General features: G+C 49.2%; 2 protein-coding genes across 2 annotated transcripts; one reads left to right on the top strand and one right to left on the bottom strand.

The window, feature by feature from the left end:
* The first annotated feature begins 25,833 nt into the window (after window positions 1–25,833).
* LOC103638667 (acyl transferase 7) lies at window positions 25,834–27,684 on the top strand. Its single transcript, XM_008661511.4, has 2 exons — window positions 25,834–26,427; window positions 26,547–27,684. The coding sequence occupies exons 1-2, from the start codon at window positions 25,978–25,980 to the stop codon at window positions 27,372–27,374; spliced, it is 1,278 nt and encodes a 425-aa protein (XP_008659733.1). The 5' UTR covers window positions 25,834–25,977; the 3' UTR covers window positions 27,375–27,684.
* Window positions 27,685–30,930: 3,246 nt separating this feature from the next.
* Window positions 30,931–33,522, bottom strand: LOC103638666 (serine/threonine-protein phosphatase 7 long form homolog). Its single transcript, XM_035962607.1, has 6 exons — window positions 33,447–33,522; window positions 33,188–33,357; window positions 32,409–33,099; window positions 32,108–32,316; window positions 31,561–32,025; window positions 30,931–31,482 (listed from the first exon to the last, which is right to left on the bottom strand). Exons 2-6 carry the CDS (start codon window positions 33,307–33,309, stop codon window positions 31,428–31,430), a joined length of 1,542 nt encoding a protein of 513 aa, XP_035818500.1. The 5' UTR covers window positions 33,310–33,357; window positions 33,447–33,522; the 3' UTR covers window positions 30,931–31,427.
* Between the last annotated feature and the right edge of the window lie 38,020 nt (window positions 33,523–71,542).

Raw genomic sequence — 71,542 nt, 5'->3', positions numbered from 1 at the left:
CAAGTGCGGTCACTGCACGACGGCAGTCGGGGTTAGTGAGGCATTGTACACCAAGGCGGTGAGCCCCTTTCTGTTGCCAGGGAATCGATGGGGACGGTTGATGTGTGTGGGGACGGAGTGCCCCTACACGTCGTGTGTTTAGGTTTACCTTACAAGGTTTAAAAACTCGATTCGAATCGTCTGCTTCTCGCAGCTAATGAGACTGCTTGATCCATTGTACTGCATTGAGTAATAAGTGGAAATATGATAAGTTGATATAAGATGTTGATTGCTAATAATGCTTGCTACTATATATGAGTAGATAGTACACTTTTAGCCTTAAGAGAGTCACACTTAAATTGACAAAGTTAAAACTTGACTTAGAAACTCAGCTAGTGCTTTTGGCAACCAAACCCCACAGCCAAACAGCTGCATGTCTAGAGGTAGAGGAGTAGACTCCTCACACCGGGTAAGTCTAGCTGAGTATTAGTATACTCAGCCTTGCTTGTGGCATAATTTTACAGGTTCTCTAGAGGACATGGTTGCTGGAGTGACTTGGCCGTCCATCTTGCCACCGGGTTGGACTGTCGAGTGGGACCCTACCTCGGCTGAGGAGGAGCATGAGGAGTGATGGGACAGGCTTCCCCATCTCTCTGTTTATTTACAGTTAGTTTATTTCTGCTGCACTTTGAACAATGAGGACTACTTTTGCAAAACTTCGATGGTGATGTAATAATTTAATACTCTTACATGCATGGTTTTATGCTTTATTGTATTTGCTGTGACTCACCATCGAGTGAGATTGTGGTACTTGATCCTGTCAGTGGCCGTGTCGGACTAGATCCGAGGGATTGATGGGTTATTCCCATTTAAGTGTGGTCTAGCCTCTAAGGCAGGGCTTAGGCACTTAAGTTGGAATAATTCAGGCGGTTCCGCCACAGTTGGGTCGTCTGGGTTCGCACCGATCCGGCCTTGCGTTGATCCGCTTCACTGGTCGTTCCTCCCCAGGCCCACGAAGAGATGACCTTACGATTTATTGGGCCCTTGGGCCTTTCGTGAGGTCTTTTATCCTTCCAGTGGACCCGGGGGATATCTGTCCCCCACAAGCCCCCGATCTTTGGGTTGATTTTGAGATAATCGGCCCAAAGATCCTAGGTCCATCTTGCGGTCTTCGTTTATGACAAGAAATGCTTTCCGGGTAGTCCAGTAAAAACAATTTCTTACTGTCTCCTTCTGCTTTGATCACTCGAAAACTGGTGTTCTATCTCAAACTCGTGCTTTGGAGGTCAGCATTTCGTACTGTAGGACCCTGAACTTCATTGGGTGCACCGGAGGTGCACCCAATGGGTGTAGCCCCCGAGCTTCGAGCGGATTTTTGAAAATAATCCACTCGAAGGTCTTCATCAGAAATCATTTTTATTTTCCGCTTGCACTTTGTTGGAAGTCAGCCTTGCCTTTGATCTTGCCATATGCTTTAGAAGTTAGCATTATCTTGACTTGAAATGACGATTCATGGGGTGCACCGGAGGTGCACCCAATGGGTGTAGCCCCCGAGCTTCGAGTGGATTTTTGAAAATAATCCACTCGAAGGTCTTCATTTCGTGCCCTTTTGCTGAGAATCATCCTTTCTTTTTCCGAATGCCTTAGAGGTCAGCATTATGTCATTGATTCTATGCTTTAGAGGTCAGCATGTATTTTGTCTTTGAGGGCGAGTTCGTGATCTGACCATATCTTGCTAGGTGGTGCAATTTATTTGATCTGCGACTGCTTGGACGTTCGATGGACGTCCCCTGGCTAGTCTTCATGTCGCTTCTGTCGGTCAGACTTTGTACTTCACCGGCTATATTTGGCTTTCCTTTGATCCTTACTGATATCTCATTTTTGTCTTGAGGTATTCATTGCATGCCCTGCACGGATGTGACAGTTTTGAAAAATATACTGATAATTCCTGGGCGTCCCCTCCCTAATGGGTGTGGGCAAGGGACGGCTTGGTACGCTGAGTGTTTTAGCCGGCTGCTTCTGAGTAGTAATGTGATGTGACCGCGGGTGTAATCATATCGCTCGTGCAGTTGACTGGAGTCCCAATGGGTGTTGCGTTGCGTGAAACGGCGTCAGCCACTTGACGTATCTTCAGACGGTTTGAAGTGTAAATTGAATTTTTTGCGACTATTCAGTGACCGTGGTAGGAGGTGAGCGGTTGCCTTCTTCTTCTATAAATAGTGCCTTTGCCTCTCCGTTTTTTTCACATCTCTTGCTGCTCTCTGCTGCTTGCTTTCTTCTTCTCCCTTCATTTCCACCATGGGCAAGAGTAACAAATGCAAGCGCGAGCCGACTCCTCCATCGGAGGACTTCGGCGACTCGGAATACTCGGAGGAGGAGTTCTCCTCCGAGTCCAAGGGGTCTCCGGCTCCCGTCTCTCCCCCGGCGTCGTCTGATGATTCAGACGACTCCCAGGGGATTGCCGTGGAGGTCTGGACTTATATCCGGGCCGTCGAGCGCTCCGGGCTCGAGGGCTCGGATGAGTCGGAGTACTCCTCGGACGAGGAGGACTCTTCGGACTCGTCCGAGGAGGGCGGCGGCGGTGATGGCGGAGACGACTACGACGACGGAGGCGACGGTGATGACGGCGACGACAGCGGTGGTGGCGGTGACGGCGGCAACAAGGGCGGCAACGGCGGCAGCAGGGGCGGCAACGGCGGCAGCAGCAGGGGCAGCAACGGCGGCGGCAGCAGCAAGGGCAGCAACAAGGCCAGTGGCTAGATGCCACTGGTCTTTAGATGTTAGTATAGATTAGAAGTAGTATAATAAAATAATGTAGTAGTAGTTAGTAGTGTAGAGTAGTAGAGTGTAGTGTAGTAGTAGTAGTAGTAGTAGTAGGGAAGCATCAACTCATGACGAGTTGATTTGTAAGTTCTGTAACTTCCCTTAATGAAGAATGATTTCGTCTCCTCCTGTGTTGATTATTTTGCTTCATGGTCAGTTGATGATTGTCACGATATTTATTGTCCGTGATGTTCTCTGTCTGTTATGCTTGTGTCGTAACTTGGAGTTTTCAAGTCATTCCTCCATTTGCCTTATCTGTGAAGTCAATTCCTCTGGAGTAGTAGCTGAGTCATTCAGGCATCATATCGTCGCTTTTAGGGGTGATGGCCGAGTTATTATTGTCAACATTTACGCTTCTGAAATAGCGTCCAAATGATGACGAAGCCACATCAGCGTTTTAGAATTAATGTTGGAATGATTGATGACCACGTCGGCGCTTTTAGAGGTAACAGCCGAGTGACTTATTACGACGTTGGCGTTTTAGAGATAACTGTCGAGTGACTGAAGACGACGTCGGCGTTTTAGAGATAACCGCCGAGTGACTGAAGACGACGTCGGCGTTTTAGAGATAACTGCCGAGTGACTGATGGTAACATCGGCGTTTTAGAAATAACAGCCGAGTTAGAACGGGTTGCGTCGGCCACTTTGAAGATAATAACCGAGTGATGATGTGGCACACCGGCGTTTTAGAAATAACTATCAGGTGATGACATGGCACGTCGGTGTTTTAGAAGTAACCCCCGGGTGATGACATGGCACGCCAGCGTTTTAGAAATAACCGCCGGGTGATGACTGGGCGCTTTTTGGAAACGGTATCCGACCCGGGAAAACCCCATATGTACTGCGCCTTCGACCGCCTCTTCTTTCCGTGCCCTAGTTCTTGCTTTCCTGCCTCCAGACCTTCTCTGCCCTTTTGCAATTCGGCTTCCGCTCTGATCGCCGGTGGAGTTGAGATGGCGCCCAAGCGGAAGGCCTCGAGTTCGTCCACTGCTGTGATTCCCCTTATCGACCCCAACAGCCAGTTGCCTTTCGCAGGTAACCATATGCCTGTTGTTTCTGAGCCTGACCTTCTCCATCTCGTGTCCATTGGGGTACTTCCTCCGAAGGAGCTCTGTTCTTGGCGGATTTGCCACGGGGTCACTGTTCCAACAGAGGATACCCACGAATCCGTGATTTATGTTCCTTTTCTTCTCCGCGGTCTCGCTCTTCCTATTTCTCCCTTTTTCCGCGGTCTCCTTGATTTCTATCCCCTTAATTTGACCCATCTGAATCCCAATTCCATTCTGCAAATTTCCATTTACGTTCATTTATGCGAGGCTTTTCTTGGCGTCCTGCCACATTTTGGACTGTGGAAGTACTTGTATCACTGTCGCCCTGGGATGGCCGGGGGGCAACATCATCTGGTGGGGGGTGCGAGTTTGGAGATGCGTCGTGGGAGGAAGACCGACTACCTTGAAATCCCACTCAAGGATAGTATCAAAGGATGGCGCTTGGAGTGGTTTATTGTTGAGAACCACGGAAACTCTCTCCCCCCACGGTCAGGGAGACAGCCGGATGTTCGTACTCCGAGTTGGACCGAGTCCCCCAATGGGTGTGCTGTATGTGTTGCTGATGAAAACGAGGGGGAGGAAGAAGATGAGGTCCCTTTGACTCGGAAGAACAGTCGGCAATATGTAGCCAGTGGGGAAAGTAGTGGAGTTCCTTCTCCTGCTCTGTCTGCCCTCATTGGTCTACAAGAATTGTCTCTAGCGAACTTTGATCAGACTTTTGAAGATATGGTTCCAGAGGATCTGTTATCAGAGCCAGCGGATGGTGACGCGATGGATGTTTGTGCTGATGTGTTCGACGCCGGGTTGGGGTCATCCCGGGCAGCGTCCCGCACCTCATCGACCTTGGAGCGCGGTCTTGAGGGTCAGGAAACTGACTTGGATCGTCTTGCTCCCATGGAAGTAACTGAGGGACCTTCAGCCTTAGAGGCGGCTGCCGCAGAGAACTTGGCCCTCAAGGATGGTGTTGACACTTACCCAGCCCCCGAGGGTGTTGCCGGGGATGATTCGGCTCGGGTGGGAAGCGTAAGCCACGGCCCAGCCCCCGAGGGTATTGCCGGAGACGATCCGGCTCAAGTGGGTAGCGCAAACTATGACCCAGCCCCCGAGGGTGTCCGAGCGGGGTCTCCCTCTTGTACTTCCATGGATGTTCATGCAGGATCTCCTCCACACTCTGGTTGCATGGTGGTAGCCCAAGCTTTTGTCAGGGAGTCGCTTTAGAGGCTAGCGTTCCTGACGACCAAGTTTTGGGCTCTGCTGATGACACTGAATTGGTTCCTGCTGGTTCATTGCAAGTTGCTCCAGATGGTGACCCTACGCCAAGCCATCAATTGATTTCTCACGATTTGGGAGTCCCCTCATTCTTCTCCAACCTCCAGGTACTATGATCTATTCTAGTCTGACTTTTACATCGGACGAACTGCTGTCATTACACTCATCTACTCTCAATATCAGGCATTGGTGGACGGGATGGCTAGTCAGATGAAGTTGCAAGGTGCTTCTGTTCCAGAAATAGCTTCGTCTCTGGCACGTTGGAATCCGGTGCTGCTTCAACAGCGTGTCTCTGACTTAGAGGCGACGAATGCTGGTTAGTGCTTTTCTGCTTCCCTTCGTCTACCTTATTAAACTGCTTCTCAATTTGAACCTTTTGCTTGATTGTTTCTCGCTAGATATGGCTCGGCAGTTTTCTGTTCTTGAAGAGAAACATTCTCAAAGTCAGGCTGAACTGGTCCGGTGGTGCTCTGATTTTGAGGAAAAGTATTCCCAAAGCCAGACTGAGCTGGCCCAGGTCTCTGCTGCTCTGAATGACGCTAACATGCTGAACTCTACTCTTCGCGCTCAGCTTGATTCTGAAAAGGTGACTTATGAATATGTGCCTTGTGTTGCCGTGTTCTTATTGCTTGCTTGATGTTTGAAGAAGCTGATTCTTGTTTGCAGGAAGAAAAACGTGCCCTTGTTGCTTCTCGTGACAATCTTGACAGGCTATATCGCGACTCTAGCAACTCGTTGACCATCCTGGAGAGGAGTCATCGCTTCACCATGGAGGAGTTAGACAATCATCGTTGTAAGCTGCAGGAATCCACGGATGACGTGATCCGTCTCAGGCAGTTGATATCGGCTAAGGATGCTGCTATCAAGGAACTGCGTGCTTCCAAGAAGTCCATCGCCCAGGAGCTAGAGACCGCTCAGTTGGCTGTCAAAGTTGCTGAAGAAACTTTCGTTACTCTAAGGGCCCAGCGCGACAGAGCCATGGATAAAGTCATTCGCGCGGGGCGGATCTTGATGAGGAGACCCGGCGTGATTGTTCCCGACGATATAAGGGCTGATGTGAACACTGCTCCTGATTCCTCGAGTAGCCCTTCTTCGTCGGTTGCTCCTGAGAAGAATGTTGCAAAATAGAGAAACATTGCGTGCTTTGAGCGCGCGGTTATCATGCTCGGATATTTTGTTAGAGGACACCAGCTTGACATTTGAATGCTACTGTTACTCTCCTATCGTTTTAGAATTCAACAATATCTAAATTTGCAGGAGTAAAATGATGTATGATGATTTTGAAACTTCTTCACGGGACATAGAGGTCGCCCTTATATGAGTAATCGTAAGCATGTGGAATCGTCTTAAGTCGTTGCTGACTTAAACCGATTGCTTTTGTTAATAGGGCATAATAGTAATCCCGAGTTAAGTAAGCATGAGCATGTTGCACCGTCTTAAGTCATTGCCGACTTAAGCCGATTGCTCCGTTAGCAGGGCATAGTGGTCACCCCGAGTTAAGTAGGCGCGAGCATGTTGCACCGTCTTAAGTCGTTGCCAACTTAAGCTGATTGCTCCGTCAGCAGGGCATAGTGGTCACCCCAAGTTAAGTAAGCGCGAGCATGTTGCACCGTCTTAAGTCGTTGCCGACTTAAGCCGATTGCTCCGTTAGCAGGGCATAGTGGTCACCCCGAGTTAAGTAAGCGCGAGCATGTTGCACCGTCTTAAGTCGTTGCCGACTTAAGTCGATTGCTCCGTTAGCAGGGCATAGTGGTCACCCCGAGTTAAGTAAGCGCGAGTATGTTGCACCGTCTTAAGTCGTTGCCGACTTAAGCCGATTGCTCCGTTAGCAGGGCATAGTGGTCACCCCGAGTTAAGTAAGCGCGAGCATGTTGCACCGTCTTAAGTCGTTGCCGACTTAAGCCGATTGCTCCGTCATCAGGGCATAGTGGTCACCCCGAGTTAAGTAAGAATGTAGGTCGATCATGAACAAACTGAGTATTCTTGAAGCCTTTTTTATTGATGACATATTTCCCATTTTACAGAGTACATTGTCGTCCCGATAGCTTTTGAAATACAGCTAGGGATAAAACTTCCTGAGGTGTTCTATATTCCAGGAGTTCCCAATTTCCATGTCGTCCATCTGAGTGAGACGATATGATCCCGACCAAGTGACTTCTGCTACTATGAATGGTCCTTCCCATAGGGGTGACAACTTGTGTCGTCCCTCCCCCGTTAGAATTTGGCGGAGGACGAGATCTCCCGCTGCGAAGGATCGACGTCGCATGGCCTTATCGTGGTAGCGCCTCAGAGTTTGTTGGTACCGTGCTGATTGAATTACCGTGTTCAGTCGTTCTTCTTCGAGTACATCAACATCCTCTAGCCTAGTAGCCTCGGCTTCTGCTATGCTTTCAAAGATCAACCTTGGCGCTCCAAACTTGTGGTCAGCAGGTAGTACTGCCTCTGACCCATAGACCATGAAGAAAGGAATATTTCCGTGCAAAGCTCGACTAGGTTGAGTTCTTAGGCTCCAAACGACGTAGGGCAACTCCCTTATCCACTTTCCTGCAAACTTTTCGTTTTTATCGAAGACTTTCTTCCTGAGTGCCTCCAATATCATCCCGTTAGCTCGTTCAACCTGCCCGTTGGCTCTTGGGTGTGCCACCGAAGCATACTTGATCTGAATGCTCTTTTGCTCGCAGAAATCGAAGAACTCTGAACTTGTGAAGTTGGATCCTAGGTCAGTTATGATACTGTTCGGTATTCCGAATCTGAATATTATGTCTTGTATGAATTCCACGGCCTTAGCTGAGGTTAAAGAAGCAATGGGTTTGAACTCTATCCATTTAGTGAATTTGTCGATTGCTACCAGTACATGAGTGTATCCTCCTTGAGCTTTCTTGAAAGGTCCAATCATATCCAGTCCCCAACATGCGAACGGCCAAGTTACTGGTATGGTCTGCAGTTGCTGTGCTAGTAGATGTTGTTGCTTTGACAAGTACTGGCAAGCTTCGCACCTCTGAACTAACTCGGCTGCATCACTTTTCGCTGTTGGACAATAGAATTCCGACCTGAAGACTTTCCCGACTAGTGTCTTGGATGTTGCGTGTATTCCACATTGCCCAACATGGACCTCATCTAGAAGTTGCTTCCCGGTAGATGAGAGAATGCATTTCATGAGGACGCCCGATGCTCCCCTTCTGTATAGTGTCTCCCCAATGAGTGTGTAGTGAGCTAACTGTCTAGCGATGCACTCGGCTGCATTTTTGTCATCTGGTTCCTCTTCATTCTTTATATATCTGGTGATCGGCTTTCTCCAGTCATCAGAATCTGACTCTGGCTGGTTCACGATATTACATTCTTCTGCTTGATCCATTGAGATGCTTGGATGTGGTATTTCTTGTACGAAGACTCCAGGTGGGACCTGAGTCCGACTGGATCCTAACTTGGACAATACATCAGCTGCCGTGTTTCGATCTCTTTCTACATGATGAAATTCCAGACCTTCGAATTTATGTTCTAGTTTCTGGACGGCGGTGCAGTACTTTCCCATTGAATCGTTCGAACAGTCCCATTCTTTGTTTATCTGGCTTATGACTACCAAAGAATCTCCGTATACCATCAGTCTCTTGATGCCTAGTGATATAGCAATGTTCAGTCCATGAATCAGAGCTTCATATTCGGCTGCGTTGTTGGAGGTTGGAAATAACAACTGGAGGGCATATTTGAGGTGCTCGCCTCCAGGTGCGGTAAAGAGAATCCCCGCGCCTGCTCCCTGCAGTTTTAACGAGCCGTCAAAATACATTCGCCATACTTCTGTGGTTTCTGGGTTATCTGGTACTTGTTGTTCAGTCCATTCTGATACGAAGTCAACCAATGCTTGAGTTTTGATGGCAGTGCGAGGTCGAAATTCGATGTCATGAGATCCCAGTTTGCAGGCCCACTTGGCTATTCGGTCAATGGCTTCCTTGTTGTGAAGAATATCCCCTATCGGAAAACCAGTGACTACTATGACTTTGTGGTCGTCAAAGTAGTGACGCAGCTTGCGGGCAGTTAGAAGTACTGCATATAATAGCTTCTGAACTTGAGGATACTTTTTCTTCGAGGGACCCAGAACTTCACTGATGAAATAAATAGGATGTTGCACTGGGTTGGCATGTCCTTCTTCTGCTCGCTCGACTACCAACACGGTGCTTACCACGTCAGTCGTGCAAGAGATATACAGCAGCAAATCTTCAGCTGGTTGAGTTGACGTGGCTCGCTGTGGTGGCTTCAGCACTGGTGGTGTCGTCAAGAATTTTTTCAGTGCATCCAGGGCTTCCTGTGCTTCTGAAGTCCACTGAAACTTATCCACCTTCTTGAGTAGCTTATAAAATGGTAAGCCTTTTTCTCCTAGCCTAGATATGAATCTGCTCAGGGCTGCCATACATCCGGTAAGTCTCTAAACTTTCTTTTGTGATCGTGGTGCCTCCATTTTCATGATAGCTTCAATCTTATCCGGATTAGCTTCAATTCCCCGGTGGCTGACAATAAATCCGAGTAGCTTTCCTGCTGGTACCCCAAAGACACATTTTTCGGGATTAAGCTTCCATCGATATCGTCGTAGACTGTTGAAAACCAGCTGTAAGTCTTCGATGAAATTTTCCAAGTTCTCCGTTTTGATTACCACATCATCTACATATGCTTCCACACGCTTGCCCCAGTGATCGGCTAAGCATGTTTGAATGGCTCTCTGATAAGTCGCTCCAGCGTTTTTGAGGCCGAATGGCATGGAGGTATAGCAGAAAACACCGAATGGAGTGATGAACGCTGTTTTTTCCTCGCCTTCTTTTGCCAAGCTAATCTAATGATATCCGGAGTAGCAATCCAGGAAAGACAGCACAAAACATCCAGCGGTGGAATCTACCACCTGATCTATCCTAGGAAGCCCGAAGGGATCCTTTGGACAGTGTTTGTTGAGATCCATATAGTCGACGCACATGCGCCAATCCACTTTATTCTTTTTGAGTACAAGAACAGGGTTGGCTAACCACTCAGATGTAACACCTCTCTAATAAACCCAGCCGCGACCAAGCGGGCCAGCTCAGCGCGAATGGCCTCTCTCTTGTCGGGCCTGAAGCGACGTAGTTTTTGCCGAATCGGCCTCGCCTGGGGATAGACCTTCAGTTTGTGCTCGACCAGTTCTCTCGGGACTCCTGGCATATCCGCAGGTTGCCATGCGAATACGTCTCGGTTATCTTTGTTGGAACCGGACCGCCGACACATGGCGTGTCCGTCGGGGCCACCCGCACACACGGTGCGCCCACCCAGGCTGTCGGGCCGCGACACACGCGCCCGCACGTATAGCAGCGGGCTTTAGGTCTCTTGGGCCAACACTCCCCTAAAAAGCTAGCCTGATAGAGGGTTGCACCCTCAACCATATAAACCATGCTTTTCCACTCTCACCAGACAATGTGGGACTATTCCCAACAATCTCCCCCTCACACATTGTGAGCCGAGATTTGTCTTGAGAATGCACTGGGCCAACCTGGCTCCGATACCAATTGTTGGAACCGGACCGCCGACACATGGCGTGTCCGTCGGGGCCGCCCGCACACACGGTGCGCCCACCCAGGCTGTCGGGCCGCGACACACGCGCCCGCACGTATAGCAGCGGGCTTTAGGTCTCTTGGGCCAACACTCCCCTAAAAAGCTAGCCTGATAGAGGGTTGCACCCTCAACCATATAAACCATGCTTTTCCACTCTCACCAGACAATGTGGGACTGTTCCCAACAATCTTGCAGAAACTGGACGAGCGCGCCTTCCTATTTATCATCCAGGCTAGAGCTGATGATGACAGTCTTGCGTTCATCAGCGAACCCAAGGTTGATCCTTTTGGTTTCTTCAGTCGGCCGCATAGAGGTCGCGGCTTGAGCTTCATTTGCAGGTGCTGAAAGGTCTTCCTCAGGCTTAGAGTTTGCCTGCGTTGAAGGAGTCGCCGATGGTTTGGTGGTGAGGGCCGCCTGGATGGCCACTCGGAAACATTCTGCGGCGCCTTGGAAGTCAGCGCGCACAGTTATGATTCCTTGCGGCCCTGGCATCTTCAATATCATGTATGTGTAATGCGGAATGGCCATGAATTTTGCTAATCCCGGCCTCCCGATGATGGCGTTGTACCCGCAGTTGAAGTTTGCCACTTCGAACCTCAGGAACTCGGTTCTGTAGTTCTTCGGAGTTCCGAAGGTGACGGGCATGTAGATGTGGCCCAGCGGGTATTCTCCTTCAGTCGGCACGATGCCGAAGAAAGGAGTGTCTGACTCGTGGAGCTCTTTGAGGTGAACTCCCAAGCCTTGGAGTGTCTGAGGGAAGGTGACGTTGATGCTGCTCCCCCCGTCCACTAATACCTTCTTCACCCTGCTCTCTCGGATCATCGGATCGATGAGGAGCGGGTATTTGCCTGGGTGGTCGAAGTTGAGCCATTGATCTGCCCGAGTGAAGGTGATCGTGTGCTCCGACCATCGGTATGGAGCAGGAGGACCGGTGGTCGCCACCAATATCTGGCGATCGTTGAGCTTTTGTTGTCTTCTGTTCTCCTGCGATCCGTGTCCGCCGAAGATGACGTTGACCTCTCTGTCAACGCGCGGGAAGGCTCCACCTCCTCCCTCCTCCTGCTGCTAGGGTTGTCGCGGTTCTCCTGGTCCTCCCTACGGCGGAGGAGGAGGTAGAGGTTGGAAGGGTCGGCCGTGTCCGACGGAGTGCTTGAAGTCTCTGCAGTTCCGAAGGGTGTGGCGCATGTCCTTGTGGTACGGGCACTGGGCGTCGAGGATGTCGTCCAGTGTGCGTTCGCCTCCGTGAGGTCCTCCTCTGGCGCGAGAGGCAGGTGGTCCGGCGGCATGCACTTCTTCGCGAGGCCTCTTCTCCCAGCGTTTGTCGGGTTGCTGGTTTGTGTCGCGTCGTGGTGCTGCCGGTGCGAGCTTCGCTCCCCCGATGAGGTCCTGAGCTCGCTCGTCGACGGTGATGTAGAGGTCGGCTTCTCGGAACAGTTGCTCGGAGGTAGTCGGCGCCTTCTGCAATATGGCTCGGACGAAGGCCGAGTCGTTGGATCCTCTGTAGAAGTCCTCGATCACGGCCGCCTCCGTGACCTCGGGGATACGATTTCTCATGGTCTGGAACCTTTTGAGGTACGACCGGAGAGTTTCGTCCCCCCGGCGCTTGATGAATTTGAGGTCCCATGGTTGCGTTGGTTTGTCGGAGAGGGACTGAAAGTTGGCGGTGAAGCGTCGACTGAAGTCGCTCCAGTCGTCGATGCAGTGTCGGGGTAGATGTCGCAGCCATTATAGCTGAGAGCACCTAGAGGGGGGGTGAATAGGTGATCCTGTAAAGTTCAACTTATAGCCACAAAAACTTGTTAAGAGTTAGCACAGTTAATGTCAAGTGGCTAGAGCGAAGATCTTGCACAATATGATAATCACAAGAAGCTCAACACAGAGAAGACACAGTGATTTATCCCGTGGTTCGGCCAAGTACAAAACTTGCCTACTCCACGTTGTGGCGTCCCAACGGACGAGAGTTGCACTCAACTCCTCTCAAGTGATCCAATGATCAACTTGAATACCACAATGTTGCTTTGTTTTTCTTAATCCCGTTTGCGAGGAATTTCCAGAACTTGGAGCCTCTCGCCCTTACAAAAGATGTTCACAGAGAATCACGGAGCAAGGGAGGGATTAGCAACTCACACACGACACAAAGATCACAGCGAATACGCACACACAAGACCCAGACTTGAGCTCAAGGGACTAGCACACTAGAACGGAGCTCAAATCACTAGAATGTCGAACAAGTGTGCAAGATTGATGTGTGAGTGATCAAGAGTGCTCAAGGAATGCTTGGGTTTTCTCCTCCATGCGCCTAGGAGACCCTTTTATAGCCCCAAGGCAGCTAGGAGCCGTTGAGAGCAAATCTGGAAGGCCCTTCTTGCCTTCTGTCGTCGGGTGCACCGGACAGTCCGGTGCACACCGGACACTGTCCGGTGCCCGATTTCCTTCCTTAAATAGCGAAGCCGACCGTTGGCAGACTTGGAGCCGTTGGCGCACCGGACATGTCCGGTGCACACCGGACAGTCCGGTGCCCCCTTCTAGCCGTTGGCTCGACCACGTGTCCCGCGCAGATCGCGCGGCCGACCGTTGGCTCACCGGACAGTCCGGTGCACACCGGACAGTCCGGTGAATTTTAGCCGTACGCCGTCGGCGAATTCCCGAGAGCGGCCACTTCGCTTGAGGCAGCCTGGCGCACCGGACACTGTCCGGTGCACCACCGGACAGTCCGGTGCCCCAGACCGAAACCGTCTCTTGGCTGTACACAGCCAACTCTTCTCTTTTCTTCTTCTTTCTGTTTCTGATACTTAGACAAGTATATTAGTACACAAAACCAATGTACTAAGACTTAGAAACATACCTTTGCTCTTGATTCGCACTTTGTTCATCCATGGGCATAGATTCACATTTAAGCACTTGTGTTGACACTTAATCACCAAAATACTTTAGAAATGACCCAAGGGCACATTTCCCTTTCAATCTCCCCCTTTTTGGTGATTTATGCCAACACAACATAAAGCAACTAGAACAAGTGCAATATCACTTCAAATAAAAACTCAAATTTATTTTGATTCAATTTGGCATATATGGATCATCCTTTGCCACCACTTGGTTTGTTTTTGTAAATCAAACTCAAATCTCTATCTCTAAGTCAAACACACATGTTGAAGCATAAAGAGAGTCATTCCAAAAGAGATTGATCAAAGATTTCAAAAACTCCCCCTATTTCCCATAATCAACACTTCTCCCCACAAGAAGCCAACTTTTGACAAAAGAGACAATGCAAGAGTTTTGCCAAACCAAAAGCTCTATTCTACTATTTTCAAAATTTCTCAAGGGTAGCTGATCCATCTATTGCTTTGGCCTTTATTTTCTCCCCCTTTGGCATCAAGCACCAAAACGGGATCAATCTTGGCCCTTTAACCCCATTGCCTCACCATATTCTTCAATTAAGAGCAAAAAGGCAATAAGAGTTTAAAGATGAACTTGGAATAGTTACTCTTTTCATCGGAGTGCAGTGGAAGTCTTGTATGGTCCAAGTCCACCTTTTCCTTTCAATCCTCCTTTGAGGCTAAAACAACCAAACTCAAGCATATGGTTAGTCTCAAAGGGTCAAGTTGTAGCAGAACTCCCCCTAAATATGTGCATCACTTACACAAGGACTTGTGAGGTCCGGGGAATGTTTGTACAACTTGAGCACCACAATAATCAACAAAATGCAGAAAGAACATGATCAAAGGCATAAACACATGTATGCTATAATTCAATCCAAGTTCCGCGAATCTAAGACATTTAGCTCACAACGCAACCTGCAAAAGGTCTTCTCATCTAGAGGCTTGGTAAAGATATCGGCTAGCTGGTTCTCGGTGCTAACATGAAACACTTCGATATCTCCCTTTTGCTGGTGGTCTCTCAGAAAGTGATGCCGGATGTCAATGTGCTTTGTGCGGCTGTGTTCAACAGGATTTTCCGCCATGCGGATAGCACTCTCATTATCACATAGGAGTGGGACTTTGCTCAGATTGTAGCCAAAGTCCCTGAGGGTTTGCCTCATCCATAGTAGTTGTGCGCAACACTGACCTGCGGCAACGTACTCGGCCTCAGCGGTGGATAGGGCAACGGAGGTTTGTTTCTTAGATTTCCACGACACCAGGGACCTTCCTAAGAATTGGCACGTCCCTGATGTACTCTTTCTATCGACCTTACATCCAGCATAATCGGAGTCTGAGTATCCAATCAAGTCAAAAGTAGACCCCTTTGGATACCAGAGCCCGAAGCAAGGCGTAGCAACTAAATATCTAAGGATTCGCTTCACTGCCACTAAGTGACACTCCTTAGGATCGGATTGAAATCTAGCACACATGCATACGCTAAGCATAATATCCGGTCTACTAGCACATAAATAAAGTAAAGACCCTATCATTGACCGGTATGCTTTTTGATCAACGGACGTACCTCCTTTGTTGAGGTCGGTGTGTCCGTCGGTTCCCATCGGAGTCTTTGCGGGCTTGGCGTCCTTCATCCCAAACCGCTTCAACAGATCTTGCGTGTACTTCGTTTGAGAGATGAAGGTGCCGTCCTTGAGTTGCTTCACTTGGAACCCAAGGAAGTAGTTCAACTCGCCCATCATCGACATCTCGAATTTCTGCGTCATCACCCTGCTAAACTCTTCACAAGACTTTTTATTAGTTGAACCAAATATTATGTCATCGACATAAATTTGGCACACAAATAAATCACCATCACATGTCTTAGTGAAAAGAGTTGGATCGGCTTTCCCAACCTTAAAAGCATTTGCAATTAAGAAATCTCTAAGGCATTCATACCATGCTCTTGGGGCTTGCTTAAGTCCATAGAGCGCCTTAGAGAGCTTACACACGTGGTCAGGGTACCGTTCATCCTCGAAGCCAGGGGGTTGTTCCACGTACACCTCCTCCTTTATTGGCCCGTTGAGGAAAGCGCTCTTCACATCCATTTGGTACAACCTGAAAGAATGGTGAGCGGCATATGCTAGCAAGATACGAATTGATTCTAGCCTAGCCACAGGAGCAAAAGTCTCCTCGAAATCCAAACCTGCGACTTGGGCATAACCTTTTGCCACAAGTCGAGCCTTGTTTCTCGTCACCACCCCGTGCTCGTCCTGTTTGTTGCGGAACACCCACTTGGTTCCCACAACATTTTGCTTCGGACGAGGCACCAGTGTCCAAACTTCATTCCTCTTGAAGTTGTTTAGCTCCTCCTGCATGGCCAACACCCAGCCCGGATCTAGCAAGGCCTCCTCTACCCTGAAAGGCTCAATAGAAGAGACAAAGGAGTAATGCTCACAAAAATTAACTAATCGAGACCGAGTAGTTACTCCCTTGCTAATGTCACCCAGAATTTGGTCGATGGGATGATCCCTTTGAATCATCGCTCGAACTTGAGTTGGAGGTGCCGGTTCCGCTTCTTCCTCCATCACATGATCATCTTGTGCTCCCCCTTGATCACACGCCTCCTGTTGATGAACCTGTTCATCGTCTTGAGTTGGGGGATGCACCATTGTTGAGGAAGAAGGTTGATCTCGTTCATCTTGTTCCTGTGGCCGAACTTCTCCAATCACCATGGTTCGAATAGCGGCCGTCGGAACATCTTCTTCATCTACATCATCAAGATCAACAACTTGCTCTCTTGGAGAGCCATTAGTCTCATCAAATACAACGTCGCTAGAGACTTCAACCAAACCCGATGATTTGTTGAAGACTCTATACGCCTTTGTATTTGAGTCATAACCTAACAAAAACCCTTCTACAGCTTTGGGAGCAAACTTAGAATTTCTACCCTTCTTCACTAGAATGTAGCACTTGCTCCCAAATACACGAAAGTAAGATACATTGGGTTTGTTACCGGTTAGTAGCTCATACGAAGTCTTCTTGAGGAGGCGATGAAGGTAGACCCTGTTGATGGCGTGGCAAGCCGTGTTCACGGCTTCCGACCAAAAACGCTCGGGGGTCTTGAATTCTCCAAGCATCGTCCTCGCCATATCGATGAGCGTCCTGTTCTTCCTTTCTACCACACCGTTTTGCTGTGGTGTGTAGGGAGCGGAGAACTCGTGCTTGATCCCTTCCTCTTCAAGGAACTCCTCCACTTGAAGGTTCTTGAACTCAGACCCGTTGTCGCTCCTTATCTTTTTTACTTTGAGCTCAAACTCATTTTGAGCTCTCCTGAGGAAGCGCTTGAGGGTCCCTTGTGTTTCAGACTTATCCTGCAAAAAGAACACCCAAGTGAAGCGGGAAAAGTCATCAACAATAACTAGACCATACTTACTTCCTCCTATGCTCAGATAGGCGACGGGTCCGAAGAGGTCCATATGCAGCAGCTCCAGTGGTCTTGAGGTGGTCATCACATTCTTGCTGTGATGTGTTCCTCCCACTTGTTTACCTGCTTGACAAGCTGCACAAGGTCTATCTTTTTCGAATTGAACGTTAGTCAAACCTATTACGTGTTCTCCCTTTAGAAGCTTGTGAAGGTTCTTCATCCCCACATGTGCTAAGCGGCGATGCCACAGCCAGCCCATGCTAGTCTTAGCTATTAAGCATGCATCTAGACCGGCCTCTTCTTTTGCAAAATCAACTAAATAAAGTTTGTCGTCTAATACACCCTTAAAAGCTAGTGAACCATCACTTCTTCTAAAGACAGACACATCTACATTTGTAAATAGACAGTTATATCCCATATTGCATAATTGACTAACCGATAGCAAATTATATCCTAGAGACTCTACTAAAAACACATTAGAGATAGAGTGCTCATTAGAAATTGCAATTTTACCTAACCCTTTTACCTTGCCTTGATTCCCATCACCGAATATGATTGAATCTTGGGAATCCTTATTCTTGACGTAGGAGGTGAACATCTTCTTCTCCCCCGTCATATGGTTTGTGCATCCGCTGTCAATAATCCAGCTTGAACCCCCGGATGCATAAACCTGCAAGGCAAATTTAGGCTTGGGTTTTAGGTACCCAACTCATGTTGGGTCCTACAAGGTTAGCACAAATATTCTTAGGGACCCAAATGCAAGTTTTGTCTCCCTTGCATCTTGTCCCTAACTTCCTAGCAATTACCTTTCTATTCTTTCTGCAAATTGAAAAGGAAGCATTCAAAGCATGATATATTGTAGAAGGCTCATTAACTTTCCTAGGAATATTAACAACATTTCTCCTAGGCATATTATGAACAACATCCCTTCTACCAACATTTCTATCATGCACATATGAAGAACTGGAAGCAAACATAGCATGGGAAAAATCATCGTACGCATTATAACTCCTATAAGCATTTCTAGTTTGTCTCCTATCATGATACAAAAAGGCATGGTTTTTTTAGCATTAGTAGCCATAGGAGCCTTCCCTTTCTCCTTAGCGGGAATGGGAGCCTTATGGCTTGTTAAGTTCTTGGCTTCCCTCTTGAAGCCAAGTCCATCCTTAATTGAGGGGTGTCTACCGATCGTGTAGGCATCCCTTGCAAATTTCAGTTTATCAAATTCATTCTTGCTAGTCTTAAGTTGGGCATTAAGACTAGTCAATTCCTCAGTTAATTTGGAAATTGAAACTAAATGATCACTACAAGCATCAATATCGAAATCTTTACACCTAGTGCAAATTTCAACATGTTCTACACAAGAATTAGATTTACTAGCTACTTCAAGTTTAGCATTTAAGTCATCATTAACACCCTTTAAAGTAGCAATGGTTTCATGACAAGAAGATAGTTCACTAGAAAGCACCTCATTTCTTTTAACTTCTAAAGCATAAGATTTTTGTGCCTCTACAAATTTGTCATGCTCTTCATACAAAATGTCCTCTTGTTTTTCTAAGATTCTATCTTTTTCATTCAAGGCATCAATCAATTCATTAATTTTATCTACTTTAGTTCTATCCAATCCCTTGAACAAACTAGAGTAATCTATTTCATCATCACTAGACTCATTATCACTGGAAGAATCATAAGTGACATTGTTTTGATTACATACCTTCTTTTCCCTTGCCATAAGGCATGTGTGACACTCGTTGGGGAAGAGGGATGACTTGTTGAAGGCAGTGGCGGCGAGTCCTTCATTGTCGGAGTCGGAGGAGGAGCAATCCGAATCCCACTCCTTTCCGATATGTGCCTCGCCCTTGGCCTTCTTGTAATACTTCTTCTTTTCCCTCTTGCTCCCGTGCTCCTGGTCACTATCATTGTCGGGACAGTTAGCAATAAAATGACCAAGCTTACCGCATTTGAAGCATGATCGCTTTCCCTTGGTCTTAGTCTTGCTTGGCTGTCCCTTGCGACCCTTCAGTGCCGTCTTGAATCTTTTGATGATGAGGGCCATCTCTTCATCATTAAGACCGGCCGCCTCAATTTGCGCCACCTTGCTGGGTAGCGCCTCCTTGCTCCTTGTTGCCTTGAGAGCAATGGGTTGAGGCTCATGGATTGGGCCATTCAACGCGTCGTCCACGTACCTCGCCTCCTTGATCATCATTCGCCCGCTTACAAATTTTCCAAGAATTTCTTCGGGCGACATCTTGATGTACCTAGGATTTTCACAAATATTGTTCACCAAGTGAGGATCAAGAACGGTAAATGACCTTAGCATTAGGCGGACGACGTCGTGATCCGTCCATCGCGTGCTTCCGTAGCTCCTTATTTTGTTGATAAGGATCTTGAGCCGGTTGTATGTTTGTGTCGGCTCCTCGCCCCTTATCATAGCGAATCGTCCGAGCTCGCCCTCCACCAACTCCATCTTGGTGAGTAAGGTGACATCATTCCCCTCATGAGAGATCTTGAGGGTGTCCCAAATCTGCTTGGCATTGTCCAAGCCGCTCACCTTGTGATACTCGTCCCTGCACAAGGAGGCTAGCAACACAGTAGTAGCTTGTGCATTTTTATGGATCTGTTCATTAATAAACGAAGGGCTATCCGAGCTATCAAATTTCATTCCACTTTCCACAATCTCCCAAATGCTTGGATGGAGAGAAAATAGGTGAGTACGCATTTTGTGACTCCAAAATCCGTAGTCCTCTCCATCAAAGTGGGGAGGCTTGCCAAGTGGAATGGGAAGCAAATGAGCATTTGAGCTATGCGGAATGCGCAAATAATCAAAAGAAAAGTTTGAGTTAACCGTCTTTTGTTTGTCATAGTCGTTGTCGTCGTTGTCCTTTTGGGAAGAGGAAGATTCGTCGCTGTCGTCGTAGTAGACGATCTCCTTGATACGTCTTGTCTTCTTCTTCTTCCCTTCCTTCCGTCTATGGCCCGAGCCGGAGTCGGTAGGCTTGTCATCTTTGGCCTCGTTGACGAAGGACTCCTTCTCCTTATCGTTGATCACGATTCCCTTCCCCTTAGGATCCATCTCTTCGGGCGGTTAGTCCCTTTCTTGAAGAGAACGGCTCCGATACCAATTGAGAGCACCTAGAGGGGGGGGTGAATAGGTGATCCTGTAAAGTTCAACTTATAGCCACAAAAACTTGTTAAGAGTTAGCACAGTTAATGTCAAGTGGCTAGAGCGAAGATCTTGCACAATATGATAATCACAAGAAGCTCAACACAGAGAAGACACAGTGATTTATCCCGTGGTTCGGCCAAGTACAAAACTTGCCTACTCCACGTTGTGGCGTCCCAACGGACGAGAGTTGCACTCAACTCCTCTCAAGTGATCCAATGATCAACTTGAATACCACAGTGTTGCTTTGCTTTTCTTAATCCCGTTTGCGAGGAATTTCCACAACTTGGAGCCTCTTGCCCTTACAAAAGATGTTCACAGAGAATCACGGAGCAAGGGAGGGATTAGCAACTCACACACGACACAAAGATCACAGCGAATACGCACACACAAGACCCAGACTTGAGCTCAAGGGACTAGCACACTAGAACGGAGCTCAAATCACTAGAATGTCGAACAAGTGTGCAAGATTGATGTGTGAGTGATCAAGAGTGCTCAAGGAATGCTTGGGTTTTCTCCTCCATGCGCCTAGGAGACCCTTTTATAGCCCCAAGGCAGCTAGGAGCCATTGAGAGCAAATCTGGAAGGCCCTTCTTGCCTTCTGTCGTCGGGTGCATCGGACAGTCCGGTGCACACCGGACACTGTCCGGTGCCCGATTTCCTTCCTTAAATAGCGAAGCCGACCGTTGGCAGACTTGGAGCCGTTGGCGCACTGGACATGTCCGGTGCACACCGGACAGTCCGGTGCCCCCTTCTAGCCGTTGGCTCGGCCACGTGTCCCGCGCAGATCGCGCGGCCGACCGTTGGCCCGGCCGACCGTTGGCTCACCGGACAGTCCGGTGCACACCGGACAGTCCGGTGAATTTTAGCCGTACGCCGTCGGCGAATTCCCGAGAGCGGCCACTTCGCTTGAGGCAGCCTGGCGCACCGGACACTGTCCGGTGCACCACCGGACAGTCCGGTGCCCCAGACCGAAACCGTCTCTTGGCTGTACACAGCCAACTCTTCTCTTTTCTTCTTCTTTCTGTTTCTGATACTTAGACAAGTATATTAGTACACAAAACCAATGTACTAAGACTTAGAAACATACCTTTGCTCTTGATTCGCACTTTGTTCATCCATGGGCATAGATTCACATTTAAGCACTTGTGTTGACACTTAATCACCAAAATACTTTAGAAATGACCCAAGGGCACATTTCCCTTTCAATAGCGCGTCTTGCCCGAGGACAATGGGTAAGTATGCGGTCATTACGTCCTCGGACGCCCCGGCAGCTCGAGCAGTGGTGGTGTAGACGGCCAGCCAGCCTCCTGGATCCTGCTTAGGTTCATATTTATCGACATTGGATACCTTGAAGTTAGGGGCCATTGAATGGCCCTAAGGCGTGGAGTAAGGGCAGACACTCCACACGTGTCTTCTTATCGTCGGGGATGATGTCTGTCCCGGGGAGGGGAGTGGTTGTTGTGGTTCCTCAACCGTCCCCGGGTAGTACCGCCAGTCGAGGTCGTTGCCGACTCAGTTCTGGTGGCCTGACTCCGAGCTGGGATGCCATAATCCCTGTCGTACTCCTCCCGGCGGCGGATCTCGTTCTCATGTCGTCATTCACGCGAAGCATTGATGGAGCTTCGCGCGTCCCGGCGGCTGTTGATGGCGTGTCGTAGGTCGTTCGGCGGGTGAGCGAGAGGTAGAAGATGGTTGGCTGCTTGGGTGAACAGTCGTCGATAGCCCTCGGCGTCAGGAGTACGAGGGAGTCCATCAGCTATCCGAGCTAGTACCCCTCCGACTTCACTCGACGTGTTCATGGCTCGGGCGAAGTCGGGGTTCAGGTTGCGCCCGAAGAGTGGATTTTCCCGACGTTGCCTTGCCTCCTGCTCGGCTTGTTCTTGAGCTCGTCGGCGATCACGCCGTCGGGAGTTCCTTCGTTCTCTGAAGACGTGTTCCTCCGGAGTTTCTCCTATCTCTGAGACCTCGTCTCGCGAGACAGGCTGTTCTGGGTCCCGCTCTCCGGCCTCGTGATGTCGCCGGATATTTCGGCGCCGGTTCCTCCGTCGGCGGGATTCCCGCTGAGGTGGTTCTTCTCCGGGCGCGGTCGGCTCGTCGTCGGAGACGGGGGCGACTCCACTCTCCCGATGAAGAGGACGTCGGGGTAGAATGGTGCGGCTGTCGTGGCGATCTTCTTTCTGTTCTCCTTTGAGGGCGGAGGCACGGAAAGAACAACTTGCTTCCTCCCGGTTTTATTTGTTTCTTTCTTCCTTGCGATTTGTGTCCATTCTTTCGTCGGGGAAGTAGACAGTGGAGTTCTCCGGGTCAGCGGGCCCTCGGCCCCTGGCTTGCTGAAGGCGATCTTTTTTCGGAGCACTAGAGGTTGCGCTTTTTCCTTCCTTACTCTGATATTCTCGGAGTTTGTTGGAGGAGACTTCTTCCTTGGCGGATCTGCGATGCGATGTAGAGTTCCTTCTTCATATGCTATGGATGAGATAGTTCCAAAGCATAACACAGATCCAGGGCGGAGGGTGATCTTGCGGTGGAAGGTGACGACCATTGAGCTAGCTTAGATCGGCGACACACCCACTACCTGGCGCGCCAGCTGTCGGTGTTTTGGGTCCGACCGCACACCCGGGGTTGCCCCTCAAGGTGTTTTTAGGAGTAGGACGGTGTTACCGACTGTAGCTCAATGGTTCGTGCAAGGTGCACGAGAAACAGTAGACAATGGTGTACAGGTTCGGGCCGCTTTGAGATGCGTAACACCCTACGTCCTGGCGAGAATGCTTTATATGGTGGATTACAAGGGAGCTCTCTAACGCTAGAACGTAGAGAGCTGGGGTGGATGGCTGAGTAGTGAGATCGATCTGAAGGGGTGCCCCCTAGGCCTTATATATTCGACCGTGAGGCAATACATGCGGGTATGATAACAATGCGCACCTAAGAGATAGTGAACTGATTGAGTCTATCTTCCTATAGTTTTGCCGACTCATCCTCGCTTGGTTCCACTGTACGGGGTTCCAGCGTGGGAAAGTCGGGTCTCTGTGGCGGTTACTCGCTCGACGTTGTTGGGCCGTCTGGGTTCGCACCGATCTGGCCTTGCGTTGATCCGCTTCACTGGTCGTTCCTCCCTAGGCCCACGAAGAGATGACCTTACGATTTATTGGGCCCTTGGGCCTTTCGTGAGGTCTTTTATCCTTCCAGTGGACCCGGAGGATATCTGTCCCCCACAGTACATGACACAAATACTATGATATTACTTTACACAGTAAAACCACAGTATTGCTCAAAACCGAGATTTGTTTGGTTCCATTGGAAAAAACAAAGTATATGTAGAGAGAAGAGAAGAAAACTGAGGTCCTAAGTGGAGTTTCGAAAACTCCAAAAATACCATGATTTTAGGTAAACCATGGTATTTAAAACTGTGTTTTGCCTGTACAAACCAAACACCTTTTGTGTTCCAATACTATAGTATCATCAAATACCATAGTATTGTTTCAAAACTACAAAAATACTACACTTCCAAACAGGGCCGGAGGCTTTTGTGCGAGAACGACGGCTACGAGTTTGGAGGTAGGTTAACTAAGTCCACCTTATATATAAGTGAGTTATACAGATAGATTTGGGCTTCCAAACTAGGCTAGTATTTTACGAGGTAGGCTTTACCATATGTCTGCCTCTAAAAATGGATTTACGGAGGTGGATTCCTTCTGATGACCACATCCAAAAATATCCTATTTTCGGAGGCGATCGTCTTAAGATGCTAGCCTCCATAAATCAGTTTACGGAGGCGGGCAAAAGTGTCTACCTCTGTTAATCGATTTACAGAGGCAAGCTTCTTAAAATGATCGCCTCCAGAAATAGGCTACAAAAGTGACTGCCTGAGTTAATAAAAAGACCACCTCTGTTAATCGCATGCATTAACTGAGGCGGTTGATTTTTGTGACCGCCTCCTAAAATGTTTTGGCATGGTCTCATATAATCAATTATGTAGTAGTGTGTGAGCCTTCACATCATGTCACCTCTTAATATAACTGCATAGGAACTCATCATCCTTCTAAAGAACTTGATCAAGGTCACAATGGGTCTTTCCCAGATCACAAGTCATATTGAAGTTATTGAAAAATTGAAGCTTCAAATACCCCTTTGAGTTGATAGAATTTGTACAAAGACTAAATATCCACTTCCTCATAGTAGTGCCATAGCAGACGCGGTGGACTCAACGTCCAAAGTGAGCGCCTTGAGAAGTAGTTTGTTGTGAACGTTGTGGTAAGATGGGAAGGGCATGAATCGCTCGATGAAGGCCTTTGGGTGGTCGTAACGTTGACTAAGATCACGTAAAAAGGTTGATGACAAGCGTGCGGTCGGAGACGGGCTCAACAAGGTCCTGGAGAGACTCGGCCATGCCTTCAACTTGTGATAGTACTTAGTGACAGAGAGCCCCTCTTTGAAGGAGGCATCGAGGTGGAGGGCGCGGGCCTCCCGGTTGCAAAGGAACTACGCCTCGATGGCAACCCAGGCCTAGCGAGCGGCGCCCCCGCTCGCGAATGATGTCTTAGAGCTTGATAGTGAGGGTGCTGAGGATACACGAGAGCATCACACTGTCCATATGGTGCCATGATGGGAGCAGGAGGGTAGCAACATAAGTAAGAACATGGTCGTCGAGGGTGTCGCGTTGCAGGTTGAGGAGCACATGTTTGCGCTAGTGGGCGTAGTGGGGGACGCGGCGTCGAGAATGATAGAAACAAGCGATCGAATGTTCTGGACATCGACTGGTGTGGAGGTTGGCGATGACGATGACCTCGGAGGGAGGGGGCAAAGGAGGCGATGGATGTGCCCTGGGGTTGGTGTCGCTGAGCATGTGATGCTTCACCTCGACGAGCTATCGGGCGAGAGCATCGGTAGTAGGGCGTTGTGCTATCATGTTAGAGCATTAAGCGCTCGAGCTACTGCGCCACAACCATGAAGACTTTGGTCGTCTGAACAACCATGACAAGGGTGGACTAAGTGCAACAACCGATAGACGACGTAGATGTGAAGTGGGTGCCTAGGGCAATGAAGGGGTACTAGGGGAGATTGTGCAATCCACAGACTGGGACCCAATAGAAGTTGGGGCAGACGGGGTGGGCGGGATCACGAAAGCGTAATGAAATTAAGTTGTTTTGGTACACATTTAAGTTAATAATTTAAATTAGTTAAGGTTGGATAATAACTGGTACGAATTTGGCTAAAAATTATTCTACTTATTAGTCCTTGTGTTTAGATATATAAGAATTGATTTTATTTTTTTAGCTAGCTACTCTATCTTATCAAAATAAAATTTATTTTATGGATTTATTGGATTCACATAATACTTGATGCATGTGTTTGATATATATGTCTAGGTTCATCTTTATTCATTTAAATATATACATACAAATCAGGAGCTAAAACGACTACTCCCTCCTTTCTTTTTTATTTGTCGCGGTTTAGTTAAAAAGAACTAGCAGACGACAAATATTCGAGAACGGATGTAGTACAATTTTGAAACGTAGTAAGTACTAATTAATTCTTTCTATCAAATATCAAAGAGACAGTAAGTACGAGTTTAACTACTGTTGCAAAGGCATTTGCAAGCATGTTCTACAGTTTCAAGGCAATGGCTGCATCTAGTTGCTTCACCTTTGCATCGTGCGGTGGGCAATCCTTTTCAAACCCACTCATGGCCGATGCACACAACTAACTATTCGTATGCGGCAACACCACGATTTTACCAAAAACCTTATAAAAACCGGTACCCGTCTTCCCAGTCCCAGGTGAGGCAGCCAGTGCGCGCACCCACCGCCGCCGCGGTCCAGATCTCCCACCCAAAGTGCTGCCAGCAGCATGAGGAGCGCGGGTGCGGCGGCGACCGTGACGCGTCTGGCGCAGCGGGTGGTGGCCCCGGCGGCGCCCACGCCCCGAGGACAGCTCCCGCTCTCCTGGCTGGACCGCTACCCGACCCAGCGCGCGCTCATCGAGTCCCTCCACGTCTTCAAGGGCCGAGCTGACGCGGGAGCGGAGGCGCCCGCCAGGGCCATTGAGCGCGCGCTGGCTGCCGCGCTGGTGAGCTACTACCCCATCGCCGGGAGACTGGCGGTCTCGGACGAGGGGGAGCTGGTGGTGGACTGTACCGGCGAGGGCGTGTGGTTCGTCGAGGCCGGGGCCAGCTGCGCCCTCGCGGACGTGGACTACCTCGAGTACCCGCTCATGGTGCCCAAGGACGAGCTTCTCCCGCACCCCACCTATCCCGAATCTGACCTCCTCCCCGAGGACTCGCTCATCCTCCTTGTCCAGGTACTGAATCCCCTAGTGACCCGTTTGCGTTCTGGGAGCGCGATTGGTTGTGGAGACAAGTCAACGGCTCGGCGGCCATGGCTTCCTTTTTAATCCGTCCACTGCGCCCCCCAATGCAGGTGACGCAGTTCGCGTGCGGCGGGTTCGTGGTCGGGTTCCGGTTCAGCCACGCGGTCGCGGACGGCCCCGGCGCGGCCCAGTTCATGGCCGCCGTCGGCGACATGGCGCGTGGGCACGCGGCGCCCCTGGTGGCCCCGGCTTGGGGCCGCGAGGCGATCCCGAACCCTCCCGGCGCGGCGGTGGGCGCGCTGCCGGTCCCGACGGAGCTCCGGCTGCAGTACCTCGCCATGGACATCTCGACGGAATACATCGAGCACCTGAAGGCGCGGTTCCTGGAGCAGGCGGGGCAGCGGTGCAGCGCGTTCGAGGTGCTGATCGCCAAGGCGTGGCAGTCGCGCACCCGCGCGGCGGGGTTCGCGCGGGGCTCCCCCGTGCACGTGTGCTTCGCCATGAACGCGCGGCCGGCGCTGGGCGTCCCGCGCGGGTTCTACGGCAACTGCTACTACATCATGCGCGTGTCGGCGGCCGCCGAGGCCGTGTCGGACGCGTCCGTGTGCGACGTGGTGCGCCTCGTCCGCGAGGGCAAGAAGCGGCTGCCCGGCGAGTTCGCGCGGTGGAGCGCGGGCGGCGGGGTGGACGACCCGTACCGCATCACGTCGGACTACCGGACGCTGCTGGTGTCTGACTGGTCGCGGCTCGGGTTCGCGGAGGTGGACTACGGGTGGGGCTGCCCCGTGCACGTCGTCCCGCTCACCAACCTGGACTACATCGCGACGTGCATCCTGGTCCGGCCCTCCGCGCACAAGCCCGGCGCGCGACTCATCACGCAGTGCGTGGACGCCGGCGCCGTCGACGCGTTCCACAAGGACATGATGCGGCTCGACTGATTATTCTGCTGTTTGTTAATCCAGTTGCATAATTTAATTCGTTCGTTCGTTCGTTGCTGTATCGCATGAGTGCATGACTGGGTTGTTGAGCACATGAGTGGAATAGTTATAAAAAGAAGAAGATACTATTACGGTCTAAGTGCATCACCAATGAATACTACGTGCGTGCCTGCAACGGGAAGCATTGTTTATTCTTCCCTTGTACATGTTGCGTGTGTTTAGGGAGCACATCAAATTAGTAAGTAGGTGGTGGGGAGCCATTTTCTGCTGTTCCCTCTTGCTTAAGCAACTGGAAATGGTGCCAGAAAGAGTCCAAGTGATGCATCTGTTTTCAGCATGAGAGGTTGATGTAACGGACCTGTCCAGGCGTCCCAATCTTGGGTTTGTTCAACTCCGGCAGTGCGTGTCGTTGCTCGAGAACGGACCAGAAAAAGGTCGAGGGCCCGGAGCGTTCCTTGCTTCACTTGGCATTTTCGGATCGGTTACTCGCCAGTGGGTGTGTTTGCTGTCAAGCTGCTGGTGATGCATTCCAGTAGAGAAGCTACCTGTGTCTCCGTGTCTCTCAGCTCAGCAATAGCAGGATCGGGATCGAAGCCACGCGGAATTTCAGCCCCTAGCGCCGTTGGGGCCTATTTTCGATTTCTATTTTTCTAAAAAAATTAGTTCTTTTTTTAAAAAAATTAAAAAACTATTGAGAAAATGGAGTTAACCTTTAGAGGTAGATTGAGGGGTGGAGTGAATTAAATTCCCTCCTATTCAATTTTAAATAGAAGGATCTAATTCTCATAAATTTGTATTTAAGACTGTCTTCATTAGAGTATAGAAAATAGTGAATGCTTTAACACTGTATATATACAGAAGTTTGAAATAGGGGGGAAATTTGGGATGTGATAAAGAATAGATAGCTTAATCGAACAAAAAATATGGGATGAGATAGATAATAGATATCTTAGCCGAACAAAAAATATAGAATGAGATAGAGAATAGATATCTTAGCCGGACACCGTACAAAAAATCTTGTGACCGGGAGACGGCGGCCGAATTTTTTGTATTTTAGCCCTTAAACAGAAGTAAATTCACGTTTAGACCTAAAAAAATTTTAAATGCAGTTTTGGACCCTTAGCTCGGCGCCATAGGCTGTGGCGCCGAGCTAACACAGCTCGGCGCCACAGCCTATGGCGCCGAGCTGTGACGTGGCCGCAACGGCTAGCTGCGTCCAGGGCTGACCTGGCGCTGACGTGGCGGCGGCGCGGCCTCGTAGCTCGGCGCCACTGATCTTGGCGCCGAGCTACAAATTCCTATAAAAACGCCCGCGCGGCTGGCCGAGAGCAGCTCATTTCATCCCATTTCCAAACTTCGTAAAAATTTCCTGGATTCAAAGATTTGAGTTGGTTCACTTCGTAGACCAAGGTATGATTTCCAACTGATTCCTTTTGTATATTAGGTTGTTAGTTTAATAATTTGTATACACCTATTATATTATCATTTCGATTATTAGTTTGTGTAAACTTATTATAAAGCATAATAGGTACAAGTGATAATTATAATCGTTTATTAGATGAAAGACATGTACCGAGAGGCGTTGTGGCAGAAGAGAGGTCGTCCTCGGGAGTTATATCCGGACGTATCTAGTAAGGATGCTCCTGTTCCTCCTGAACTCCCCGTGCCTAACTGTGACTGTGGCAGACTGGCTTGGGTACATCAATCACAACATCCAGACACGGCTGCTCGCTGCTACTACCTTTGTGGCACTTTGGACGTACGTAGCTTATGACTTGTCACTTAATTTTGTTCGCGTTCATTATTTTGTAGATATGTAATAGTGCATCTTTCCATTATTTTAGGGACATCAGAGGTGTTTCTTTTTCCAGTGGATCGATGGTCCTGATAAATTTGACCCTCGATATCTTCTTTTCGTTAATTGGTTGAGTGGAAGGACCAGTCATGAGCGTTTTAAGCGTTGGGTACCTCCTCCCCCGAATCCTCCACCAATGACGGATGCGGAGAAGGAGGTAGCAACAGAAAGACGGATGGACTCACCGCCTCGATGCGATTGTGGAGACCGTGTTGTCATCGACGAAGACTATGACAAGCAGTTCTGTTGTCCGAACATTGATTATGTGAGCCCATTGATATGCTAAATGTATGAACTAGTTTTTATTTACAATAAATTACTAATTTTTTCTCTTGCAGCCATACGGGTGGCGTAAGTGTCGTTTCAGAGAGTGGTTGTATGGTCCTTTGTCCCATTGGCCAGAGCCAGAGGTAAAGGAAAAGAGATACATGGGGTGGGCGGCAGAAGAGGTCAAATTTGATCCAGTACTCTGCAAATGTGGTATTGAAGCTAAGTATGGATTAGTTCCTTCGGAGCTTGGTGTTGGATATTTTTGTGGACATATGGTCGATTACGATGAGGTTGGTATTTTTTTTGCACCAGATGTAATGTTATAGCGGTACTTACTATATTTTTTGTAGGAGACGAGGAAATGCAGTTGGGAGAGTTACGACGACAAAGGAGAGGTGATGCGCACAATAGAGTCGAAGAGAATAATGGGACAGAAGATGCGTTGTGGATCTCGGCTCGTTGATTCGTACATTAACGATCGCATACGCGACATGCGTAGGGAAGCAAAATCTGCCTTTTATGATAGCCCGAAGCGTGCAGAGTATAGGAGGTTGAAGGCGGCAGATGAGAAGAGAGCACAGGATGCAAGGGAATGGGAAGCGGCTCAAGCCGAGAAACAGATGTTGGATAATCTTGCTGATCGCCTCAAGGGAAGTAAGTGAGATAAATGATATTATAATTATGTTAGTACAATTTATTTATCCTGACTTTGCTAACTTAATTTTCTCATTATATTTGCAGAGATTGGAAGCGGCGTAAACTATTTGGCCGATGAGGCGCATGCGAGATATGTTCAGGATAAAATGGCAACGGTTGAGCTGATGGAGGAGGAGGACGACGACACATCTAGATTGAGTGAGCTTATCGCCCTCGCAGAGGCAGGATTACATGAAGAAGAGGAGGACGACATGTCAAGGTTGAGTGAGCTCATAGCACTAGCTGAGGCTGGATTACGTGCTCAAGAGGAAGAGGATGAGTTTATGTCACAGGCCGCCGCAGAGGTAGAGGCAGCTTATTACAAGAAGAAGTCTGATGAGGCTGAGGCTGAGGATGAGCTATTCTCCCAAGCTGCAGATGAAGCAGAAGCCAATTATTACAAAAGAACTGGTGACAAGTGTGATGCAGGACAATGCAGCAAGTGGAATGAGGTTGTTGTTGAGGATTGCGCGACGGATGACTCCGAAGATGAGTTACTCATAGATTGTGATTCAGACTGAAGAATTGTAGCCTATTATGTAGTATTTACGTATCAAAAATAATTTAGAACTCTAAAGATGCGTTACTTATTGCTTATTATGTTTTTTACAGTTCACAAAAAAAATTTGCAAGAGTTCCCCTTGTTTTATTAACAACCACAGTTCAAATAATCACATATTATAAGACATATAAGCATTTCAACATATAATACATCACAACATAACATCGAATATAAAAACATCCACAGAACATAGTTCTTCATATAATGTCCATAAACAAAGTCCAAAATACAAGTTCCCCAACACATTGTCCAAAACACATAACATAGTTCATATTACAACGTCTCCAGCATAAGTCCAAATCACACAGTCCATATCACAAAAGTATTCATTTCCTCCTAGTCTTACCCTTGCCCTTGGCCCCAAGAGCGTCGGTGCCTGGAGTGTAAGGGTCTCGTGGACGCCTTCTACGTGGTGTCAGCTGTGATGGCTGAGTTGTAGGAGCATCCTGCAACTGAGACGGTCCAATCTCCACCTGACTTGCGGCGCCAGCGCCAGCGCCAGCGTCGTCGTCGTCGTCGTCGTCGTCGTCGTCGTCCTGGGCCACGTTCTCAAACGTGTCCCGCGTCGATCGCGACGAGCTGAGTCCTGCTGTAGATGGTCCAACTGCACACATGGGAGGCAGAACGTCCTGCTGCATACGAGGCACAGGCAGCTGCACGTCAACGCCCGCTAGAGACCGGCATCCACACCGAGCCGCTGCTCGACGAAGACGACGTGATACCCTCTGTAATCGAAATGTTAGTTAAAGACATATGTTACACCATACAAATAAACAAGTTTTCTGTTAGACATTGATACTCACTGATAGTAACGATAGCGTAGTAGTATCTGAAGTTCTCTGTGAGATACGCTCGAGTTCAACAACAGATACGAGCATAGAGTTTCCCTATCACAAGTTAAGACATTAGGATGCTCAAAACTAGACATAAAACATTGAATTGAAATCTCTAATTTTAGTAAAGAAATAGTTACCACTCTATCAAGGATTGGAGCAGCCTCAATTTGGGACCCGTGCCGAGCAGCTATGTCGAAAGCTGTGTCTTCGTCGTCTGACGATTCTTGCTCGGCGTAGTCTGCTGCTGTCCACTGTCCCTTCAGCTTGCACCTAGTCACACCCGAATACCAAATCAAATACCTCCGGAAGTTGTAGTTTGTGTGCGCCTGGTCATTCTCATAGTTCAGATCCCCCTGCTGGTCCCATTCATCAATGTAATCACGATGGTGCGTCTCGAAGTCCGTGACCTTCTTCTGTCTCTGTCTGTCGAACCTGCAAAAGTTAGAACCATATATTAGCGACTAACTGATATTTCAATTATTAGTTAGAATAACAAGTGCATGTAGTAACTCACTTATGAAGTTGTATTGAAGTCGAGAATGGCTCCACCGGAAACTCCTGGCGCAATCCGAACTGTCGAGCAACTCTGTGGGGCAAGTGGTACTCAACAGCATAAAAACAGATGAGGGGACACCTCATGAGGTAGAGGTTCTCGTCTATTGAGCACATGCTGCTCAACTGTATGCTGGCGAAATATGGATCAAGATACGGTTGCCAAGTCACCTGCAAAAGTTTTAGAAAGCCCATGTAAGCACGCTGGTGTCGTGTGATAAAAGTAGAAAGGACATGTAAAAAGAAAAAAGGAGACAACTGACCATCGAAGGAGTAAGTGCGTCGAGCTCGTTTGAGTACTCCACGTAAGCACGCTGGTGTCGTGCGAATGGCTCCTCGACCTGGTCCCAGCGGTAAGCAGCCGTGGGCTTAAGCCGATGTCCGGCTACCACGAACCACTCACGAGGAGGAAACTCTCTGGGTCGCCCGACTGGTATGTGTGCCCACATCCACAGCTGTAGTAGGTAGACACATCCACCTAAGCTGGCCGTCCTCGACGAACGACGACAAGCCTCGCAAAGTTGCCTGTACAGGAAGGCCAACACTGCTGAAGCCCAGCTGTAACCTCCGGTCGTATCCCAGTCAGTCAGGCAGGGCAGAAACATCCATGACGCGCTGTCGCCTGTTGCGTCTGGAAAAAGAACTGAACCAAAGAGATGGAGAATCCAAGCTCGACAATGGTATCCAACCGTCTGCTCATCTGCACCAGGTGGACACTGCCCAAAGCTCTGCCTAAGCCAGGTCAGTGGGACTCCGGTGTTGTGGCTACCTCGTAGCTCATCCGGAAGCAGTCTCCCAAGAAAGGCCTCCACCCTCTGCCTCCAACCGCCTGGTGATGCCTGACCGGTCACTGGACGACCCATAATGCTGAGACCAAGAATCTTCTGGCAATCTTCAAGCGTCACAGTCATCTCACCGCAGGGAAGGTGGAAAGTGTGAGTCTCTGGCCGCCACCTATTGGAAGACAAAAGAATACAAAAATCATTAGTATGCAAAGTAGATTTGATAATTGTAAATATTAAACAACTAGAGAAGTCTATACCTGTCGACCAGAGCCGTCAACGCCGCTGGGTTGAAAGTGGGCAGCCCACGGCGGACCTGGTACGATAAGACGTCCAAGCCAGCCCTCCGTAGGAGAGGAGTGTACCTCTCATCGTACCTCATCTCCTCCAGAAACCGGTCGTGGGTCCGGACCCGCAGAACGGGCAACACCTAGCAATCAAAAGATTTTTCATTAGTCAAATATAGGTCGCATATATTAATTCAAATATAGGTCGCAAATATAGCAAACAAAATATTACCTCTCCCTCTGCGGTGAGACGGCCCCTGTGGTGCTCGTCGTAGTGAGGGTCCAGCAAGTGGAACTACGCCATCCTGCAAATTAAGATATCAACATATTAGAATATAAGTTGTGTACAAAGTGTAACAAAAACATCGACATATTAGAATAAAATTTGTGTATAAAAAAATATATCACACCTGACTAAGTGTCCAAATGCATGTACGTGAGTTGTGGCCAAGTCTACCGCATTTTCCGCATTCATTCTGCTCTGGGTCCACGAGAAAGGGGGACGCTCGTCCTCTCCTACTGCGACCGGAAACCTGATCCATAACCATGTTGCACCGGCTCCTTTTCCTACTACCACGTTTGTCCCATCGATGCGCTGGATCAGCAACGTATACCGGACCGGTGTACGTTGGCCATTGTGACTCATCAAGAAATGGCTCAAAACGAGGGCTCCAGGTACGTACTAAGCTCTCTACACTGAACTCAGAAGGTATTCTGCTCTCAAATGCAAAGTTACGATGACGTGCGGCCGCAACATAATGAGAACATGGAAAATGGTATTGTCTAGGTTTACCACATCCGCACCAGAATGCATCAAGTAACACGACATGTGTCCTCGAAGGTCGCACCTCACCGTCCGAAGTTATGCCGCCTAGTGTTGTTACCTCGTATTTACCCAGCTCCTCATCAAAGCATTGTACCTCATGTCTATGGGCACGTTCCTTTGCATTATTAAGGTGTGATGTTGGTTTAGGTGCCCATCTCTGCCCTCGGGTCTGCATTGCCTTGGCCTGCGCGTGTCTATCATTAAACCAAGCCACAAGCCTATAAAAAGTGAATGTTACTATAGCATTGACTGGCATGCCCCGTATACCCTTGAGCACACTGTTAAATGACTCGGCCATGTTGCTAGTCTGAAACTCGAACCGCCAGCCACCTTCGTCGTAGGCCCTTGTCCATTTGTGCGGTTCCCTCAGCAATCCAGCAATCCAGTTCTTACCTTCAGCATTTGTTGCATCTTGTAGTTCCTTCAACTTATCCTCGAAAAACGAAACCTCCAACTGACGACATACCTCCTCAAAAAGGGGGAAGTTAGCCTTGCTATGATCCTTTCGAAGAAGATTTTCTGCTAGATGTCGAGTGCACCATCTGTGGTGCATGGGTGCGTAGCCAGTAATCTGCTCTTGCACTGCATTAAGAATACCTTGGTGTTTGTCAGATATGACACCAACCTCGCGTCCAGGGCCTACGACATGGATGCGTACAAGCCGCAAGAACCAAGACCAACTATCTCTGTTCTCCCTCTCCACCAAAGCAAATGCCAAAGGAACCAGTGAGTTGTCTGCGTCGCATGATATGGCAACCAACAATGTGCCCTTATACTTCCCAAGAAGAAAAGTACCATCAATAGAGAGCACGGGACGACAATGCCTGAAGGCCTCTACGCACTGCGAGAAACACCAGAAAGCACGATAAAATATCTCTTTGCCGTTCCTCCATTCATTAGGTTTGGGGATGTACTCGTAATGCATGCCTGGGTTTTTTGCTTTCATTGCATTGAACAATGCTGGTAACTTCTCGTAACCCTCCTCCCAATCCCCGTATATCATCTTCCATGCTCGCTGCTTTGCCCTCCATGCTTTCCCATATTTGATCCTGTAACCAAACAGCTCCGAAGTCATGGTCATAATTGACTTCACCTTCAAGTTTGGCTGACCCTTCAATATCCCCAATATCCTTTTCGCAATCAGGGTAGATGTCAACTGACGATGCTTAGAGCTCAGCTCTGTCTGGGCACAAGTGTGTGGACCTAAAATTTTGGTGATCTTAAACTTTCCGGTGTCCTTCTGCCTTCGGGCACATACCCTCCAATTACATTCTGGCACCTCGCACACAACAGTGTAACGACGCTGTGCATACGAATGTCTCACCTTGAACGGCCTCTTCCGGTTCACAGAATATTCCTGTAGCCATCGTCTCAGTGTAGGCAGATCCTTGAAAAGTAAGCCAACCTTAATCTCAATGCTGTCGGCGTTATCCGGAGCCTCTAGCAGTTCATCGTCACGTCCTTCAGCATACGCACGGGTGGAATGACTTAAACTGCTAAATTCATGTACTGCAGGGTCTTGCTCCGGACACAAACGTCTTATGAGTTCAATTTCTTGCTCGGTCATTTCTTGAACCGGACGGTCATCATCAGAATCTACGGCCCGTGCAGCCTCATATGGCTCCTCCTCATCCTCAATCTGAACATCAACACTATTGGATGCCCTGCATATGTTGTCCATATTATATGACACAGGCACATCAATCTGAACATCAGCATTATTGATATGTGGAGATCCTGCATCGGGTCGGAGCAAGAAAAACCACATTAAAAAGTCTAATCAAACGAAATAATGATGGATACGAACAATGTGTCGAAGACACTTACTAGGATGATCGTCAACTGGATCCTGGGTCAATGGGATCTCTTGGGGGGGTACCACCGCATTAGAAGCCCCACAAACGCCGGGAATAGGACGAGAAATCCCATACTCGTGCGGACCCGATTGAGCATCGGGCACAACAACGACTTCTTCATGAAGCTCTACCAAAGGAGCTTCAATACGAGATGCATTTGGCATTTGTGGAGACAACCCGACTGGACCTCCGCAATGACTAACAGGTAACTTTTGAACAACCACATCCAAACATGGTGGAACCATCGTCTTCACAATTCTTAAATATATCACCCAATCATCTTCTGAGGTAATGGAGATCAACCGTCGGACAACTGTTCCATATGTAATATGGGACAACAAACCCTGAATTGATATTCTAGGGTCGTTTATGTCGCAACTAATCTCCTCACAAGCTCGAGCCAAAAGCTGGTCAAAAGTTGGTCTTTCAACGAACAACATGGTCACGATCTTCATACCATCAAAAGTAACACTCCCATAAGCATCTATCTCCACCCTTCCTCCATGGTATAGTGTTACTAGGCTGTCCATCTATTTCAAAAATGGATTACTAACTCAATAATGGCTACATACTTAAGCCTACTAACTTACTAAGTAATAAATATATATTAACTAATAACTATACAATAAATATTAAATAAACACATCAAACGAAATTACATAATCTATAAATAATGTACGAAAACTATGTATACCTGAGAACGCGTACGACTCCAGCTAACGGTGGAGAAGGTCAAGTCGGACGAACACCTACGTACAAAAAAACTTATTGTCAGTAAAAAATTTGGCAGCACCTCCCCTGTAAAGTGATGTTTATAGAACCTGCGAATAAACGACAACACGATGGTTGCCAACACAGAAAACATGTAATACCAATGCGCTAAACAAAATGGTAACTATATAATCACTAAGAATTTACTAAACACTAACAATATGCTAACAATTTACTAAACACGAACAAGAGCTAACAATTTACTAAACAATTTACAAGTAAATGGCTAGCTAGTATACTAAATACTAAACTAAATAAATACTAACTAAATGCTAAACACTAATGTAACCACTAACCCTAAACACTAAACCCTAAAATGCTAAAAGCTAAATAATAACTAACCACTAACGAACAACTAAACACTAAATAACTAGGTAATACCAACTAAATACAAAAATATTAAGTAATAATTATAAAAAATTATTACCTTGTGAGCTGGAAGGCCGGAGGGAGAGCGGCAGGCGGAGGAGAGCAGGCGGCGGCCGGAGTCGAGCGAGCTCGGCGGCGAGCTCGGCGGGAGAGGCGGGCGCCGGGCGAGCGGCGAGCTCGGCGGCGAGCTCGGCGGGCTGCGGGCGGGCGGCGCGCTCGCCGGGCGCGCTCGGCGGGCTGCGGGCGGGCGGCGAGCTCGGCGGCGGCGGGCTGGCGGCGAGCTCGGCGGCGGCGGCGGTATGAGCGACGGCGGGCGTAGGAAAATGAAGACGCGAGCGAAACAGAGAAGAAACGAAGAGGAAAGGCGTTTCGGTTAAGTTTCCTAGCTCGGCGCCAAGATCTGTGGCGCCGAGCTAGGTGTGCCACGCGGGCTGCCACGTCACGAAGCTCAGCGCCATAGGCTGTGGCGTCGAGCTGTGTTAGCTCGGCGCCACGGCCTATGGCGCCGAGCAAAGGGTCCAAAACTGCATTTAAAATTTTTTTAGGTCTAAACGTAAATTTACTTCGGTTTAGGGGCTAAAATACAAAAAATTCGGAGACGGCGGAAGGAAGTGTACAAAAAATCTGTCGGTGGAGCGCCGCGTCAAAGCGAGGCAGTGGCCAGTGGGGCCGTAGGGACGCGTGCGGGATGGCCGTTTGCGGTTTGCCTTTCCTCTGCGGTGCGACGGCGCCGGACCGGCGCCTGCGTCATCAGTACAGATGGCAACGAGGACCAATTCCTCGCGGTGATATAAAAGAAAAAAATTTATCCTCCGAGATAAACAGTGATGAGGACGGGAAACATTCTCTATCCTCGTTCTCTATGGGGACCTGTTAAATTTATAAGGCCCTGTTTGGAAGTGTAGTATTTTTGTAGTTTTGAAACAATACTATGGTATTTGATGATACTATAGTATTGGAACACAAAAGGTGTTTGGTTTGTACAGTCAAAACACAGTTTTAAATACCATGGTTTACCTAAAACCGTGGTATTTTTGGAGTTTTCGAAACTCCACTCAGGACCTCAGTTTTCTTCTCTTCTCTCTACATATACCTTGTTTTTCCAATAGAACCAAACAAATCTCGGTTTTGAGCAATACTGTGGTTTTACTGTGGTAAAGTAATACCGTAGTATTTGTGTCATGTACAATTGTAAACTATAGTATCTCAAAACTACATCATTTCAAAACTGCATTTCCAAACAGGTCCTAAGTGATGATGTCTTTATGTAGTAGTTAAAGATAAAATAAATAATTACCTTGTTAAAAGACTGCTAATTATACAAATGTGTTCATTTTTATGTATGCATAATAGTTTCTTACATCTTACAATATTTTATATTAATAATAAAAAATATATGTCCTAATTATAATTTAAACGGGGATAGGAATCCCTGTTGGAGATTTATCTCCATAGAGAACAAGAATGAGAAAAAAAAAGTTTCCCGCAAGCATTTGTGAGGATCTCACGAGGAAAAAATTCGTCGTCGTGACGATGGAGATGAGGAGCTATTTTTGGACGGAGAATTCCGGTTAGCTTCCTAGTTGCCATCCCTAGTCGTCAGGTCGGGACGACTTGACGTCGGCAGGGACACGCAGGGAGCTCGGAGCTTGACGCGTTCCTGGGGGCGGGGCCACAGATGCTTTTCGCCTCCTGGACAAGGATAGTTGTCCTCTGAAGAACGGCAGCCTGGACTACAGTTATGCTGTCGCTTACATCCGCCTTCAGATAACCGGCATCGATGCGAAAAAAAGGAAATGGAGGGTAAGTGTACATGGGCGTTTCGTTTTTATGGGCTAATTTTTAGCCCATTCACTTTATTTCCTAAATTGTCAAACACACCAAATAAAAGAAGATTATCTCTATTTTAGTCCTTGTATTTAATAATTTAGAAACTAAAATAAAACAACTAAAAATTAGTCTCGGCAAACCAAACACCTCCTAAAACAACGAGAGCTACTTTAAAGAGTTCCTAAAACACTTTCAATTCAAGCAAAATTAAAAAAAAACATATTTTCAACAACTAAATTTAAATCTAATCCTTTGGTACTTAGAGGGTGTTTAGTTTCTAGGAACTAATTTTTAGTCCGTCTATTTTATTCCATTTTATCCTATAAATTGCTAAATACAGAAACTATTTAATAGTTTCTGTATTTAGCAATTTATGGGCTAAAATGGAATAAAATGAACGGACTAAAAATTAGTGTCTAGAAACCAAACACCCTTAGAGAAACAGAGACATCACACGAGAAAATATGCACATTCGTAATCTCGCGGTGACCATGTATTTAGTTGCCGTAGAAGGTAAACCAGACCCGCATTAGCCTAGTAAGTATTGGTAGAACTAAAGTAAAATTATGAAGGCGTTTTTGTTCGGTTACTTGTACAAATTCATGCAGACATAATATAGACTTTGTTTGGTTGTTCGCACTGAGACATACCGTAAAGAACGGTGAATAAATAAATCTTCAAATATTATATAGCATGAATGGTCTAGTTAGTTTTGTTCACAAGAAAAAACAGGAACACAAGTATAAAATCGGTTCGGTGATTAAATTGTTGTTTTAGCCAACATGAATATTAATGTGTAACACCCCAATGTTCAATCTTGTGAAAATAAGGAAAATCATCCAAGGACTTTGAATTAAAATATCTTCCCATAAGAAATTTTCTTACCTTCGAAAATCACTACTCCAAAAATAAACATATTTACTAAATTAAATGAATTCTGAAAATAATTTCGCTCCTTTATAAAGTATAACTATATAAGTTAAATAAATAATAATAAATAAGAATTTGGCTATTCCTTTTACAACCCATATATTTCTAAAATATTCTCCTAAGGATTTTATAAACTAGAAATTATCTTTCCTAGAATACATATTTTTGTGTACATTTAAAAGCATCTTCTTGGATGAACGAAACAATGAATAAATAAATTAAAGTGACTTTGCATCCTCATGCCGGATATTTTGGAGTGTTGCATATTGGGTGCAAGTTTGAAATCAGTTTTTTGAAATTGAAACTTGAAAATAAAATGAAATAAAGAAAATAAAATGGAAAACAGAAAAGAAAAGAAAAGAAAAGAAAAGGGTAAAAGAAAATCCGGCTGGGCCAATTTCTCCACGCCAGTCCAACTCCTCTCGCACTCGTCGACCCACTTATTTTCACCGTGTCGGCCCATTCCCCACGCGACCATAACCACCATGTCACTGACATGAGGGCCCGGTTGGCCAGTGACCTCACAGGTGCAGGGTGCTGCGCCTCAGCCTCTGTCTCTCCCACGCACATGCTTCGCTTACTAGTAGTGGGCCAACGCCGTCAGATACGCCTTCTACACCGCGTCGAAATCGAGCAAACGCCAACGGAATTCTACCGTGATCCATCCACCGCCTTATCCGGACTCAGCGTGGATATAAACCTGATTCCTCGTTACCATAAAACATCGCCGTTACCACCCCATCCCTCCTCAATTTGCCTAATACCTTGAAGCCGCAGAGGGCCTCTTCGCCGAGATGAGCCTGCGCCGTGGAGAGAGATAGAGAGAGAGAGAGAGAGATGAGCCACCGCCGTCAATCTACCCCAAGGACGATTCTCTGGCCCCGGTTTGTGGTCTACATGCATCGTAGGGTCAACGGGATTGCGTACCTGTACATATACAGGCTCGAGACCTTTTGGCGCACGAGGGCGTCGTGCGCTAGAGCCAGGCTTCATGACGGAGCCGCCGTTCGCCGTGACCAGCACCTTCTGTTGCCCCAACCCCTAGTATGTTCCCTACGTGTGTTCGCTAGGTCTTCCGTGTGGTGTAGCTAAAAGGAAAATGTGCCATTGGGAAATTTCTATAAGAATTTTGGTGATTAGATGCCCAACACATTATTTGATTACTAATGTGCTAAATGTGTGAAAGGTGCAAATCAAAGAAAAATGTATGTTTCTAGACTTAGTACATTGTTTTTGTGAACTAACATTGTGTGTCTAAGTGCTAGAAACAGTGCCGAAAAGAGAGGAATCAAATTGCAAAAGACTTGGCTGTGTGGAGAGCCAAATTCCAGTTCGGCCTGGCACACCGGACTGTCCGGTGGTGCACAGGACAGTGTCCGGTGCGCCAGGCTGGTCCGCGTGAACTCGCCGCTCTCGGGATTCGACGGTGGCGTACAGCTAAAAATCACCGGACCGTCCGGTGGTGCACCGGACTGTCGGGTGAGTCATCCGCGGCGAACTCATCGCTCTCGGGAAAAGCATCAGTGCGACGTGGCTATAATTCACCAGACTGTCCGGTGAGCCAACGGTCGCCAGCGCCAACGGTCGGCCGCAAAATCTGCGAGCGACGCGTGGCAGCTCCAACAGTCGGCAGGGGGCACCGGATTGTCCGGTGCGCCAACGGGCTCGGAGCTATAACGGTCGACTGTGCTCGATTTGGAAGGCAATCGCGCACCAGACAGGCTACAGTAGCTGTCCGGTGGCGCACGGGACTGTCCAGTGCACCGCTCGACAGAAGGCAATGATGGCCTTCCAAGTTTGCCTCCGACGGCTCCTAGCTGCCTTGGGGCTATAAAAGGGACCCCTAGGCGCATGGAGGAGAAATCTAAGCATTCTATGACTCCCACACTCCGCCACCACGCATTTGATCGATTGTGTTAGTGATTTGAGCTCCGTTCGAGTTGTGAACTCTCTATGCTACGTTTCGAGCTCAAGTCTTGGCTTGCGTGCATGTGTGTGCTGTGGATTTGTGTCTTGTGTGTGTTGCTCTTCCCAACCTTACTCTACACTTTCTTTGTGATCTCTATTGTAAGGGCGAGAGACTCCAAATTGTGGAGATTCCTCGCAAACGGGAAAATACACTAAAGGAAAAGAATGTGGTATTCAAGTTGATCATCAGATCACTTGAAAGGGGTTGAGTGCAACCCTCGTCCATTGGGACGCCACAACGTGGAAGTAGGCAAGTGTTACTTGGCCGAACCACGGGATAAAATCGCGTGTCTCTTGTGATTGCTTTCTCTATGATTGTTTTGTCCACAAGAACTCGCCTCAAAACTACTTAGTCGCACTAACACTTCTATAACTAAGTTTTGTGGCTATTTAGTGTTTGATTTTACAGGATAACCTATTCACCCCCCTCTAGGTGCTCTCAATTGGTATCGGAGCCGTACTCTTCACGTACGGGACTAATCGCCCGAAGAGATGGATCCTAAGGGAAAGAGGATGGTGATCAACGACAAGGAGAAGGAGTCCATCTTCAACGAGCCAAGAGATGACAAGCCCACTGACTCAGGCTCGAGTCACAAGAAGAAGAACGGGAAGAAGAAGAGGTGCATCAAGAAGATCATCTACTACGACAGCAATGCATCTTCTTCTTCACCAAGAGACGATGACGATTCTTCGTCAAAGAAAAAGACGGTTAATCAAAACTATTCTTTTGATTATTCCTGCATGTCGTACAATTCAAATGTGCATCTACTTTCAATTCCCCTTGGAAAACCTCCACACTTTGATGGAGAGGACTATTCGTTTTGGAGTCATAAAATGCGTAGTCATCTATTCTCTCTCCATCCTAGCATATGAGAAATTGTAGAAAATGAGATGCACTTTGACATCACTGATAATCCTGTGATTATTAATGAGCAAATCCATAAAAATGCCCAAGCTACTACTGTGTTGTTAGCATCTCTTTGCAGGGACGAGTATAACAAAGTGAGTGGCTTGGACAATGCCAAACAAATCTAGGATACCGTCAAGATATCACATGAGGGAAATGATGCCACTATGATCACAAAGATGGAACTAGTGGAAGGCGAACTAGGGAGGTTCGCGATGATCAGGGGAGAGGAGCCAACTCAGACCTACAATAGGCTCAAGACCCTGGTCAACAAGATCCAAAGCTACGGAAGCATAAGATGGACGGATCATGATGTCATCCGACTCATGCTAAGGTCATTTACTGTAATTGACCCCCATCTTGTAAATCTTATTCGTGAAAAATCCCAGGTACACCAAGATGACGCCCGAGGAGATCCTTGGAAAATTTGTGAGCGGGCGCATGATGGTGAAGGAGGCATGATACGTGGATGACGCTTTGAACGGTCCACTACCCATCTACGAGCCGCAGCCCGTTGCTCTCAAAGCAACAAGCAGCAAGGAGGTGCTACCAAGCAAGGTAGCTCAAGTGGAGGCTGTCGGACTCAATGAAGATGAGATGGCGCTTATCATCAAGCGTTTTAAGACCACACTCAAAGGACGCAAGGAGTACCCCAACAGAAATAAAACAAAGGGAAAACGCTCCTGCTTCAAATGTGGTAAGACTGGTCACTTTATTGCAAACTGTCCTGATAATGATAGTGACCAGGGACAAGAAAAGAGCGGGAAGGAGAAAAAGAAGAACTACAAGAAGGCAAAGGGCGAGGCGCACCTTGGAAAGGAATGGGACTCGGACAGCTCCTCTTCCGACTCTGACGACGAAGGACTTGCTGCCTTGGCTTTCAACAAATCCTCACTCTTCCCCAACAAACGCCATACATGTCTTATGGCCAAGGAGAAAAAGGTATGTGTTCGGGACACACCCAAGTACACTTCATCTAGTGATGAAGAATCCTCCGATGATGAAGTAGATTACACTAGTTTATTTAAAGGTTTAGATAGAGCCAAAGTAGAGAAAATTAATGAATTAATTGATGCTCTAAATGAAAAAAGATAGATTGCTAGAGAAGCAAGAAGATATTTTGTATGAAGAGCATGACAAATTTATTATTGTTCAAAAATTTCTTGCTCTAGAAATTAAAAGAAATGAAATGCTATCCTCTGAGTTGTCTGCTTGCCATGAATCTGTTTCTAGTTTAAGGAGTTTAAATGATGAATTAAATGCTAAGCTAGAGGTGAAAGGGAAATGTGCCCTTGGGCCATTTCTAAATATTTTGGTGATTGAGTGCCAACACAAGTGGAATTATGTTAATCTATGCAAAGTGATGGACAAAGTGCAAATCAAGTAAAAAGGTATGTTTCTAAGACTTAGTAAATTGTTTTGGAGACTAATGTATTGTGTCCAAGTGCTGGAAACAGGAGAAATCAAGTTGGAAAAGAAGATGGTTTTGTTCAGCCAAAGACTGCTCGGTCTGGGTGCACCGGACTGTCCGGTGCGCCAGGCTGGCGTCTGTCAACTGGCTGCTCTCGGGAAGCAATTAACGGCGTACGGCTATAAATCACCGGACTGTCCGGTGAGCCAACAGTCGGCCCGGCCAACGGTCGGCCGCGTAATCCGCGTGCGACGCGTGGCAGAGCCAACGGTCATAAGGGGGCACCGGACTGTCCGGTGTGCACCATACAGTGTCCGGTGCGCCAACGGCTAGGAATCTGCAACGGTCGGCTTCGCCAAAGAAGGAAAGAAATCCGCACCGGACAGTGTCCGGTGGTGCACCGGACTGTCCGGTGCGCCAGGCGACAGAAGGCAAGAATTGCCTTCTTGAAATGCTCTCAACGGCTCCTAGCTGCCTTGGGGCTATAAAAGGGACCCCTAGGCGCATGGAGGAGTACACCAAGCATTCCTTGAGCATTGTTGATCACTCACACTTCATTCTTGCGCACTTGTTTGACATTCTTAGTGATTTGAGCTCTGTTCTAGTGAGAACCTCAAGATATTGTCTTGAGCTCAAGTCTTGATCTTGTGTGTGCGTATTTGCTGTGGATTTGAGTGTGTTGCTTCCCTACCTTACTTTTGTGCTTCATTGAGATTCTTATTGTAAGGGCGAGAGACTCCAAGTTGTGGAGATTCCTCGCAAACGAGAAAAGAGTAAAGTAAAGAAGAACACCGTGGTATTCAAGTTGATCATCGGATCACTTGAGAGGAGTTGAGTGCAACTCTCGTCCGTTGGGACGCCACAACGTGGAGTAGGCAAGTTTTGTGCTTGGCCGAACCACGGGATAAATCCACGTGTCCCTTGTGCTTGTCTTTATTGTGTCTATTGTGCTTCACAAGAGATTTCCTCTCTACTCACTTGATTTCATTATTCTAACTCTCAATCAAGTTTGTGGTGTTAAGTTTTAAGTTTTATAGGATCATATATTCACCCCCCTCTAGGTGCTCTCAATTAGTATTAGAGCCGTTCTCTTCAAGAAAGGGACTAATCGCCCGAAGAGATGGATCCTAAGGGCAAGGGGATGGTGGTCAACGATAAGGAGAAGGAGTCTTTCGTCAATGATCCAAAAGATGACAAGCCTACCGACTCGGGCTCAAGCCACAAAAGAAAAGACGGGAGGAAGAAGAAAACAAGGCGCATCAAGGAGATCGTCTACTACGATGACAGTGACAAGTTCTCTTCTTCCCAAAAGGACGACGACAACTATGAGAAAAAGAAAACGGTCAATTCAAACTTTTCTTTTGATTATTCTCGTATTCCGCAAAATACAAATGCTCATTTACTCTCCATTCCACTTGGTAAACCTCCTCACTTTGATGGAGAGGACTACGGATTTTGGAGTCACAAAATGCGTAGTCACTTGTTCTCTCTCCATCCAAGCATATGGGAAATAGTAGAGAGTGGAATGCAATTTGATAGCAGTAATAGTCCCATGTTTATCAATGAGAAAATTCACAAAAATGCACAAGCTACTACTGTTCTTCTAGCATCATTGTGCAGGGATGAATACCATAAGGTGAGCGGCTTGGATAACGCCAAGCAGATTTGGGACACCCTCAAGATCTCACATGAGGGGAACGACGTTACCATGCTCACCAAGATGGAGTTGGTGGAGGACGAACTTGGGAGATTCGCAATGATCAGGGGCGAGGAGCCAACCCAAACGTACAACCGGCTCAAGACCCTCGTCAACAAAATAAGGATCTATGGAAGCACGCGATGGACGGACCACGACGTCGTCCGCCTAATGCTAAGGTCGTTTACTGTCCTTGATCCACATCTTGTGAACAATATTCGTGAGAATCCTAGGTACACCAAGATGACGCCCGAGGAGATCCTTGGAAAATTCGTAAGCGGGTGGATGATGATCAAGGAGGCAAGATACGTTGAAGATGCGTTGAATGGCCCAATCCAAGATCCTCAAACCATTGCTCTCAAGGCAACGAGAAGCAAGGAGGCGCTACCTAGCAAGGTGGCACAAATTGAGGCGGCCGGGCTCAATGATGAAGAAATGGCCCTCATCATCAAGCGTTTCAAGACGGCGCTAAAGGGTCGCAAGGGGCATCCCAACAAGAGCAAGACAAAGGGGAAGCACTCATGCTTCAAATGTGGTAAGATTGGTCATTTTATCGCTAATTGTCCCGATAATGATAGTGACCAGGAACAAGGGAACAAGAGGGAAAAGAAAAAGGTGTACAAAAAGGCTAAGGGCGAGGCACACCTTGGCAAGGAGTGGGACTCGGATTGTTCGTCATCCGACTCCGACAACGAAGGACTCGCCGCCACCGCCTTCAACAAGTCATCCCTCTTCCCCAACGAGCATCACACTTGCCTCATGGCAAGGGAAAAGAAGGTAAGCACTCGTAATACTAGTACTTACGCTTCCTCAAGTGATGAAGAATCTAGCGATGATGAAATAGACTATTCATGTTTATTCAAGGGCTTAGATAGAACTAAGGTTGAGAAGATTAATGAGTTGATTGATGCCTTGAATGATAAGAATAGATTATTAGAGAAGAAAGATGATCTTTTGTATGAAGAACATGATAAGTTTGTAGAGGCACAAAAATCTCTTGCTTTAGAAATTAAAAGGAATGAAATGCTTTCTTGTGAATTGTCTACATGCCATGACTCTATTTCTAGCTTAAAGAGCATAAATGATGATTTGTATGCTAAGTTAGAAATAGCTAATAAATCAACATCTTGTGTAGAACATGTTACAATTTGCAATAGGTGTAAAGATTTCAATATTGATGCTTGTAGCGAACACCTAGCCTCAATTTCTAAATTGAATGATGAAGTGGCTAGTCTTAATGCCCAACTTAAGACTAGCAAAAGTGAATTTGATAAGCTAAAATTTGTAAGGGATGCCTACACAATTGGTAGACACCCCTCAATTAGGATGGTCTTGGCTTCAAGAGGGAAGTCAAGAACTTAACAAGCCATAATGTTTCCATCGCCGCCAAGGAGAAAGGGAAGGCCCCTATGGCTAGTAGTGTTCAAAAGAACCATGCTTTCATGTACCATGATAGGAGACATTCTAGGAACAATTATAGAAGTTATGATGCTTTTAATTCTCATGCCATGACTGCTTCTAGTTCTTCTATTATGCATGGTAGAGATATGCCTAGGAGAAATGTCATTCATCATATGCCTAGGAGAAATGTTGCTCATGTTCCTAGGAAGATTAATGAACCTTCTACAATTTATCATGCTTGCAATGCTTCCTTTGCAATTTGTAGAAAGGATAGAAAGGTGATTGCTAGGAAATTAGGGACAAAATGCAAGGGAGATAAAACTTGCATTTGGGTCCCTAAGGATATTGTCACTAACCTTGTAGGACCCAACAAGAGTTGGGTACCTAAGACCCGAGCCTAAATTTGCCTTGCAGGTTTATGCATCCGGGGGATCAAGCTGGATTATCGACAGCGGATGCACAAACCATATGACGGGAGAGAAGAAGATGTTCACCTCCTATGTCAAGAACAAAGATTCCCAAGACTCAATCATATTCGGTGATGGGAATCAAGGCAAGGTGAAAGGGTTAGGAAAAATAGCTATTTCATCCGAGCACTCCGTTTCCAATGTGTTTTTAGTTGAGTCACTTGGATATAACTTGTTGTCTGTGAGTCAACTTTGTAATATGGTACTGTTTATTCACAAATGTAGATGTGTCTGTCTTTAGAAGAAGTGATGGTTCATTAGCTTTTAAGGGTGTATTAGACGACAAACTCTATTTAGTTGATTTTGCAAAAGAGGAGGCCGGTCTAGATGCATGCTTAATTGCTAAGACTAGCATGGGCTGGCTGTGGCATCGCCATTTAGCTCATGTGGGGATGAAGAACCTTCACAAGCTTCTAAAGGGAGAACACGTGATAGGTCTAACTAATGTAACTTTCAAAAAAGATAGACCTTGTGCAGCTTGTCAAGCAGGTAAACAGGTGGGAAGCTCTCATCACACCAAAAATGTGATGACCACATCAAGACCTTTGGAGATGCTTCATATGGACCTCTTCGGACCCGTCGCCTATCTAAGCATAGGAGGAAGTAAGTATGGTCTTGTTATAGTTGATGATTTTTCCCGCTTCACTTGGGTATTCTTTTTGTAGGATAAATCTGAAACCCAAGGGACCCTCAAGCGCTTCCTAAGAAGAGCTCAAAATGAGTTTGAACTCAAGGTAAAGAAGATAAGGAGCGAAAACGAGTCCGAGTTCAAGAACCTTCAAGTGGAGGAGTACCTTGAGGAGGAAGGGATCAAGCACGAGTTCTCCGCTCCCTACACACCACAGCAAAATGGTGTGGTAGAGAGGAAGAACAGGACGCTCCCGAGCGGTTTTGGTCGGAAGCCGTGAACACGGCTTGCCACGCCATCAACCGGGTCTACCTTCACCGCCTCCTCAAGAAGACTTCGTATGAGCTTCTAACCGGTAACAAACCCAATGTTTCGTATTTCCGAGTTTTTGGGAGTAAATGCTACATCCTAGTGAAGAAGGGTAGGAATTCCAAATTTGCTCCCAAAGCGGTAGAAGGGTTTTGATTAGGTTATGACTCAAATACAAAGGCGTATAGAGTCTTCAACAAATCATCGGGTTTGGTTGAAGTCTCTAGCGACGTTGTATTTGATGAGACTAATGGCTCTCCAAGAGAGCAAGTTGTTGATCTTGATGATGTAGATGAAGAAGACGTTCCAACGGCCGCAATACGCACCATGGCGATTGGAGACGTGCGACCGCAGGAACTCAAGGAGCAAGATCAACCTTCTTCCTCAACAATGGTGCACCGCCCAACTCAAGACGATGAACAGGTTCATCAAGAAGAGGCGTGTGATCAAGGGGGAGCGCAAGATGATCATGTGATGGAGGAAGAAGCACAACCGGCTCCTCCAACCCAAGTTCGAGCGACGATTCAAAGGAATCATCCCGTCGACCAAATTTTGGGTGACATAAGCAAGGGAGTAACTACTCGTTCTAGATTAGCTAATTTTTGTGAGCATTACTCCTTTGTCTCTTCTATTGAGCCTTTCAGGGTAGAAGAGGCCTTGCTAGATCCGGACTGGGTGTTGGCCATGCAAGAGGAGCTCAACAACTTCAAGAGGAATAAAATTTGGATACTGGTGCCTCGTCCCAAGCAAAACGTTGTGGGAACCAAGTGGGTGTTCCGCAACAAACAAGACGAGCACGGGGTGGTGACAAGGAACAAGGCACGACTTGTGGCAAAAGGTTATGCCCAAGTCGCAGGTTTGGACTTTGAGGAGACTTTTGCTCTTGTGGCTAGGCTAGAGTCAATTCGCATATTGTTAGCCTATGCTACTCACCATTCTTTCAGGTTGTTCCAAATGGATGTGAAGAGCACTTTCCTCAACGGGCCAATCAAGGAGAAAGTGTACGTGGAGCAACCCCCTGGCTTTGAGGATGAACGGTACCCCGACTACGTGTGTAAGCTCTCTAAGGCGCTCTATGGACTTAAGCAAGCCCCAAGAGCATGGTATGAATGCCTTAGAGACTTTTTAATTGCTAATTCTTTCAAGGTTGGGAAAGTCGATCCAACTCTTTTTACTAAAACTTGTGATGGTGATCTTTTTGTATGCCAAATTTATGTCGATGACATAATATTTGGTTCTACTAACCAAAAGTCTTGTGAAGAGTTTAGCAGGGTGATGACTCAAAAGTTTGAGATGTCGATGATGGGCGAGTTAAGCTATTTCCTTGGGTTCCAAGTGAAGCAACTCAAGGATGGGACCTTCATCTCCCAAACGAAGTACACGCAAGATTTGATCAAGCGGTTTGGGATGAAGGACGCCAAGCCCGCAAAGACTCCAATGGGAACCGATGGACACACCGACCTCAACAAAGGAGGTAAGTTCGTTGATCAAAAGGCATACCAGTCTATGATAGGGTCTTTACTTTATTTATGTGCTAGTAGACCGGATATTATGCTTAGCGTATGCATGTGTGCTAGATTTCAATCCGATCCAAGGGAGTGTCACTTAGTGGTCGTGAAGCGAATACTTAGATATTTAGTCGCTACGCCTTGCTTCGGGATCTAGTATCCAAAGGGGTCTACCTTTGACTTGATTGGATATTCAGACTCCGACTATGCTGGATGTAAGGTTGATAGGAAGAGTACATCGGGGACGTGCCAATTCTTAGGAAGGTCCCTGGTGTCATGGAGTTCTAAGAAACAAACTTCCGTTGCCCTATCCACCGCTGAGGCCGAGTATGTTGCCGCAGGACAGTGCTGCGTGCAACTACTTTGGATGAGGCAAACCCTCAGGGACTTTGGCTACAATCTGAGCAAAGTCCCACTCCTATGTGATAATGAGAGTGCTATTCGCATAGCGGATAATCCTGTTGAACACAGTCGCACAAAGCACATTGACATCCGGCATCACTTTTTGAGAGACCACCAGCAAAAGGGAGATATCGAAGTGTTTCATGTTAGCACCGAGAACCAGCTAGCCGATATCTTTACCAAGCCTCTAGATGAGTCGACCTTTTGCAGGCTGTGTAGTGAGCTAAATGTCCTAGATTCGCGGAACTTGGATTGATTTGTAGCATACATGTGTTTATGCCTTTGATCATATTCTTTATGCAATTTGTTGTTTATGTATGGTGCTCAAGTTGTACAAGCACTCCCCGGACCTCATAAGTCCATTTGCAACTGATGCACATATTTAGGGGGAGTTGTGTTACAACTTGACCCTTTGAGACTAACCATGTGCTTGAGTTTTCTTAATTTAGTCTCAAAGGTGGATTGAAGGGAAAAGGTGGACTTGGACCATGCAAGACTTCCACTGCACTCCGATCAGAGAGTAACTCACTCCAAGTTCATCTTTGTACTCTTATTGCCTTTTTACTCTTAGTTGAAGATTTTGGTGAGGCAATGGGATTTGTTGGGGGCCTTCGGCTTCCGAAGGTCCTCAAAAACATAATTTGACAATATTTTCCAAGTATGCGAGCAGGTATCTTCGGAATCAGGTTGCGGGTATACAAGAGCATGGTCAAGACGAAGCTTGACTGAAATGGAAGACGATCATGACGAAGGATGAAACGATCACGAAGCTATGTGCAGAAAAGCTTCGGCATGACAGCAGAAAAGAGGAACCGACTTAAAGATGAAAAGCCAAATTAGACATCGAAGAATTACTATAGAGTTACTGGTAAAAGCAAAGGGCATTAATGTAATTTTACACGGGTTGCGTCCCGTGCCTATAAATAGATGAACAGTACTCATGTACTGTTCACGCTGACTTGGCATTAGCATCACGCCTGTACCCTTACTTTCCTTCAAGCCAAAGGTACATTTGTAATTTGTTGTTGCTTATATAAGTAAAATAAATAGAAATAAATTAATAATAATGTTCAAAGTAATCATGTTATAATTTCGTGTTTTTGTATATAAATTTCCCTTATCTTTTATTATGATTATGAAGGTGTGACCTTCATAACCTTCGTCCGAAATCCATTATATCCAAAGGGAAATAATGCTTCGAAGGACAAAGGGCTTTGATATTTAACAAATTATGTTGCCTTGTTCTTAATTCATAGCATTTGAGAACAAGTCCCCAATAGGATTAAAGGGCCAAAATTGATCCCGTTTTGGTGCTTGATGCCAAAGGGGGAGAAAATAAGGCCAAAGCAAGAAATGGATCAGCTACCACTTGAGAATTTTGAAAATAGTAGAGTTAGAGTTTTTGTTTGTCAAAATACTCTTGTTTGTCTCTTATTGTCAAAACATTGATCTCTTGTGGGGAGAAAGCTTGATTATGGGAAAAAGGGGGAGTTTTTGAATCTTTGATCAATTTCTCTTGGAATATCTCTCTTTATGTTTCAACAAGTGTGTTTGACCTAGATATAGGAAATTGAGATTGATTTGCAAAAACAAACCAAGTGGTGGCAAAGAATGATCCATATATGCCAAATTTGAATCAAAACAATTTTGAGTTCTCATTTGTATTGATGTTGCACTTCCTTCAGTTGCTTTTTATTGTGTTGGCATAAATCACCAAAAAGGGGGAGATTGAAAGGGAAATGTGCCCTTGGGCCATTTCTAAGTATTTTGGTGATTGAGTGCCAACACAAGTGGAATTATGTTAATCTATGCAAAGTGATGGACAAAGTGCAAATCAAGTAAAAAGGTATGTTTCTAAGACTTAGTAAATTGTTTTGGAGACTAATGTATTGTGTCCAAGTGCTGGAAACAGGAGAAATCAAGTTGGAAAAGAAGATGGCTTTGTTCAGCCAAAGACTGCTCGGTCTGGGTGCACCGGACAGTGTCCGGTGCGCCAGGCCGGCGTCTGTCAACTGGCTGCTCTCGGGAAGCAATTAACGGCGTACGACTATAAATCACCGGACTGTCTGGTGGTGCACCGGATTGTCCGGTGAGCCAACAGTCGGCCCGACCAACGGTCGACTGCGTAATCCGCGCGCGACGCGTGGCAGAGCCAACGGTCAGAAGGGGGCACCGGAATGTCCGGTGTGCACCAGACAGTGTTCGGTGCGCCAACGGCTAGGAATCTGCAACGGTCGGCTTCGCCAAAGAAGGAAAGAAATCCGCACCGGACAGTGTCCGGTGGTGCACCGGACTGTCCGGTGCGCCAGGCGACAGAAGGCAAGAATTGCCTTCTTGAAATGCTCTCAACGGCTCCTAGCTGCCTTGGGGCTATAAAAGGGACCCCTAGGCGCATGGAGGAGTACACCAAGCATTCCTTGAGCATTGTTGATCACTCACACTTCATTCTTGCTCACTTGTTCGACATTCTTAGTGATTTGAGCTCTGTTCTAGTGAGAACCTCGAGATATTGTCTTGAGCTCAAGTCTTGATCTTGTGTGTGCGTATTTGTTGTGGATTTGAGTGTGTTGCTTGCCTCCCTTACTTTTGTGCTTCATTGAGATTCTTATTGTAAGGGCGAGAGACTCCAAGTTGTGGAGTGTTGGGGCGAAGGCAGAGACGCCACCCTTCGCTCGCCGCCTTTCGCTGCAGTCGCTGGTTTGACGAAGACAAAACGGGCAGGGACACCCTTCGCTTCATTCAGCACCAGACGAAGGCCTGCGGTGACGTCTCCCCGCGGCACGGCCTCGTCAGGCTCTGAGGCCCACGTGTGATCTGGCCCATTGTAACGGGCCCCGCGTGACCGCCGTTGTGTTACGGGCCTAGTTTGTAAAGGCATTCTTGTAAGTACAGCTTGTAACCCTGCTTTATGGGAATATTTTGGGGATAAACTAGGTGTCCGAGGGCACATGCGTCCTTAACACGAGGCGCTGGGCACTCAGATACCTATAAATACCCCCACACAGTGCCCGTGAGAGGCTAGTCACTAACAGAGCTATTTGCCCCCGAGCACGTATCCCTGTTGTCACCACTGTTCATCCTTGTTGGCCTCCTTGCTGCTGAGAGCAAGTTTCAACATGGAGATTCCTCGCAAACGGGAAAAGAGTAAAGTAAAGAAGAACACCGTGGTATTCAAGTTGATCATCGGATCACTTGAGAGGAGTTGAGTGCAACTCTCGTCCGTTGGGACGCCACAACGTGGAGTAGGCAAGTTTTGTGCTTGGCCGAACCATGGGATAAATCCTCGTGTCTCTTGTGCTTGTCTTTATTGTGTCTATTGTGCTTCACAAGAGATTTCCTCTCTACTCACTTGATTTCATTATTCTAACTCTCAATCAAGTTTGTGGTGTTAAGTTTTAAGTTTTACAGGATCACCTATTCACCCCCCCTCTAGGTGCTCTCAAGAGGAAGTTAATAAATCTAGTTCATGTGTAGATCATGTTGTTATTTGTAATAGATGTAAGGATTTTGATGTTGATGCCTGTAATGAACATATTGCTTCTATTACTAAATTAAATGATGAGGTGGCAAGTCTTAATGCTCAACTTAAGACTTGCAAAATTGATTTTGATAAATTAAAATTTGCTAGGGATGCCTACACTATTGGTAGACACCCCTCAATTAAGGATGGACTTGGTTTTCGAAAGTAAACCAAGAACTTAACAAGCCAAAAGGCTCCCGTTCTCAACAAGGAGAAAGGGAAGGCCCCTATGGCTAGTAGTCCTTAAAGGAATCATGCTTTTATTTATGATAGGAAAATTGATAGTCATAGTAAGAGTTATGTTCATACTGCCTACAATGATTCACATGCTATGTTTGCCTCTAGCTCTACTTTTGTGCATGGTACAAGTAGGCCTAGGAAAAATCATGTTGTGCATCATGTGCCTAGGAAAATATGTAATAAACCTACTACCGTTTTTCATGCTTGCAACACTTCGTTTGTACTTTCATGTAAGAATGAAAAAGTGGTTGCTAGGAAGTTGGGATCCAAATGCAAGGGAGACAAGACCTGTATTTGGGTTCCACAAATTATTGTGACTAACCTTGTAGGACCCAACAAGAGTTGGGTACCTAAAACCCAAGCTTAAATTCCTTGCAGGTCTATGCATCCGGGGGCTCAAGCTTGATTATCGACAGCGGATGCACAAACCACATGACGGGGGAGAAGAAGATGTTCACCTCCTACGTCAAGAACAAGGACTCCCAGGATAAGATCATCTTTGGAGATGGGAACCAAGGCAAGGTCAAAGGCTTGGGCAAGATAGCCATCACCAACGAGCACTCCATATCGAATGTATTTCTAGTAGAGTCGCTTGGTTACAACCTTCTGTCTGTAAGTCAATTGTGTCACATGGGCTACAATTGTCTTTTTACAAACGTTGATGTATCTGTCTTTAGAAGGAGTGATGGTTCATTAGCTTTTAAGGGTGTATTAGACGACAAACCCTACTTAGTTGATTTTTCGAAAAAGGAGGCCGATCTAGATGCATGCTTAATAGTTAAGACTAGTATGGGCTGGCTGTGGCATCGCCGTCTAGCACATGTTGGGATGAAGAACCTTCATAAACTTCTAAAGGCAGAACATGTGTTAGGACTAACCAATGTTTGTTTCGAGAAAGATAGGCCTTGTGCAGCATGTCAGGCAGGGAAACAGGTGGGAAGCACTCATCATAGCAAGAATGTGATGACAACATCAAGACACTGGAGCTTCTTCACATGGACCTCTTCGGACCCGTTGCCTACCTTAGCATCAGGGGAAGTAAGTATGGTCTTGTAATTGTTGATGATTTTTCCCACTTCACTTGGGTGTTCTTTTTGCAGGATAAATCAGAAACCCAAGGGACCCTAAAGCGTTTTCTAAGGAGGGATCAAAACGAATTTGAGCTAAAGGTGAAAAAGATGAGGAGCGACAATGGGTCCGAGTTCAAGAATCTGCAAGTTGAGGAGTATCTTGAGGAGGAAGGCGTCAAGCACGAGTTCTCCGCTCCCTACACACCACAGCTAAACGGTGTGGTAGAGAGGAAGAATAGGACGCTTATCGACATGGCGAGAACGATGCTTGGAGAGTTCAAGACGCCCGAGCGATTTTGGTCAGAAGCTGTGAACACAGCTTGCCACGCCATAAACCGGCTCTATCTGCATCGCCTTCTCAAGAAGACCTCCTACGAACTCCTTACCGGTAACAAACCCAACGTCTCCTACTTTCGTGTATTTGGGAGCAAATGTTACATTCTGGTGAAGAAAGGTAGACATTCTAAATTTTCTCCCAAGGCAGTAGAAGGGTTTTTACTAGGGTATGACTCAAAAACAAAGGCGTATAGAGTCTTCAACAAATCATCGGGTTTCATTGAAGTCTCTAGCGACATTGTATTTGATGAGACTAATGGCTCTCCAAGAGAGCAAGTTGATCTTGATGACATAGATGAAGATGATGTTCCAACGGCCACAATGCGCACGATGGCGATTGGTGATGTGCGACCACAGGAACAACAGGAGCAAGATCAGCCATCTTCCTCCACAATGGTGCATCCTCCAACTCAAGACGGTGAACAGGTACCTCAAGAATAGGAACATGATCAAGGGGGAGCACATGAAGAACAAGTGATGGAGGAAGAAGCACCATGTGCCCCTCCAACTCAAGTCCGAGCAACGATCCAACGACATCACCCCATTGACCAGATTCTGGGTGACATAAGCAAGGGAGTAACTACTCGCTCAAGATTAGCTAACTTTTGTGAGCATTACTCGTTTGTCTCTTCTATTGAGCCTTTCAGGGTAGAAGAGGCCTTGCAGGATCCGGATTGGGTGTTGGCCATGCAGGAAGAGCTCAACAACTTCAAGAGAAATGAAGTTTGGAGCCTGGTGCCACGTCCAAAGCAAAATGTTGTGGGAACCAAGTGGGTGTTTTGCAACAAGCAAGACGAGCACGGGGTGGTGACAAGAAATAAGCTAGGCTCGACTTGTGGCAAAAGGTTATGCCCAATTCGCAGGTTTGGATTTCGAGGAGACTTTTGCTCCTGTGGCTAGGCTAGAGTATATTCGAATTTTATTAGCCTATGCCACTCACCACTCTTTCAGGCTATTTCAAATGGATGTGAAGAGCGCTTTCCTCAATGGGCCAATAAAGGAGGAGGTATACGTGGAACAACCCCCTGTCTTTGAGGATGATAGGTACCCCAACCATGTGTTCAAGCTCTCTAAGGCGCTCTATGGACTTAAGCAAGCCCCAAGAGCATGGTATGAAAGCCTTAGAGATTTCTTAATTGCTAATGCTTTCAAGGTTGGGAAAGCCGATCCCACTCTTTTTGTGTGCCAAATTTATGTCGATGACATAATATTTGGTTTTACTAATCAAAAGTCTTGTGAGGAGTTTAGCAGGGTGATGACACAAAAGTTCGAGATGTCGATGATGGGCGAGTTGACCTACTTCCTTGGGTTCCAAGTGAAGCAACTCAAGGACGACACCTTCATCTCCCAAACGAAGTACACACAAGATCTTCTCAAGCGGTTTGGGATGAAGGACGCCAAGCCCGCGAAGACACCAATGGGAACCGACGGGCATGTTGACCTCAACAAAGGAGGTAAGTCCGTTGATCAAAAGGCATTCCGGTCGGTTCATTGCTTTATTTATGTGCTAGTAGACCGGACATTATTCTAAGTGTATGCATGTGTGCTAGATATCAATCTGACCCCAAGGAATGTCATCTTGTGACCGTTAAGCGGATTCTTGGATATTTAGTTTCTACGCCTTGCTTCGGGATCTGGTATCCAAAGGGGTCTACCTTTGACTTGATTGGATATTCAGACTCCGATTATGCCGGGTGCAAGGTTGATAGGAAGAGCACATCAGGGACGGGCCAATTTCTAGGAAGGTCCCTGGTGTCTTGGAGTTCAAAGAAACAAACATCCGTTGCCCTATCCACCGCTGAGGCCGAGTATGTTGCCGCAGGACAGTGTTGCGCGCAACTACTTTGGATGAGGCAAACCCTCCAGGACTTTGGCTACAATCTGAGCAAAGTCCCACTCCTATGTGACAATGAGAGTGCTATCTGCATGGCGGATAATCCTGTTGAACACAGCTGCACTAAGCACATAGACATCCGGCATCACTTCCTGAGAGACCACCAGCAAAAGGGAGATATCGAGGTGTACCATATTAGCACCGAGAACCAACTAGCCGATATCTTTACCAAGCCATTGAATGAGAAAACTTTTTGCAGGTTGCGTAGTGAGCTAAATGTCTTAGATTCGCGTAACTTGGATTGATCTATAGCATACATGTGTTCTATGCCTTTGATCATGTTATTTTATGCATTTAAATTCATTATTGTTTATTTGTGGTGCTCTAGTTGTACACGTGATCCCTGGACCTCACAAGTCCATATGCAAGTGATGCACATATTAAGGGGGAGATGTGCTACAACTTGACCCTTTGAGACTAACCTTTGTGTTTGAGTATACTTGATATATTCTCAAAAGTGCATTGAAAGGGAAAGGTGAACTTGGATGATGCAAAGACTTCCACTGCACTCCGGTATTAGTGTACTCTCTTCCAAGTTCATACTTATGCTCTCATTGCCTTTTTGCTCTTAATTGACATTTTTGGTGAGGCAATGGGGTTAAAGGGGAAAAAATGACCCTGTTTTGGTGCTTAATGCCAAAGGGGGAGAAATTAAGGCAAAAGCAAATGGATCAGCTACCACTTGTGAATTTTGAAACAATAGAGTTAGAACTTTTGATTTGTCCAAAATACTCTTATTGCAAAATTTGGTCTCTTGTGGGAGAGAATTTTGATTATGGGAAAAAGGGGGAGTTTTTGGCACTTGATCAATTTTTCTCTTGGAATATCTCTCGTTTTGCCCAAACAAGTGTGTTTGACCTAGAGATAGGAAAAAGAATTTGATTTGCAAAAACAAACCAAGTGGTGGCAAAGAGTGATCCAAATATGCCAAATTATAGCAAAAACAATTTGGTCTTCAATGTGAATCTATATTGCACTTCTTTTGTTGCTTTTTGATGTGTTGGCATAAATCACCAAAAAAGGGGGAGATTGAAAGGGAAATGTGCCCTTGGGAAATTTCTATAAGAATTTTGGTGATTAGATGCCCAACACATTATTTGAGTACTAATGTGCTAAATGTGTGAAAGGTGCAAATCAAAGAAAGGTACGTGTCAGAGAGGAAATCTCCGGCCGGGTGGCGGAATGCACCTGCCCTAAATCCTAAGATGAGGAGGGGCCTAAGCGTTTTGCCTGTTAGGTGGAAACGGGAAGAACACAAGAACACACAAGGATTTAGAGTGGTTTGGGCCACCGGAGCGTAATACCCTACTCCACTGTGTGATGTATTGAGCTTGAGAGCTTGTATGAACTTGTGAGTTTTAGCTGGGTCTAAGTGTGTCTGCCTTGTATCGTTGCGTGCCTCCCCTTTTATAGCTCAAGTGGGGCACACACAAGGGTGTTGAGCCCCGACATGCGGGCCCAGGAACATAACAGATGTAATACTTGGAGCAACTAATGCTAGTTGCCATTGCAATCTCCTTGCGCCCTGATATCCGCGGTCTGCGTAGCATTGGCGTGCAGCGGAAGCTTCCCTGGCAACGTACGAGTGATGATGAGCACAGTGCACTCCGCAGCACGGGCGTACTGCCTGCCAACGGAATGGACAGGCACACCGCCTGCGAGACGGCCTGGTCGCCGTCTGCCAGCGGGGTGGACAGGGCACATTAAATGCCGAGGCGGCACATCCCTGCCATTGGAATGGACAGGGCTCATTAAATGTCGAGGCGGCACATCGCCTGTCAGGCGGCACGGGTTATCTGCAATAAATGCAAAGGACGCGTGGCCCAGAAGCCTTACATCAGGCTCCACCCGTTGGCTTACGTCACGGGCAGTCGGCCACACGGCAGCATCGGGTCTCCGCCTGAGCGGGGAGCGGAAGCGTACACGGTATGGTCCGGACACATGTCGGCTCTGGACCCCCACCTGACCTTGATCAAGGCCTGGGTATTCTTTGTCCCGGAATCCTGGGACCTTGCTGTGAGTGGCCTAGACCCCACACAGGGGTCCGGGACCCTTACCAGGGGTCCGGTTCGTGCCCGTGGGGGTCCTGGACTTTACCCGGAGGTCCAATCCGTATATACAGGGGTCCGACACTTCCCATGGGGGTCTGGGCCTACTGACGATACCTTGGAGGATATCGTCTTCTCTGGCCACGTGGCGGCCCTGGAGCTGCCCGCACGGTGGGGTCGGGCGCTGTTTGCCACGCGACTAGAGATAGCCACGTGGACTCCGCGCCTTCATACTGTAGTAAGGGGTACCCCTGTTCCAGGGTACTGACAGTACGTTTCTAGACTTAGTACATTGTTTTTGTGAACTAACATTGTGTGTATAAGTGCTAGAAACAGTGCCGAAAAGAGAGGAATCGAATTGCAAAAGACTTGGTTGTGTGCAGCAAAATTCAAGTTCGGCCTGGCACACCGGACTATCCGATGGTGCACCGGACAGTGTCCGGTGCGCCAGGCTGGTCCGCGTGAACTCACCGCTCTTGGGATTCGACGGCGGCATGTGGCTAAAAATCACCGAACCGTCCGGTGGTGCACCGGACTGTCTGGTGAGTCATCCGCGGCGAACTCATCGCTCTCGGGAAAAGCATCAGGGCGACGTGGCTATAATTCACCGGACTGTCCAGTGGTGCACCAGACTGTCCGGTAAGCCAACGGTCGCCAGCGCCAACGGACGACCGCGAAATCTGCGGGCGATGCATGGCAGCTCCAACAGTCGGCAGGGGGCACCGGACTGTCTAGTGCGCCAACGGGCCCAGAGCTGCAACGGTCGACTGTGCTCGATTTGGAAGGCAATCGCGCACCGGACATGCTACAGTAGTTGTCCGGTGGCGCACCGGACTGTCCGGTGCGCCGCTCGACAGAAGGCAAGGATGGCCTTCCAAGTTTGCCTCCAACGGCTCCTAGCTGCCTTGGGGCTATAAAAGGGACCCCTAGGCGCATGGAGGAGAAATCTAAGCATTCAATAAGAAATCTAAGACTCCCACACTCCGCCATCGTGCATTTGATCGATTGTGTTAGTGATTTGAGCTCCGTTCGAGTTGTGAACTCTCTGTGCTACGTTTCGAGCTCAAGTCTTGGCTTGCGTGCGTGTGTGTGCTATGGATTTGTGTCTTGTGTGTGTTGCTCTTCCCAACCTTACTCTGCACTTTCTTTGTGATCTCTATTGTAAGGGCGAGAGACTCCAAGTTGTGGAGATTCCTCGCAAACGGGAAAATACACTAAAGGAAAGACTGTGGTATTCAAGTTGATCATCGGATCACTTGAAAGGGGTTGAGTGCAACCCTCGTCCATTGGGACGCCACAACATGGAATTAGGCAAGTGTTACTTGGCCGAACCATGGGATAAAATCGTGTGTCTCTTGTGATTGCTTTCTCTGTGATTGTTTTGTCCACAAGAACTCGCCTCAAAACTACTTAGTCGCACTAACACTTCTATAACTAAGTTTTGTGGCTACTTAGTGTTTGATTTCACAGGATCACCTATTCACCCCCCCTCTAGGTGCTCTCAGTAGCCACGGTTCATGTGAAGTTTGGGGCGCGTGTGTGGTCAAGTGGGGTCGGCCATGGTCGCCGCCACGAGAGTTCGCGCCGTCGTGGCCGGTTGAACGGGAAAGGAGAAAGCATCGACGACCGTTGATCCTGTGACCAATGTCTAGGATTAGAATGGTGTCGGGGACCATAATTAGGGGTACCACCAAGACTCCTAAACTCGGCTGATAATCACCATCAGCAAAAGCTGCAAAGGCCTGATGGGCGCAATACAGGTCAAAGCTCCGTCCACTCAAGGGACACGATCTCGCCTCGCCCGAGCCTAGCCTCGGGCAGGAACAGCAGACCCAGGTGGATTCACGCCTCGCCCAAGGGTCTCCTCAAGCAACGAGCGCACCTTCGACTCGCCCGAGGCCCAGCTCGGGCAGGCTTCGCAGTGAAGCAACCTTGGCCAAATCGCCTCGCCAAATGACCGTATCGCAGGAGCATTCAATACAAGGATCGCCTGACACCTTATCCTGACGCGCGTTCCTCAGTCGGCAGGGCCGAAGTGACCGCGGTCACTTCGCCCCTCCACTGACTGACCTGACAGGAAAACAGCGACGCCTGCCCTGCTCCGACTATTGTGCCACCCGCCAGGGTGAGGCTGACAGCAGCCGAGCTCAGCCTCAGGCGCCATAGGAAGCTCCGCCTCACCCGACCCCAGGGCTCGGACTCAACCTCGACCTCAGAAGACGGTCTCCGCCTCGCCCGACCCCAGGGCTCGGACTCAACCTCGACCTCGGAAGATGGTCTCCGCCTCGCCCGACCCCAGGGCTCGGACTCAACCTCGACCTCGGAAGACGATCTCCGCCTCGCCCGACCCCAGGGCTCGGACTCAACCTCGACCTCGGAGGAGTCACCGCCTCGCCCGACCTTGGGCTCGGACCGACCATGCTACAGGGGGGTACATCATTACCCTACTCCTAGCTAGCTCAGGCTACAGGGAACAAGACCAGCGTCCCATCTGGCTCGCCCCGGTAAACAGGTAATGATGGCACCCCGCGTGCTCCCATGACGACGGCGGTTCTCAGCCCCCTATGGAAGCAAGGAGACGTCAGCAAGATCCCTACAGCCCCGACAGCTGTGCTTCTATAGGGCTCAAGCGCTCCTCCGACGGCCACGACATCACATGCACAGGGCACTAACACCTCTCCGACAGCCACGTCGGCATGTACATAGGGCTCTGGCTCCACTCTGCTAGACACGTTATCATATTGCTACACCCCCCATTGTACACCTGGGCCCTCTCCTTACATCTATAAAAGGAAGGTCCAGGGCCCTCGTACGAGAAGGTGGCCGCACGGGAGGACGGGCTAACGAGCAGGCTCTCTCCCTCTCTCGCGAACGCTTGAAACCCCCTACTGCAAGCGCATCCGCCCTGGGCGCAGGATAACACGAGTCGCAGTTCCCTTTTTTCCCCCTTGTGTTCCATCTCGCGCCGACCCATCTGGGCTGGGACACGCAGCGACAATTTACTCGTCGGTCCAGGGACCCCCCGGGGTCGAAACGCCGATAGTTGGCGCGCCAGGTAGGGGCCTGCTGCGTGTTGACGAATAGCTTCCCGTCAAGCTCCAGATGGGTAGTCTCCAGCAACCTCTCCAGCCCGGGACGCTGCTCCGTTTTGGGAGTCTCGAGTTCATGTCCCTCGACGGCAGCTATGACATGGTGCTCCTTCCTCCGCCGCGCGACAACGACAACAACGGCCGTCAGCCCGCCCGACGGCAACGGAATCGACGACGTCTTCCCCCCATGGCGGAAGAGCAGCATCCGGGCCTATCCCGTCACCTTCCCCGCCGCAGGAGGAGGAGGCGGGGCAACCATGGCCAAGCAGGAGGCGGCACCTCATCGGCTGTCGAGCGAGTCGACGACGCCGGCGCCCCAGCGGGGGACACGTCGGGCGTTGACCTCGCGTCTGAGACGAAGACGAGCGTCGTTTCCCCGCAACATGCCAACCCCAAGCGGACGGATGACGCCAGCACGCTCGCGAAGGACTTGCTGGGCGTTAGCCTCATACCTGAGATAACGGTGCAGTCCGTCCTCGACGTGACTTTGTCACCATCCGTCGATCAAGAGGTACTGTCTGTTTTCCACCCTGTGCCTTTTAGATTCAGCTTCGACCCACCAAGCGACCCCGCTTCGGTGGACGCTTTCATAAAGGTATATCCTAACCTTCCGGGGTACCATATGTGGTCAACCTGGGACCGACTGACGACCGTCTCGACCTACGGACCCCTGGGTTCCGAGGAAGATGACGAGCCCGACTCTGGTTGGGATTTCTCCGGGCTCGGTAACCCTAGTGCCATGCGAGACTTCATGACCGCATGTGACTACTGCCTCTCCGATTATTCCGATGGTGGCCACAGCCTCGATGACGAGGACTGTGTCCCAAGTCGTGAATGTTTCCACGTCGATCTAGGGGGTCTCGATGAAGGTAACCACCTTGGTATGCCAGAGGACGGCGATCCCCCTAGGTCTGCGCCTCGCATTGACATCCTTCGGGAGCTAGCTGTGGTCCCAGTCCCTGCGGGGGGTCAGGACACACAGCTCGAGCAAATCCGCGAGATGCAGGCCAGGCTCGACGAGGAAGCAGGACAACTTGTGCAGCTCCGGCAGAACATAGGGCAGGAGTGGGCAGGCCGAGCACCAGCCAGAGAAGCGCGTCATCTGGCCCAGGACGTCCAGCACCATGTCACTGACGATGCCAGGGCAAGGCTGCCCCCGGCTTCCAGTGGGGTCGGCCAGAACCTGGCTGCAACAGCAATACTACTCCGAGCGATGCCGGAACCATCCACCACCGAAGGGCGGCGTATCCAGGGAGAGCTCAAGAATCTCCTAGAGGATGCCGCGGTCCGACGGGCTGAAAGCTCTGCCTCCCAAAGGCAAGGGTACCCCCCGGAGCATCGCGCCACGACTTCCAAATTCATGCGGGAAGCCTCGGTCCACACCGGGCGCACGCGGGACGCAATGCCTGCAGCCCCCGGGTCGCCTCGGCAACGAGCACCACCGCCGCGACCGTCGAGCCCACCTCGACGAGAAGGTGTGCCGAGGCTACCACCCTAGGCGTGGGGGACGCTACGACAGTGGGGAGGATCGGAGCCCCTCGCCCGAACCACCCGGTCCGCAAGCTTTCAGCCAGGCCATATGACGGGCGCCGTTCCCGACCCGGTTCCGAGCCCCGACTACCATCACCAAGTACTCGGGGGAAACAAGGCCGGAACTGTGGCTCGCGGACTACCGGCTGGCCTGCCAGCTGGGTGGAACGGACGATGACAACCTCATCATCCGCAACCTCCCCCTGTTCCTCTCTGACGCCGCCCGGGCCTGGCTAGAGCATCTGCCTCCTGCGCAGATCTCCAACTGGGACGACCTGGTCAAAGCCTTCGCCGAAAACTTCCAGGGCACATACGTGCGTCCTGGGAACTCCTGGGATCTCCGAAGCTGCCACCAGCAGCCAGGAGAATCCCTGCGGGACTACATCCGGCGATTTTCGAAGCAGCGCACCGAGCTGCCCAACATCACCGACTCAGATGTCATCGGCACGTTCCTCGCCGGCACCACTTGTCGCGACCTGGTGAGCAAGCTGGGTCGCAAGACTCCCACCAGGGCGAGCGAGCTGATGGACATCGCCACCAAGTTTGCCTCTGGTCAGGAGGCGGTCGAGGCCATCTTCCGAAAGGACAAGCAGCCTCAGGGACGCCAGCAAGAAGACGTCCCCGAGGCGTCTGCTCAGCGCGGCACGAAGAAGAAGGGCAAGAAGAAGTCGCAAGCGAAACGCGACGCCGCCGATGCAGATCTTGTCGCCGTCGCCGAGCACCGGAACCCTCGGAAGCCTCCCAGAGGGGCCAATCTGTTCGACAAAATGCTCAAGGAGTCGTGCCCCTATCATCAGGGTCCCGTCAAGCACACCCTTGAGGAGTGTGTCATGCTTCGGCGCTACTTCCATAAGGCCGGGCCCCCGGCGGAAGGTGGCAAAGGCCATGACAACGACAAGAAGGAGGGCCACAAAGCAGAGGAGTTCCCCAAGGTCCAAGACTGCTTCATGATCTGCGGTGGGCAAGTGGCGAACGCCTCGGCTCGGCACTGCAAGCAGGAGCGCCGGGAGGTCTGCTCGGTGAAGGTGGCAGCACCAGTCTACCTAGACTGGTCCGACAAGCCCATCACCTTCGACCAAGGCGACCACCCCGACCGCGTGCCGATCCCAGGGAAGTACCCGCTCATTGTCGATCCCATCATCGGCAACGTCAGGCTTACCAAGGTCCTCATGGACGGAGGCAGCAGCCTCAACATCATCTACGCCGAGACCCTCGGGCTCTTGTAGATCGATCTGTCCACGATTCGGGCCGGTGCGGCGCCCTTTCACGGGATCATCCCAGGGAAGCGTGTCCAACCCCTTGGGCAACTTGATCTGTCCGTCTGCTTTGGGACTCCCTCCAACTTCCAAAAGGAAACCCTCACGTTCGAGGTGGTCGGGTTCCGAGGAACCTACCACGCAGTGCTGGGGAGACCATGCTACGCCAAGTTCATGGCCATCCCCGACTACACATACCTCAAGCTCAAGATGTCGGGCCCCAACGGGGTCATCACCGTCGGATCCACGTACCGACACACGTACGAATGCGACATGGAGTCCGTGGAGTACGTTGAGGCCCTCGCCGAATCCGAGGCCCTCATCGTCGACCTGGAGAGCCTCTCCAAGGAGGTGCCAGATGCGAAGCGCCACGTCGGCAACTTCAAGCCAGCAGAGGCGGTTAAGTCCGTCCCTCTCGGCCCCAGCAACGACGCTTCCAAGCAAGTCCGGATCGGCTTCCAAGCAAGTGCCAGATGCGAAGCTCTGAGCCGCTTCATCTCGCGCCTCGGCGAAAGAGGCCTACCCCTGTACCGCCTCTTAAGGAAGACAGAGCGCTTCACTTGGACCCCCGAAGCCAAGGAAGCCCTCGGGAACTTAAAGGCGCTCCTTACAAGCGCGCCCATCCTGGTGCCCCCTGCTGCAGGAGAAGCCCTATTGATCTACGTAGCCGCAACCACTCAGGTGGTCAGCGCCGTGATCGTAGTCGAGAGACGAGAAGAAGGGCATGCATTGCTCATCCAGAGGCCGATCTACTTCATCAGTGAAGTACTGTCCGAGACCAAAATCCGCTACCCGCAAATTCAGAAGCTACTGTATGTGGTAATTCCGACGCGGCGAAAGTTGCGACACTACTTCGAGTCTCATCCGGTGACTGTGGTGTCATCCTTCCCCCTGGGGAGATCATCCAGTGCCGAGAGGCCTCGGGTAGGATTGCAAAGTGGGCGGTGGAGATCATGGGCGAGACAATCTCGTTCGCTCCTCGGAAGGCCATCAAGTCCCAAGTCTTGGCGGACTTTGTGGCTGAATGGGTCGACACCCAGCTTCCAGCAGCTCCGATCCAACCGGAACTCTGGACCATGTATTTCGACGGGTCGCTGATGAAAACAGGAGCGGGTGCGGGCCTGCTCTTCATCTCACCCCTCGGGAAGCACCTCCGCTACGTGTTGCGCCTCCATTTCCCGGCGTCAAACAACGTGGCCGAGTACGAGGCTCTGGTTAACGGGTTGCGCATCACCATCGAGCTAGGGGTTCGACACCTCGACGCTCGTGGCGACTCGCAGCTTGTCATCGACCAAGTTATGAAGAACTCCCACTGCCGCGACCCGAAGATGGAGGCCTACTGCGACGAGGTTCGGCGCTTGGAAGACAAGTTCTACGGGCTTGAGCTCAACTACATCGCTCGACGGTACAACGAGACTGCGGATGAGCTGGCTAAGATAGCCTCGGGACGGACAACGGTTCCCCCGGACGTCTTCTCCCGAGACCTACATCAACCCTCCGTCAAGACCAACGACACGCCCGAGCCCAAGGAGGCCTCGGTCCAGCCCGAGGCACCCTCGGCCCCCGAGGGTGAGGCACTGCGCGTCGAGGAAGAGCGGATTGGGGTCGCGCCTAATCGAAACTGGCAGACCCCGTACCTGCAATATCTCCACCGAGGAGAGCTACCCCTCGACAGAGCCAAAGCTCGGCGACTGGCATGGCGCGCCAAGTCGTTCGTCTTGCTGGGTGACGAAAAGGAGCTTTACCACCGCAGCCCCTCAAGCATCCTCCACCGATGCATATCCATCGCCGAAGGTCAGGAGCTATTGCAAGAAATACACTCAGGGGCTTGCGGTCACCACGCAGCACCTCGAGCACTCGTTGGAAACGCCTTCCGACAAAGTTTCTACTGGCCAACCGCGGTGGCCGACGCCACTAGGATTGTACGCACCTGCCAAGGGTGTCAATTCTACGCAAGGTAGACACACCTGCCCGCTCAGGCTCTACAAACAATACCCATCACCTGGTCGTTTGCTGTGTGGGGTCTGGACCTCGTCAGTCCCTTGCAGAAGGCACCCAGGGGCTTCACGCACCTACTGGTCGCCATCGACAAATTCTCCAAGTGGATCGTGGTCCGACCCCTAAACAGCATCAGGTCCGAACAGGCGGTGGCGTTCTTCACCAACATCATCCATCGCTTTGGGGTCCCGAACTCCATCATCACCGACAATGGCACCCAATTCACTGGCGAGAAGTTCCTGGACTTCTGCGAGGACCACCACATCCGGGTGGACTAGGCCGCCGTAGCTCACCCCATGACGAATGGGTAGGTAGAGCGTGCCAATGGCATGATTGTGCAGGGACTTAAGCCGAGGATCTACAACGACCTCAACAAGTTCGGCAGACGATGGATGAAGGAATTCCCCTCGGTGGTTTGGAGTCTGAGGACGATGCCAAGCCGAGCCACGGGCTTCACGCTGTTTTTTCTAGTCTATGGGGCCAAGGCTATCTTGCCCACAGACTTAGAATACGGTTCCCCGAGGACAAGGGCGTACGACGACCGAAGCAACCAGACCAGCCGAGAAGACTCACTGGACCAATTGGAAGAGGCTCGGGACATGGCCTTACTACACTCGGCACGGTATCAGCAGTCTCTGCGATGCTACCACGCCCGAGGGGTTCGGTCCCGAGACCTCCAGGTGGGGGTTTTGGTGCTTCGGCTACGACAAGACGCCCGAGGGCGCCACAAGCTCACACCTCCCTGGGAAGGGCCGTTCATCATCGCTAAGATTTTGAAGCCCGAAACATACAAGCTGGCCAACAGTCATGGCGAGGTCTACAGCAACGCTTGGAACATCCGACAGCTACGTCGCTTTTACCCTCAAGATGTTTTCAAGTCGTTCATATACCTCGTTCTCTTTACATACACAAATAGAGTCTAACCGTCAAGGAAGGGTCAGCCTTGCCTCGGCAAAGCCCGACCCTCCCTCGGGGGCTAGAAGGGGGGAACCCCCTCTGCGTCAAAATTTTCCTCGAAAAAAGTCTTCTCCCAAAACGACTTTCGTGTTTCCCGGCTATATCAGTAATAGAACCCCGCGAAATGAATAAGAGCGCATGTAAGCTGCAGGGCCGACCGAGCCGAGGGACTCCTATGCCTCCGGGATACGGATACCTCACTCGTCACCCTCTGCGAAAAATAACTCTTACTCGGATAAGCGATTCTGCTACTGACGGACAAGTCCGGATACTAGAAATAGGAGGAAAAGAAACGCAGCTTTATAACATGATGACAAAGTGTTCAGGCCTCGGCGGCCGCGAAAGACACATGCATGTTCAAAACAAACTGCTCCGGCAGAATCAGGCATTGCCCGGGGGAGGAGAAGCACCCTCGACTTCATCTCCACCCTCAGCGCCGTTTCCACCCTCGGCGGGATCCGCCCCGGCCTTGGACGGTGACGCAAGCGGAAGGATTTCCACCTCGAAGGAGGACGCCAGCATCGCGCTTGGGCCCGCAACGGCCGCGTCAAGCCTCTGAACTTCAGCCAGGGCAGCTTCATCTTCATCGGGAAGACAGTACCCCTCGCTGACCCGCTCCAGATCCACATCATAGTGGGAAGCGAGCACGGCGAAGGCCCGCCTAACGTCATGATGCAGCGCCTCGCGGAGTCTGCCGCGCACATGGCTGTCCAAGGCCTGCAGGCGACTCTGGGGGGAGCTTCCCGAGGGGACGTCGTCAAGACCAAAGACGTGGCAGAAGGCCGAGATAGCTTCGGACATGGCCATGCGGTCGGCCTCCTTCTGCTCAGCCGCCTCGGCAAGTGCCTTGGCGGACTCATTGAGGGCTGACTCGAACTCTGCAAACAGCCAAAATAGAATTCTTTAGACACGAGTTGAAGAATGAAGCTGAATCGAAGTCTCAAAGCGGCCAAGATATACCTTCAGCCCAGGCACGCTCCTCCGAGGCTGTGGCTTGGGCGGACTGAGCAGACCCGACGGCCACAGCCATGTCCGCCGCAAGGGCTTCGGCCCGAGCAGACGCCTCGGCTAGCTGCCCCCCATGGGCCTCAGCCCAGCTTTCAGCCTCGGCAGCCTGGCTCCGAGATTGGTCCCGCTCACCGGTGACCTGGCCAAGCTCCAACTGCCACCGCTGCGCCTCTGCGCGTGCCGCCGCTGCCTCCACCCCCAGCTCGTCACAGAGCAACCGAAGGTCCGCCGCCTCGGCGCTCCGTTGGGAGAGGCGCTCGGTAGCCTCGGCAAGCGCGGCCCTCAGGAACCACAGCGAACCCCAGACGTCGGCCTCGCGGTGAACGACGACTTGGCGGTACTCAGATCCGTCAAATCCTGAGGAAGGGAAGCAGAGCGTCACAAAGAATGCCCTAGTCACGTGAAAGGTATGCCTGAAATACTTACCTGGAGGATCCTGTGAACGTTCCTGGAAAGGACCTCCATGGTCGACCGAAGCGACCCCATCGCTGCCTCGGCACACTCACGGAGCTCGTCCCGAGACTGCTCCTCCCGCTCATTGTCAAGAACGAAGAGGGGTTTCGAGGCACCACGGGTCCAGAACCGGAGCGCCTACCCACGCCTCTCATTGGGATCGCGCCACGCGAGGATAAGGTCACTGCTCCCCAGAACGGGTCGCGGTTCTGCGCCCCCCTCCCCAAGGCGTCGGGACCCCCTGCGGTCGGCGCATCGGGTACCTCCTCGGCTAAGGAGGCAGGCTTCCGATCACCGACCTCGAGTAGCGGTGCCTCAGCCATCTCAGCATCGACGGCGACGGATGGCTCCATGGGCAGAACGGCACAGCCTCGGCAGAAGCTGGTGCCGACGCCGGCAACACGTCAGGTGGGCTCAAGGCCGCGGCCGCACCAGCAGTCTCCCCTGGCACGACGACCGCCTCGACAGAGGGGTCAGCCTGGGGAGCTCGCCCCACGGCAACTCGTGCCGCCTGAGCCCCCCGCTTGGGGGCATCTTGTGTGGAGGCCAGCCGATCGGCGTGGCCCGATGCGGCACCGGCTGCAGAAGCCGGGACCGTCTTAAGGGCCTTCCGGGGAGCCAGACCGGCCGAACCGTGCCTCCGTTTGCTGGGAGGAAAAGGAAAAGCAGGATCAGGAGACACGAAGGAGGAGCCAGGACAGAGGCGTCCTCAGATACTTACCCACTCCGGACCAAGGCCAATCGTGCCTGCGGGGAGGCCCCTCGGGCCTCAGTGCTCGCGGGCACTGCCGAGGTTTGCCCCGCTGCCGGCTTCGGCACCATCCCCGCCTCGGGCGCCCGGGGCGCCAAAGGGACGGTCCACCCAGGCGCAGTCACGACGACCTGAGGATCAACCTCCTGTGCGGCCGGCACGGGTGAAAGTCGCCTAGAGGGGGGTGAATAGGGCGAAACTGAAATTTACAAAGTTAATCACAACTACAAGCCGGGTTAGCGTTAGAAATATAATCGAGTCCACGAGAGAGGGTGCAAAACAAATCGCAAGCGAATAAAGAGTGTGACACGTGGATTTGTTTTACCGAGGTTCGGTTCTCGCAAACCTACTCCCCGTTGAGGTGGTCACAAAGACCGGGTCTCTTTCAACCCTTTCCCTCTCTCAAACGGTCCCTCGGACCGAGTGAGCTTCTTCTTCTCAATCAAACGGGAATAAAACTTCCCCGCAAGGGCCACCACACAATTGGTGCCTCTTGCCTTGGTTACAATTGAGTTGATCGCAAGAAAGAATCAAAGAAGAAAGCAATCCAAGCGCAAGAGCTCGAAAGAACACAAGCAAATCTCTCTCACTAATCACTAAGGCGTTGTGTGGAATTTGGAGAGGATTTGATCACTTGGGTGTGTCTAGAATTGAATGCTAGAGCTCTTGTAAGTGGTTGAAGTAGGAAAACTTGGATGTCTTGAATGTGGGGTGGTTGGGGTTATTTATAACCCCAACCACCAAACTAGTCGTTTGGTGGAGGCTGCTGTCGCATGGTGCACCGGACAGTCCGGTGCACACCGGACAGTGTCCGGTGCGCCAGCCACGTCACCAGGCCGTTGGGTTCCGACCGTTGGAGCTCTGACTGCTGGGCCCGCCTGGATGTCCGGTGGCACACC

This window comes from Zea mays, chromosome 9, assembly GCF_902167145.1.
Source record: "Zea mays cultivar B73 chromosome 9, Zm-B73-REFERENCE-NAM-5.0, whole genome shotgun sequence".
NCBI lineage: Eukaryota > Viridiplantae > Streptophyta > Magnoliopsida > Poales > Poaceae > Zea > Zea mays.
This window is presented reverse-complemented; position numbering and strand designations above follow the sequence as displayed.

Excerpts from the sequence above, each read along its gene's own strand:
- LOC103638666 (XM_035962607.1), bottom strand. The coding sequence starts at position 33,309 with ATGAGGTACGATGAGAGGTACACTCCTCTCCTACGGAGGGCTGGCTTG. Across the intron at positions 32,317-32,408 it reads ACGCACTTACTCCTTCGATG|GTGACTTGGCAACCGTATCT; the intron begins GTCAGTTGTCTC and ends AAACTTTTGCAG. Across the intron at positions 31,483-31,560 it reads CTACGCTATCGTTACTATCA|AGGGTATCACGTCGTCTTCG; the intron begins GTGAGTATCAAT and ends TTTCGATTACAG.
- LOC103638667 (XM_008661511.4), top strand. The coding sequence starts at position 25,978 with ATGAGGAGCGCGGGTGCGGCGGCGACCGTGACGCGTCTGGCGCAGCGG. Across the intron at positions 26,428-26,546 it reads CGCTCATCCTCCTTGTCCAG|GTGACGCAGTTCGCGTGCGG; the intron begins GTACTGAATCCC and ends CCCCCAATGCAG.